At 35.4% G+C, this 72089-nt stretch overlaps 5 protein-coding genes, 1 long non-coding RNA gene and 1 other non-coding gene across 7 annotated transcripts; 4 read left to right on the forward strand and 3 right to left on the reverse strand.

Annotated features, from left to right (window-relative positions):
• Positions 1 to 5565: 5565 nt before the first annotated feature.
• LOC120090223 (uncharacterized) lies at positions 5566 to 6417 on the forward strand. Its single transcript, XR_005485453.2, has 2 exons — positions 5566 to 6077; positions 6178 to 6417. It is a non-coding gene; the product is annotated as an uncharacterized LOC120090223 (long non-coding RNA).
• Positions 6418 to 15332: 8915 nt separating this feature from the next.
• On the forward strand, positions 15333 to 20681 carry LOC120091776 (DEA(D/H)-box RNA helicase family protein). The gene is made up of 8 exons (XM_039049896.2): positions 15333 to 16000; positions 16208 to 16483; positions 17037 to 17360; positions 18078 to 18269; positions 18344 to 18499; positions 18997 to 19397; positions 19589 to 19746; positions 20125 to 20681. The coding sequence occupies exons 1-8, from the start codon at positions 15629 to 15631 to the stop codon at positions 20442 to 20444; spliced, it is 2199 nt and encodes a 732-aa protein (XP_038905824.1). The 5' UTR covers positions 15333 to 15628; the 3' UTR covers positions 20445 to 20681.
• Positions 20682 to 24602: 3921 nt separating this feature from the next.
• LOC150032458 (uncharacterized) lies at positions 24603 to 25294 on the reverse strand. The gene has a single exon (XM_090306496.1). The coding sequence runs from the start codon at positions 25044 to 25046 to the stop codon at positions 24717 to 24719; it is 330 nt and encodes a 109-aa protein (XP_090162622.1). The 5' UTR covers positions 25047 to 25294; the 3' UTR covers positions 24603 to 24716.
• Positions 25295 to 27079: 1785 nt separating this feature from the next.
• Positions 27080 to 28470, forward strand: LOC120091830 (fatty acid desaturase 4-like 1, chloroplastic). Its single transcript, XM_039049972.2, has one exon. The coding sequence runs from the start codon at positions 27404 to 27406 to the stop codon at positions 28355 to 28357; it is 954 nt and encodes a 317-aa protein (XP_038905900.1). The 5' UTR covers positions 27080 to 27403; the 3' UTR covers positions 28358 to 28470.
• A 70-nt stretch (positions 28471 to 28540) lies between these two features.
• Positions 28541 to 32355, reverse strand: VPS22 (EAP30/Vps36 family protein). Its single transcript, XM_039049973.2, has 7 exons — positions 32124 to 32355; positions 31837 to 31947; positions 31336 to 31471; positions 30503 to 30657; positions 29003 to 29110; positions 28822 to 28911; positions 28541 to 28740 (listed from the first exon to the last, which is right to left on the reverse strand). The coding sequence occupies exons 1-7, from the start codon at positions 32172 to 32174 to the stop codon at positions 28639 to 28641; spliced, it is 753 nt and encodes a 250-aa protein (XP_038905901.1). The 5' UTR covers positions 32175 to 32355; the 3' UTR covers positions 28541 to 28638.
• A 28644-nt stretch (positions 32356 to 60999) lies between these two features.
• Positions 61000 to 63998, reverse strand: LOC120089827 (Pollen Ole e 1 allergen and extensin family protein). Its single transcript, XM_039047231.2, has 2 exons — positions 63636 to 63998; positions 61000 to 61542 (listed from the first exon to the last, which is right to left on the reverse strand). Exons 1-2 carry the CDS (start codon positions 63787 to 63789, stop codon positions 61259 to 61261), a joined length of 438 nt encoding a protein of 145 aa, XP_038903159.1. The 5' UTR covers positions 63790 to 63998; the 3' UTR covers positions 61000 to 61258.
• A 5650-nt stretch (positions 63999 to 69648) lies between these two features.
• On the forward strand, positions 69649 to 69725 carry LOC120092276 (small nucleolar RNA R21). The gene has a single exon (XR_005485985.1). It is a non-coding gene; the product is annotated as a small nucleolar RNA R21 (small nucleolar RNA).
• Positions 69726 to 72089: the final 2364 nt, after the last annotated feature.

A 72089-nucleotide genomic window follows, 5' to 3' on the forward strand; every position in this document is an offset into this window, starting at 1 on the left:
AGAGTTCGAAAAGAGTTGATAAAATGGAAGATACGATGAGTATGTGGTGAACGGGTTGAGAAAGGTTTCGGCTAACACTTCATAGGATGCGTTCATGCTATGCGAACATGTAACACACATACAATAGTAAACCATCTCTCGTTGCGAATACTATGGCTTCTAATGCTAGAACGCATGCGATATAAGCAATAAGTCTATAAGACCTACACATAAGTCTCTATTCTTATTTATGCGATGACAAAATGACACACACAAAAATAAAGCGACCACATAATATCATTCCTATCTCTAGGATGCGATGCAGGTTGGCAAACATAGATTATCTCTAAGTCCCTATCTCTTGTTTATGCAGTTCAAATCTTGCTTTTTCGAGTCTATATTCTAACCTAGCTCTCTTAAGTCTTAGGTTCTTTCTTTAGACTCTCTCTCTCTCGAGTAGCTCTAAAGGGATGTTTGGCACAACATAAAACAAGATAATTACAAGCAATCAAAATCCTAGGGCATGTTAGCTTAGTTCTTCTCAACCCATTTGACAAGTTTAGCTACTCATGCGTGCTAAGAGAGTGAACATATATAGAATAAGAACTTCCATTATATAAATATAAAGATGAAGTACAAAATAACAATGCAAGAAGAGAATAAAGAGCCTGGTAGCAATCTCTTGCTTCCCAGACTTTTACATTGTCTTTCTACTCTTGTTCAAAAGATAATCTCGCTCTCGTGAGAGCCGGCCCGCTCTCTGCTTTTTACGCCTCTAGATTCTCTCTCGAGTTGCCCTGAGCGATCTTCCGACGTCTCTACTATTCCCTTGCTCTGCCTTAAGAATAAAAGAAAACTATGAACTCGGCTAAAGCTCCTAAATAGGTGAACAGGTGAACTTGTTAACCTCTTTTCTGAAGGATGCCTTTGGTATTTATAGAGCTTCGAGATGAAAGGCGGCTTCTCTCTTATGATTGCACAAATGGGATGGCTTTAATTCTCCGACTAATGTGCCGAATATTTGTCATCGAAAAGCTGAATGTACTCGTTATCGTTAGCGACTGTCAACTTAATTCGGATTCGACCGTCATCAGCTTTCTGTCCCATCGTGATTAATGATGTCTTTCACCCAGATGCTCCCACCAAGTTACTCCGGCTTTATGCGGCAATCCTTCTTGAGCAGATATTTGTGAACACAAATCACTACAAAGCCTTGCGGTAATGCTGCGCTCGTCCGTTGATTTCTTGTGATCGCTCTTTTCGTCTTGCATCAACGCATACTCTGCATAAAAATATAAAAAATCAATTGTTTCTATACGATGAACGCATGCGACTGGAATATTATAAACTTAATGCTTCTGGACACAATCTAACATATTTTATCAATGCAAACCTTCATTGTTTAATAACTTAACACTATAATAAGTTGCATTTCTATCTATTATCATGTATTACTCAGATTGGTTCTCACTAACTATTGTTCTCGAGAAATGACCCGATCTAGTTTATGCCTTTGATCGAGTTGTAGTTCTAAGGGTTGATAACCAATATCTAATAACAATTAACATTCAATCAATAACTTATTTGAAGTAAAACATGTGTATTTCATTTTATAGGCATGATATTCCATGTGTATCGAAAGTATTTAAAATATAAGATATGAGTGTATTAGACATCAATAAATAGTTGAAGTTAGACATGTGTGTACCAATAGCATCTCTAACGGCAATCAACATTTAGGTGTATCAACAGTATATCTCGCAATGATCAATTTTAAGGCCTCATATGGTAACTATTTCATTTTTTGTTTTTGTAAATTAAGTCTATTTCTTCTCTCTCTCTCTCTCTTTTTACAATAGTTGACTTATTTCTTAATTACGAGAGTTGAAATCTTAGTCAAATTCTAAAAGTAAAAAACAAGTTTTCAAAAACTATGGCATCGTTTGGTAATTGTTTCGTTTTTGGTTTTTGGTTTTTAAGAATGAAGTCTATTTTCTCCCCATTTCTTACCATGATTTGCATGTTTCTTAGGTTGAATTCTTAGCCAAATTCAAAAAATAAAAACAAGTTTTTAAAAGCTACTTTTCTTGGTTTCTAATTTTTTGTTTGATTTTTTAAACCATTAGTAAAAAGTAGATAACAAAGGGAGAAATTTGGAGGTGGAGTAATGTCTATAGTCTTGATTTTCAAAAAAAAACAAAAAACAAAAAACAAAAAACAAAAAACAAAAACAAAAACCAAATGGTTACTAAATTGGGTCGTATTTCTTAGTTTTCAAGATTTGACTTGGTTTTTTAAAACATAGGTAAAAGGAATATTACAAAGCAAGGAAGCTAGAGATGGAATGATTGTTTATAGGCTTAATTTTCATAAACTAAAAACCAAAAACCAAAAACCAAGTGATTACCAAACGAGGCTTAAGTAATTGTTTTTTTTTTTTTTTTTGCCATTTTTGCCATTTTTGCAAACATGAAAAAAATGAAGACATTAACCTAACTTTTATAATTCTTTTTGCTAACAGTGCAACCAGCCCTTAATTTTATGCATAATAGTTTTGTGAAATTATAATTATTGAATATGATGAAACCCATTAGACTCAAAAGTTTAAAGCTTTAGAATTTACCTAACATTTTTAAAGTCAAACGTTGTTAAAATTCCATAATTCTGTTAAATATTTCCATGAGAAGTTCACTCCCTCCTTTGAATGGAATCTACATATCTATGAAGAAATAGATGGCTGAAAGATGTTTGGCATCTCTAAATAGTTACATGCTTGTTTTGTAGAAATATTTATATGGCGTGTGAAAATATTTGGATAACTTTTGGAAAGATATAATAAAAGGAATATTTCACTTTAAATATCAATTTGAAATAAATCAATATATTATTAAATTTAACTAAAGTTTATTTCATATCCAAGTGTAAAATATAAATATAGTTAATTGCATATATTGTTATGTTGCAAAAGCATCCAAAACTATATAGGTACTTTCATATGGACATCTTAAGATGTCTGAGCATTTAAAGATATGCCTAGATATTTTACATTATCGCAAAACAAATGTGTTAGTATATGTGTCCATCCATGTAGAATCTTAGATTTTCAAAAAACAAATGATTTATGAAATGGGGGCATTTGAGACAATGAGGGGAGTTATACTAAACTCTAAGGGATGTTTGGTTCACCAATATGAGTTAGATTTTATCGACTCGATGATTGACCCACCAACTTTAAATGTTGGTGGAGTTGAGTTGACTATTTTTGCAATTACCAACTCAACCCAATTATGTGTTAAAATGGCTCCACTTGTTGGCCATTGCCAGCGACTTCAGTTACCACACTCCAACGGATAAATTCGACAACTACCTTCACGCGACCATCTTCAATGATCAACTTCAGGCTCCAACAACCATCTCTAGCGACAACTCCATTGAAGAACTCCTCCAATGAGCCACTATGGTAACAACCACCTCTAACGACTAATAACGGTAGCCATCTTAGGTGACCACACTACCTGACTGACGTCGCCACACTTTGATGACCACCTCGCATAGTCAACTTTGACGATCAACTACAACCTCGAACAACCACCTCCGAACGACAAACTCCAATGACGAATACCTCCTATGTTCAACTTTGAAGGACAACCACCTCTAACAACCTACACTAATATTCACCTTTGACGACCAACTTTATCATTCATCTCCAATGATTAACTCTAGCGATCAATTAGACCAATCACGTACTAAAATATAACAAAAAAAAAAAAAATTGGCTGCCGAAAGTTTCCTTAAATACAATTTTGAAATTATTAGTTTATAGTGTTTTTTTAAAATAAAAATAGTTTATAGCGTTTAATGGTCATCTTTTATAGTAATTTGACCTTAAAGGATTGTTTGAGGATGACTGTGTCATCCTAGTAGAGCTACTTTTCACACCCATCTAGAAAATTGACTGGAAGAGATATTGTTTATGCCTACTTGGTATGAGTGACTAGTTTGTCTATCTTAATGAACGATATTTTTTTGTATGTATGAAATCAGCTCATATATTTGCAAACATATAAATAGACACCACTAATGGGTCAAGGTAAGCTTGGCTTAGCGGTATTAGCAAGTGCTATGTCCCTATAGATCAAAGATCCAATCCCCCACCCCTACAATTGTTATACTAAAGAAATATATCACTAATAATTACCCTATTTTTTGTACATGTTCAACTTATTCATTTCACATTGGCTAAAGTATGTTGTAGGGTTGTTGCTTCTATAAAAAAAAAAAAAAAAAATAGCATTTGTCTAAGTGCAATAATTATGTGTAGAAAATTGTAAAATATATTTTTATTTATTGAGTTTACATCTCAAATGAGTATTAAGAATTTGGGGAGGTATGTATATATAGAATTGTTATACAAAAAGCTAAGCAAAAAAAAAAAAAAAACCCTCATAAAATGCATGGGTTTTTAGGTTACGAAAAATTACACTAATTATTCATAACTCAACCAACTCAATTCTACCGCCAAAACACTAACTTTCTTAATCAACTAAATTAACTATGCACTCCAAATACAAACAATTATTATCAACTCAATTCAACAAAACTTTGAACACAAAACACACTATAAGGAGTTGAACTCCTAGGGTATATGGTGTAGGAAGTTAATAAGTTATAAAATCGATGTTTTTAGGAGTGGAGAACCCACAAACTCTTTTGGCTAAAGAAGGAGTGAAGTTCACAACTTTCCTCTCCCTGAACTCATGCTCTCTAACTCCTTAGGTCAATTAGAGCTCTTTAAAAAATTAAAAAAAAAAAGTGGACACTTTGAAACTATATGCAAAAATGTGTCTTATTTATTTATTTATAGTTGTAACTCTTCAAGAGTAATCGAAGAGAATGAACTCTTCACCCCACGGTAGAAGTACTAGATTGTGTTGATTTTTTTTTTTTTTTGAATTAAACTACAAGAAAAGGGTTAAGTAAATAAATACCTCGTAATAATGTGGAGAAGATTTATAAGTGTCCATTTACTACGGGGACTCGCCTCAAATGGGGTGGGACATCTCGAATCAAATGGGGAATGTGGGAGGAAGTGGAGATAATTTTTTTTCGTTGACTAAATGAGGTCATATTACATTCCCCATCCCCGACCACGCTACGTCCCTATGAATATTATATATACATACATACTAACTATATATATACACATACACATATACATACATATAATACTTCACAAAAATCATAGCTTAAAAAATTAGTCATTTTCTATTTTTTCACCCCAATTTTTCATACTTTAACACATTTATAACATATAGATAGGGTTGGCAAAAAAATCCACGGGGCGGATCCGGGTCCCCGTTTGGGTCGGGGATTCCCCAATTTGACTGGGGATGGGGTCAAACCGGGGAATTTATTCGGGCCCCGTTCGGGGATGGGGACAGTATCCCCAACCCCGATTAATCCCCGATCCCAAATTTTTACACACACATATATATATTTAGAAATTTTATGAACTTATTAATTTGTTTATATGTAATATGTTTATAAAATGGCCTAAAATGAAAAAGTAAAAAGCCCAAAAAGCCTAAGATTGAAAAAAAAAAAGGCCCAAAATCTTTTCCTCTCCTCCTTCCTTTCTGTCAAAAATACTAAATCCCTAAAACGATAGCAAGCCTACTGCCGAATCCAGCTCCCTCCACATCCACTACTCCAGGTGATTCGTTGGAGTCATGACTCGTGAAGAGTCTTCAGCCATTGAATACAGTGAAGATAGCGTCAGCCATTAAAATCTGAAGACAGTCGGAGTCTCCAGCCTCCGCGTCCGGTGTCCGCCTAGTCCGCGTCGATAGTCGGAGTCTCCAGGTGAAGACAATTGATTCGTGAAGCTCAGTCGACAGTCCGGCGTCCGCCTAGTCTGCGTTGAAGTCGTGATTCGTGAAGCTCCGCCCAGTCTGCCACTTTCAGGTGAAGACACTTCCGATGTCTGCCCATCGGAGTCGACAATCGACAATCGACAATCGAAGTCTCCAGTCCGTCGTCCGCCCATTCCGCATTGAAGTCGTGATTTGTGAAGCTCCGCGTCCGTCCGCCACTTTCAGGTGAAGACACTTCCGGCTTGAACTTTGTTTAGATCATTGGTCTTTGTTTTTTTATATATATTTTGACTGTTCTGTGTTGTTTTTCTTTCGAAAAAAACAGATTTTGTGCTATTTCGAGAGGCGAGTTCTATCCATTTAACTTTCAAGACTTCAAAGTTTAAGTTGGTGCTGGTAAAAATTTTCTTTCGTTCTCCGTTTGGCCGTCTGATATTTTTGAAAAGTATACTTGAAATTAGTAAATAATATGTTTGAAAAATATGTTTGTGTATTTTTTATATTTGAATGTTTTGAATTTTAGGCTTGAATATATTTGGAAAATATGTTTGTGTATGTTTGAAAATTGAATGTTTTCAATTTTGGGGTTGAATGCTTTGAAAATGAAGTCCAAGTCTAAAGAGAGGTTTTTAAATTAAATTTTTGGTAGGTTGAAAACAATGTCTTCGTCACCTTCTACAAATAATGATTCTTCAAATCCAATTCCAAGTCCAATCCCAGATCCAACCCCAAATTTAACCCCAAATTTAACTCCATGTTCATCGAATGATGATAATTTGAATGTTGATAATTGTGTTATTCTTGATGAGGATATTGAGAATGGATATTTAAAGAGGAGATTGACATCGATTGTTTGGAACCCTTTTAAGAAATAAAAAATAGATGGAGTAGACAAGGCGGTTTGTAATTATTGCAAACGAAAATTAAGGGTGAAAGTAAAAATGGAACCAAACATTTGCATGATCATATTAAGATATGCCCATATAAAGGACAAAAAGACATACGACAATCCCTATTGAATCCTAATATAGAGAAGAACAATACATTGAGTTTATATAACTTCGACCAGGAAGCTGCAAAAAAAGCATTAGCTAGGATGATAATAAGACATGAATATCCTCTCTCAATAGTTGAACATGAAGGTTTTATGGAATTTTGTAATGTCATTCAACCATTATTTAAGATGATGTCAAGAAATACAATAAAGAAGGAGATTTTGAAAATTTATGAGACTGGAAAGTTGAAAACCATGACATTGTTGAATGAGATCAAAGGAAAGATTGCCCTTACAACGGACATGTGGATTTCCAACCACCAAACAAAAGGTTATATGGTTGTCACTGCTCATTTTGTTTATGATAGTTGGGTTTTGCAAAACAAAATAATCAGGTTTATATATGTCTCTTCTCCACACACTTCTGAGATGCTTCATGAAGAAATAATGGAATGACTGTTAGATTGGAATATTGATCGAAAATTGTCATCAGTAACGGTAGATAATTGTAGTACCAATGACTCTATGGTGAATATGCTTGTTAATAGTTTGTGTGGAAACTTAATATTGGATGGGAGTTTATTTCATATGTGGTGTTGTGCTCATATTCTAAACTTGATTGTGAAAGATGGGTTGGCAGTGATAGGAGATGGGATCGAAAGAGTATGTAGTAGTGTGTCTTTTTGGGTGCATACACAAAAAAAGAAGGAGAAATTTGAGGAAACTACTCGACAGTTGAATGTTTATGATGGTCAGATGTTGAGTCTTGATTGTTGTACTAGGTGGAATTCTACCTATTTTATGTTAGTCACGTACAAAGCTGTTTTTTATCGATTAAAACAACAAGAACCAAAGTACAAGTGTTTGCCTTTGGATCAAGATTGGATATTAGTAAAAGAGATATGTGAGAAACTGAAAATATTTCATCACCTGACTGAAATATTTTTTGGATCCAAATATCCTATTGTTAATCTTTTTTTTCCAAAAATTTGTAAATTGAAATTGGCTATTTCTGGGTGGACTAATTCTGCATTCAAGAGATCAGAGACATGACTTCAAATATGATGTCAAAGTTTGATAAGTATTGGAAGACAATTCATGGGGTAATGGCCATGCCTGCAGTTTTAGATCCACGTTACAAATTAAAGTTGATTGAGTTTTACTTCCCTAGAATTTATGGAGATAGTTTTTTTTAAGTGGAAATGATTAAAAAAATTTGTTCAGATTTGGAAATAGAATATCAGCTGAAGCATGAAGGTGAAAGTGATGATTATCACATTAGAAATTTAGATGGAACCTCACAAAATATCGAATTTGATGATTTTAATGATTATGACTTGTTTATATCAAATTCCAATAATATGAATCAGAAGCAACAGTTTGATGCATATTTGGATGAACCTGTCTTACCTCGAACATCCGATTTTGACATTTTGAGTTGGTGGAAATTAAATGGTGTCAAGTAACCAATTTTACAAGAAATTGCAGGAGACATATTAGCCATCCCGTTATCTAGTGTTGCATCAGAGTCCGCTTTTAGTACCCGTGGTAGGATTGTAAGCCCATATTGTAACAAACTTCATCAATAGAGACTTTGATGTGCGCGCAAAATTGGATTGTAACTGAAGTTTTGATAGGTTGGTTTGTTTATTTTGTTTTACATCTTTTTATCATTTAATATATTAATAAATATTTTATTTTATTACAAATATTTGATAATGTAAGGTACTAGCACGGGAAAATAAATGGTTAAGATGTAAACGATTCTGATGAAGATGGTGTGGTGACTAAGGTATGCTCAAGGATTAACATTATTTCGTGGTCTGCTTTTTTTTTTTTTTTTTTTGTGACATTATTTGTTTATTAAATGAATACAACTAAGGATGGGATGATGCCAATAAAGGGGAAAGATTTGATTGTGAAGTCGTGAGAGAAATGCGAGTTTTGTTGAATTTTAAGTTGTAAACTTATTTAAATGTATAAGACGTTTGCCTTTAATTGACTTCCTTATTCAAATTTTATTGAATTTTAAGTTGTAAAGTTATCTAATGGATTTGTTAGCTATTAAATTGTCAATTGATTGTCAATTGTGTTTATTTCATAAAATAGTCTATTGTTTTTTGTTCATTTGTTGTGCATTAGTCAAATTTCAAATAAAATCACTTGAATTAAAAAACGTGGAATCCGATAACTTATTTAATGGATTTTTTTGTGGCTTAATCAATTTTTAATTTAAAAAAATGGGGAATCCCGTGGGAAACGGGGAATGGGCCCTGCGGGGACCCAATTTCCTCGACGGGAAATCCCCTCCCCGTCCTCGCCATTTAGGGATAATTTCCCCCACGGGGTCGGGGACAGGGGACGCACCCCGCCCCGGCCTCGTTGACCCTACATATAGATAATCTGATATTTTAGATTTTCTTACTTTCCAGACCATGAATGTTGAATATTATATATTTAAATTTTAATTTTTAGAAATTATGCAACTAAATATTTTAATTATATATCTACACATAAAATATTATTATTCTAATTACAAAATATTATTTTTTTATTTGAATAAAAATGTATTTTCTACGAGAACTTGATACTTGCGAATCTGCTATAGAGAATTTCATGGAAATGGGAATTGAAATAGCCACTCATCCTCGCTCCACCCAATGGACATCTCTTAGAAGACTATTGATGCCACTTGGATTAATAAGGTATGCCAATTTGATTAAGGGATGGAGAAATAGAGACATGTATGGGGCATGTTGAAATTTATCAAGGGTATTGATGGCATTGTGGCTAAGCTACCAATTAAATATGTCCACTTTCTTTGAATAAATATCAAATGGATGACTTTTTCTTATTCAGTCAGATTGGGCACAACAATGAAAAGGAGTTCCATTAACCTAATTTAAGATTGATGAGAAGTACAAAAACTAAATTGAAAAATTGAAAATATAAATACTATATAGTGGATTGAAAACTTAATTAAAAATTTGAAAATACAAATATTATATAGTGGATTGAAAACAAAAATTCAGGACCAAATAGTGTTTTAAACTAAAAAGGAAAAAAGAGTACTTAACATAGAAAGGAGCATATATTTTGAGTTTGTTATACGGATGAGCAAAAATTGGGTCTAAAAGAATATATGCCCTACTTTTTATTTATTTATTGTTATTATTTTAACATATTCCTTATTATATGAGTTTGAAATTATCAAAACGAACTATTTTGCATGTAGATTACGACCTTGTTCTCGCTCTCGCTCTCTCACCCCTTTTATACCCCCATTGAATTGACACCCCAAACTCATCTCTCGCTCTTACTTTGATGCCACTTTTAGGTGAAAAACCATAGATTTCAGTGGTGGAAAAATCAACCGACCTAATTATGAAACTCAAATTTTAATTTCTCTACTTAAGCAGATAATTAAACGAATTAACTAAGTGTAAGTTAAATACTATGTTGAAGAGAAGAGAAATTTCTAAGTGTTAAATAGATTTTTCTTGAGTAGCTTTGAGATAAGCCTTAACTAGTGAAAACTTGGTTAAGTGTAAAGTCAAAAGAAACCATGCATTTGGTGTTAACGCATGAGATGAGGCTAAGTTGTAGAGGTTAAAAGGAGTTAAGCATTGAAGCCAAGGGCAAACATGCGTAGAGATTTGGACGCATGTTGGCCAAATGTTGGCAAGAGGCATTGTTAAAAGTGCTCATGCGTTGAGTTGCGTGAACAAGAGCGAGAGAGCGAGATAATGAGCATAAGGCGTTGGGCGGACGATCGTATAACTATGTGCAGACGCTAAGCGATGTATTAGACGATCGTGTAGCTTCAAGCGACACTAAACGATGTGAGTTGATGCGCTAGACGATGGGGCTACACGATAGGCGATGACACTATACGATCAAGTGTAAGTGCTAGACGATAAGTGTAGAAGTTGGACGATAGCGCTAAATGATGAGCGGACAAGCTTAGACGATGCGTTAGGCGGACACTGAGCGGTAGATGCAAGTGCTACACAATGGCGCTACATGATGAGCATGAGCGTTACAAGATAGGCAGAGTGCTGGACGATGGGCATTGTGCGATAGACACAAACGTTGGGTGATGGCGTTACACGATAGGCAGATGCGTTAGACGATAAAGCATCAACGCTACACAATGGAACTAAACGATTGGCACAGGAGCTATGCGATACGCGATAGCGAGATCGTTGAGAGTAAGAGATCGCTAAATGATTTGAGCTATGCGATGGGACACAGGTACTAGACGATTGGCAACAATAAGAGGGCTAGATGTTAAGTGATAACGAGAGGTTAGCTAAACGATGGGGCTGTGCGATGAAGTGCAAGAGTTGCACGATGGACTAGACAATGGGCTATATGTTTAAGCGGTGCTGACGCTTGTGTTACGTAAGGCTGATGAGCTCACTCGAACAAATGGCTATATCGAGAGAAGGTTGAACTTGAGATTAGTAGAAGCTAGACAAATAGAATGTCATGCAAAGAAATCTTATGCATGAGGAAGACAACTCAAGCAGGTAAGTGGCATGAGAGTAGTGAATGGAAAGGAAGAAGGTGGTGGCAAAGCATGGTGTAAACACTCCAAAGTAGGAGGTGTCTTGCGTTGAGGCTTAGTAAAGATGAGAAGGATCGGTTCCTTTGGCCTATAAATACCACCATAAGGCGTCTCTTCAATTCATAACCCAAATCCTCTTCAAAGAATGTAAGGAAGAGTGTTAGAAGGTAAATTTGGAGGATATGCATTGATCATGAAGGGCATGCATTGGTAGCAAGACCATATGTTGGTCAAGAAGTTCCAAGAGGAGGAGATGTTGTCGGGCAATGAAGTCTGAAAGTAGCATCAACTTGGGAGGAGGAGTTCTCCCAGAATACTCGTGTGTTTTGAGTAATTTCAAAGCCACCTAAAAGCTGAGATAATCTAGTTTTCAGGGTAGGACTATCGAGGAAGAATCTCCAAGGAATCAGGCTGGAGGATGAAGAAAAGGCAGAAGGGTCAAGCTCTCGAGTAAGCTTGAGCCAATCTTGATGATTTGAGGATTCCAGCCGAACCACAAAGATTTATGAGCTAATATTTTAAGGTAAGCTTTCTGAGACATTTTAGAGCATGTTTGTAGAAGGAAGTATCTCGAAATAAGTCTCATAACTCTGAGTAATCAGAGCTTAAAGTTGAATATGGAATTTAGGGTTCAAAAGGAAGCTTTAGGAAATCAAGGAACTTTTAAGAGAAAGGTTCCTACTTTACCAAGGTTTGTGGTACTTTCCTTTAAGTCTTAAAGCATATCTTTTAAAGTATATGCTTATGTTATGAATGAGTAATTAGCACGAGAATGAGATTATATGATCGGGATGGTCAGGGGGTCAATAGACCTAGTTCCTGAGCCCTGAGTGGAATCTCATGGGATGGTCAGGGGATCGAGAGGTTTAGTTCCTAAGCCTGTGAGATGAACCTTGTATGGGATGGTCAGAGGGTTGGCAGGCCTAGCTTCTGAGCCCATAAGCGAGGATCTATGTGCACATAGGAAAGAAGCTAGGATCTATGTGCACATAGGAAACAAATGGAATGCAAGAGAGTAAGTGTTTATGATTAGTATTAGTTTAACTATCTACCGTGTGTGTAGGTATAGTTTGAGATCAGACTCATTCAAGACTAAGGTTTGAGTATTAACCTCGTATTTGTGATATGCTTGTATTATTTATGAGTTGAAATAAACTCTAGAAGTTGCTTACCATTCACTGAGCTTCTTGAAACTCGTTCTTTTCTTTCATGTTTTTCTTCCCAGGTAGCGAAAGATGAGGAGTTCCAGTGTGCTACTAAGGTCAAGGTCTGCCATAGCCACAGTCATACTTTCAGATTTTAGAGTTGTGGATGTAAACTTTATAGTCAAGCCTGAGAGTTGTATAAACGTTATACTGTTGTAATAACATGAGCTTGATCAAACAGTTGTTGTTTACTTATTTTGCTTAAAGTTTACTGAGAGTAAAGAGGTTCAGATGGGCAGTAGGTATCACAAAAAGGTGGTATCTACGGTCCCTCACGCCTCTCCTCGGGCTCAAGAGGCGGACTCGGGGTGGGATGTGACACTAATAAACCCATTATTTGGCAAAAACTCACACATTTGACTCTCCAACGACTTCTCACATCCCTTTTGATGACCCCACGAGCTCTTCAGTGAACACATAGCCGACAATCACTACGTAGCAACAATGGGAAAAAAACTAGAGAAAGAAGAAATTTGGGAAGAGGAGGAAGGTAAAAGATATTATGGGCAATTTGGTTTAAGGTTTTGTAGATATATGATAATCGAAGATGATTATGTTTTGTTGTGCATGAGAAATACTACCAGAATTATATAAACAAAAATTATGTTTGTATTTAATTTATAAAATTAAGCATGACAATCTTATACAGGTTTAATATATTAATTGATTAAAAAATAAATATCATTAAAAATTAATTGATTAAGAATCAATAATAATTTTAAATATAAATATTTGAAAATGGAGTAAGTTATCATTAAAATTAATTGATTAAAATATATAATGAATGTCATATTAATGATAGTCTAATACTTAATCATTTTTAATTATTTGAAACCAAAGCCAAGGGCAAAAACTCCACCAATAAGAGCCCCACCATCAACCAATAGTTCAGGAGCAGAAACAAGTTTAACATCTGTAATTTTAATTTTAGTTAAATAATAAAGGGAAATATATTTCAATAAACAAAATATTATATAAAAAGTGAAAAAATGATATATATATATATACGTACGTATGTACGTGCGTATGTATGTATAAATATGATACGTTAATAATAGACGAAGAAGTAAAAAATAATCACAAAAAATAATTAACCAATTATAAAAAAAAAACATATAATCATAATAAAGAATCAAATTAAAATTAATCTTAATAAATAATTGTTTGATTATAAAAAAACCTATCGCAATCGATTATCATTATTCAAAACTGAATGTTATACTAAATAGTTTACTAAATAAATATATTTAAGATTTTGTTAGCTAATTAATAAATAATTTATGTAAATAAGTAATTGCATTAATTTAATAAATTTTTATGGTAAAAATAGATTAAGTAAATATTTATATTACTTTTTTTATTAAAACAAATATTTATATCAATCTTATTAAATTAATATCAATAAATTAATTAATTAAATTCAAATGAAATTATAAATAAAATGAAAAACCTAATAATAGAGAGAAGTAGAGAAAATCCACAATTTTGGAAAGGAAAAGAGCTTATTTCTAGACAAAATGTTGAAAAATGTGAAATAAACATTAGTTTTGAATATCCGTGGTTTAATTTTCAAGCTCTCAAACCAAAAGAGCATTATTCTCAGTTGATGATTATCTATATATATACTATATTAAAAGAACTAATGGAGGAGACTTTTTAACTTTTCTATTTGTCTTTAACTTCTTTCAATAAAGACTATTTTGCTCTTACAATCACACTAGTCCACATTCGTACCTTTCATACTTCTTTTTAACATGTCTCTTTTTTCTATTATATCTTTCGATAACTTCTACTTCACATCCCGTCCTACTTTTTTGTACATCTACTTTTATTTTACCTTTCATGTGTTTTCTTTTTCTTTTGTCATCAATTTTACATTTTCCTTTTCATTCATTTAATTTTACATTTTCCCCTTGTTATTAGATATTTCAACCATTCCTATTTTATCTTCAAAATCTTTTTTTTCCCGAATATTAGTCTATTTATTTCGAATTTTTAATTTTTTATTAAAAAATAAACATAAAAATATTTCTCCAATCTATAAAAATTCTACAATGTTTTAGAAGATACAACGTTGTTTCAAATTTCCTTTTTTAAAAAACTCTAAGTGTATATAGTTATAAATAATTTATTTTTACTCAAGACCATTTAAAATTATAAATGAAAATACATTTCTTTATTTCATATTTTTATTTAATTTTAAACTTCATATCTAATATTTACAAGAATTATATCTGATTTGCCATTTATATTTCCCTAAAGTATATTTCAAAAATTTTAAACTACATCCAACACATTTTATATTCATTATAAATTGATTGGATAAACCACGATGTAGTCTTAGTTATCTAATATAGTTTATTACTTTTAAATTGCACATTAGATATTTATACTATTTAAATTTAACTAAAAATATATTTATTTAAAATTTTAGGTTCTAACAATTTTGGACCATGTATATTACAATGTGCTATAACTAGTGTCAGTAGAAGATAAAATCTATATTTTGAAAAAGCGGAGCAAAAATTATTTTAATTTTTTTTTCTATTTACAATTAACTTCAAGGTTATTTTCAAATATATGAAATAGATCAAAATATTTACAAACAATAGTAAAATCTTTCGTTTAAAATATATATTTTTTTATTTCAGGATTGTGATAAACGGTAATATTTTGATATTAATACTAAAATATCGTGTCATCGCTCTCGTGATAGACTCTGATAGTTTAAAATAATTTCGTTAAACTTCATGTATTTTCCTATATTTATTATAGATTTTTAAAAAAGGTTCCAAAGAAGAGAAAACCCTAAACCCTACCTTCGCTCCCTCCATTCCCCCACTGATTTTCTTCAGTTCTTTGTACTTCTCCCTCTTCTGTTATTGTTCAGCCGCAGACCTTACCGGCCCACCGCCAGTCACCGGCGCGCCTCCACCGCCATATTTCTTTCTTCGATCCTTATTTCTCCTTCTGGTGCAGTTTCACGCCAACCCCTGGTTTTTTCACAATGAAGAAGAAATTCAAATCCAAGAAGTCTGCCAAGCAGAAGCGACTATCCGAAATTGAAGAAATTAAGATCTTAAATTCATGGATTGAATCACAGAAACCTGACTCAGGCTCCAATCCTATGTCGCTCCCTCCGCCACCCGCGAATTGCCCCGTTGGCCGCATCGACGCCGATACCTACTCTCGTTACGCCGGAGCGACGAGGTTTGATCAGTTGCCGATTTCGAACAAGACCAAAGATGGGTTGCGCAAAGCTGAGTTCGTCGACATGACTGACATACAGAAGGCTTCACTGCCTCACGCGCTTTGTGGTCGAGATATTCTTGGTGCAGCTAAAACTGGTTCAGGAAAGACGCTAGCTTTTCTCATACCTGTAAGTTGAACAGGGTTTTTTAATTAACTAAAACTGTTACTCCTTTTGAACGTTATTCTAGATTGGATTAGAGGTGGATATTTAGAGGGAGTTCGGGATAATTGAGAAGCGTTTTTAACTGACTTGTTCCAAAGATTCAAATGCATTATGTCTCCTACCTCTTGCATGCATACTTGCTTAAATTGATCGAAGGAATCCATTTTTCAGGTTCTTGAAAAATTGTATAGAGAGAGATGGGGTCCTGAGTTCGGAGTAGGGAGTATAATAATATCTCCCACAAGAGAATTAGGAGCTCAGCTGTTTGATGTACTGAAAGCTATTGGAAAATTTCATAATTTCAGCGCTGGCCTTTTAATTGGTGGTCGTAAAGATGTTAACACTGAGAAGGAGCACGTGAATGAGTTGAATATTCTTGTTTGCACTCCTGGTCGACTCCTTCAGCATATGGACGAGACTCCAAATTTTGATTGTTCACAGCTTCAGGTCATCATATTTAATTTCTCAATCTTTACAAACAAATGATTAAAATGTCATGCACTTTTTGATACATTAGAGTTATCTCTTTGAACATGATTCTTGTCACCCTTCGAATCACAGTTATCTCTTTGAATAGATTCTTGTCACACTTTGCATCACAGTTATCTCTTTGAATAGATTCTTGTCACATTTTGCATCACAGTTATCTCTTTGCATTCCTAGATACAACAGTAGATTTGATGATTTGTTTGTTCTGATCTTTGTTGGCTAGTGTTCCTTCATTTTTTTTATTAGGGTCCTTTCTCTATCTTACACACACACACACACACAGGGAGGGGATATGAAGTTAGAGAATGGAGTTGAAAATAAGATTACATCATATAGATTTACAAGCTTGATTGTTATTTATTTATTTATTAATATTATTATTTTTTAAATTGTGTGTGTGTGTTGCTACTTGCTTGATTTAATAGTGTGCTTATATAACCTTTTGTTCTCAGTGATGGTGTAGATGTATGTATAATTTTCTGCTGATTGGATGGTTCCTGGCCAGTGACAGGTTTTAGTCCTTGATGAAGCGGATCGTATTCTTGATGTTGGATTTAAGAAGACTTTAAATGCTATCGTCTCACAGCTACCTAAGCATAGACAAACCTTTCTGTTCTCAGCAACGCAAACAAAGTCTGTTCAGGATCTGGCCAGACTCAGTTTGAAAGATCCCGAGTACCTTAGTGTCCATGAAGAATCTGTGACTGCCACACCCAATAGTCTACAGCAAACTTCTATGGTTGTTCCTCTCGAGCAGAAGCTGGACATGCTATGGAGCTTTATAAAGGCCCATCTTAATTCTAAGATTCTTGTGTTTCTCTCTAGCTGTAAGCAGGTAACTACTTGTGATACTTTTTGGTTACAAGTTTAACTTTTGATTGCAGGAGATCTCATATAAAGCATATTCTTGTGTTTCTCTAAAATGTTCACATCCAATGGGTCTAGTCTTAGTGTCAACTACCACATCTCAAAAGTTACTATTATATTATCATTAACTAATGGGCGTGCATACTCAGACGTATTTATGTAAATGTAGATAACTATTTAATAAACCCCCGTTAAATTAATTTATAGCATCTGTGTAGTGGTTCTCCATCATTTGATAGTCTTATATTTTTAGTGTTCTTCAACAAGTAATCTGATAATAATGTTACCAAGCCAAGCCCCACAATAAAACAAACTCAAAGAAAGATAAAAGTAATAAGACATTTTTTGGTTTTCATTTAGTTCTCAGAATCTTTATTTTGGTTTGTTTCTTTTGTATTTGTTATCTTGAGCATTAGTCTTCATTCATTTCCTTAATGAAAAATTCCACATCCTTCTAAAAATATACATGTATATTGTTACCAAGCAAGAACTTATGAATATTGTTTCAAAAAATACTGTCATCTCTCTTATATAAAATAATAATATTTTTTTGATTGTTTATGATAAAAAAGAAAAGAAAAGAAAACACTGCCATATCTCTTATAAAAAATAATTATCATGTCAATATCAATGTTACTGTCTGTTGTTGCTTCAGTCATTGACATTTGTCACCATCGTTTAACAGGTGAAATTTGTTTTTGAAACTTTCAAAAAGTTGCGCCCTGGAATCCCATTGAAGTGCCTCCATGGAAGGTTGAAGCAGGACAAAAGGATGGGGATATATTCTGAGTTCTGTGAGAAGCGCTCAGTTCTCTTCTCAACAGATGTAGCCGCTAGAGGTCTTGATTTTAATAAGGCTGTTGACTGGGTTGTACAGGTAAACTACTTAAAGAAATGATCATTCTCAACTTCCAATGGTGCTTGATTTCAATCTTATTCTTGTTTATGAAGGTTGATTGCCCAGAAGATGTGGCGTCTTACATACATAGAGTTGGTCGCACTGCCCGGTACCATTCAGGTGGGAGATCAGTTTTATTTATTATGCCCTCGGAAATGAAAATGCTTGAACGATTGGAATCAGCTAAAGTGCCCATTCAGCTTATCAAGGTAAACATTTTCTCATTCCTTTCTTTCTCATATCTTTTTCCTGTTCAGTTGGTTCTTTTGTTTATTATTATTTTATGAAAAGTTGTGTATACCATCTCTATACAAGAATTGTTTCAAATATATCAAAGGAGATATATTTAACTTTTACCCTTTATTGTCCAACTCTTTTAATAATTTTTTTTATCATACGAAATCTGACCTATGAAATTTGGATAAGTAGTAATTTATGCCATATATTTGTTAACATTCAATATTATGGTAGATGATAATTATATCATCATGTTTTGGGGTGTTTATAAAGAGAACACCAACATAAAAAGACCATCGGGGTGGGGTGGGTGGGGGAGGACTAGTAAGTTCCTCTTATGATGATAATGGATTATGCTCCTTTTTATGTTGTAAAAATATTACAATGTAGTATAAGCGAACTGATGGAAGTGTCAATATCATAAATTAACTAGTACTTACTGTATTATCATGTTTACTTCCTTTTGTAGGCAAACACAAAAAGACTTCAACCAGTTTCTGGTTTGCTGTCAGCCTTGTTAGTCAAGTACCCTAATTTTCAGCAACTCGCTCAAAGGGCCTTTATCACATATCTTCGGTCAATTCATATCCAGAAGGATAAGGAAATATTTGATGTTATGAAACTGTCAATTGACGAATTTTCAGCTTCGTTGGGGTTGCCAATGACCCCAAAAATTCGTTTTATTGATCAGAAAAGGAGGTCACAGAAGATGTCTGCTAATCCTACCACTTTTCTTGCATTGGATTCGTCGGGTAACGAGAATGTTTTCAATACATCCGATGGAGAATTGGAGTGTGGTGACTTTAAAGAAAGCGACCAAAGACTTCTTCTGCCTATTGATACCCCTTCTAGTGAAGTTGAAGATGCTGCGTGAGTTTTTCCACTTTTTTGTTTTTATTTTTCTGTTAATGTTTGTACGGTAGATGATCATGATCTTGCTAATTGGTAAAGGTTAATTTGCATTGGGAAATGTTAAATTCACTATGGTTTATGTTAATTGAAATATTTGGTTGGGTAAGAAATGTTGTCTTGCTACCTGAAGATTTAGAAACTTTGCTCAGGGCACCTACTCGGATTTTGAAGAAAAAGAAGTTAAAGATAAATGTCCACAGGCCAGTAGGAACGAGAGTCAGTTTTGACGAGGACGGCAACCCACTTGCCCCTCTTGCTAGGCTAGCCGACATCAAAAGTAGCAATGAGACATTTGTAGTCGATAAAGGTATGCCCTCTTATTTGTAATTGCTATTTAGTTCCCGTTTTTTTTAAAATAATAATATTTATTTATTTGTTTTATTCTTTTGGGGCTCCTTTATTTCACAATGACTGCTGCTTTCTTTGATATGGCTTCTTATCCATTCAATCCTCCCATGGAAAGCTGCTCAGGAAAACGAGAAGGGAAAATAAATGTGTTGATGTAGACTTAATTTTTGTTAGACTACATAGCAAACATAAACTAGTACAAAGTGAAGCATAAATTTTTGTTAGACCTAATGGTATCTTACAGTGAACCTGCCCTACTGCTTGCTTTTATTGAACATCAGTATTCCCTGTAAAAGAAGCATGAGTATTTTCATTTATTATTTGGTTTACGTGTCAGATAAAAAAGATGAGTTTTACAAAAAGAGGAGGGAAGAGTTAAAACAAGCTGACAAGGAAGACAAACTTCTCAATCGTAACCGTCTCAAAGAGAAGAAACGAAAGGAGAAGATGAAGAAGAAGGCTGCCAAAGAAAGTCAGGAGGAGGAGGACGACGTTTCTGGGTCTGAAGAAGACAGACCTCAGAAAAGATCCAAGAAATTTGTTGACAGTGATAGTGATATTGACAATAAAGTAGAAAACAACTTCAATACAGAGTCCATTTCAGTGGCAGAACAAGAGGAGTTGGCTCTCAAATTATTGAGTTCTCTGCAACCATAATTTTCAAAAGGTACTTATATTCCAATTTTCTTAGCAATCCCTTACCCCAATACTAGTTGAGTTTATCACCTATAAACTGTGGAAGGTTTTCTTCTTCTGCGGTTACACAATTTATATTCTTCTGTAGCTTGTGTTCAGGTAAAGCCTTTTCGAAATAGGTCCCTTCTGTATAATTTAATGAGAAATTTTGAGCCACTTCTATTTTTAATTTTAATTTTTACTTTAGTTTATTTCCAAGCATTTCTGTATAACATTTATTTTTTATTTTTTATTTTTAAAATGAATGAGATTAGATTCTTAGCATGAAGAATCCATAATGGAAGAGTCTAATAATGTCTGCCCAGTGGGCAAAGGAAATTGTTTAATGCATCCAATCTATTGATGGAGCATTTCATAACTAGACGTTTTGTTTCACTACGAGCTTAAACGAATGACCCGTACTCTGTCATGACCCATTTGAAATGTACTAAGATACATTTCAGATGTCATATTCAAGTATTAGGATTTTATAACTTTGGAGTTTTTGGTTATAAAGACTTTTCTAAACATATATTAAGCGTCAGTTAAATTGTTCTATTTTGCATCTTTCAATCTGATTGACAACCTTTGTACAATCAAAGACTTGACAACCTTTGTGCTATCATTAGCGAAAGAGTCAATTTTGTTGAAAATATTGTATTAAAGACGTGGAAGTTTGATTAGTAAAACTAATTTAGTGGTTTTATAGTGTCTTGCTCTTCAATATAATTGTAGTAGCTGTATATCAACAATTTTTTGGTTCAATAATGTGGGAGGGAGTACTAACCTCTCATTTAGAGGAAAAAATGTATAATATCTTACTCCTAATAGCTATTTTTTTGTTGGAGTTATTCAAAATTTCTATCCACTGACATTAATTATTGATCAATTATATTAAAAAAAATTTAAGTACTAAACAATTTCTTTTTTATTTAATTTCAAACATGAGGTAGCAAACTTTTTTTAAAGCTCAAGAGTAGAGCAAGAGTTGATTCAAGTTTTGAATGAAGATTTGCTTTAAGTAGTTATGCTTATGCTTAGGTTGGTTATGAAGATGACTTAACTATTTGAAGTATAGGTACGTACCATTGATATCTAGTTTCAATTTGGTTTCTTTTTAGAAGTTTCAATCCAATTATATGGCTTGGATTTAGGAACTTTGATACTTAGTTTGCTTTGGTTTTCTAGTATAAAATTGGTCCTATTAGTTTGTATATGAAGAAAACTAAAGTATTGGTTTGGATTAAATTTTTATTTGAAAAACCAATCAAAACTGAATTGAACTGAGAGTATTTATACACCTTTAAAAATAAATTTTAACATTAGTATTTTACTTAGTATGGTGTATATATATTTGTTGTTTTTTTTTTTAAAAAAAGATCAATTATTATAGCGTAATTATTATAGCATTGGTATGTTTTTTATTTAAAAAAGTCTAATTATTATAGAGATAGATCTAATTTTGATTTAAAATTAGAAAAAAAAACTAATTCAAAACAAAAGTAGAAATAAAAATAAAAAATTGGAAAAGAAAAGAAAATGCCAAATGGAGAACCAGGCGATAATAGATTGACTAAATAAAAAGAAATTCATTAGTTTTATTCTTTTATGATCATTGGTTTGGATCCACTCTTTACAAAATCATTGATTTGGTGGATCTTGGTTGATCCCATAACCTATACTTATAATTTGAGTTTAATTTTATGATACAATATTTTATTTAGGTAATTATATTACTTTAATATATCATGGTTTAGAGCTTACCTTAAAAAAAAAAAAAAGATATATTTTTTGAGCGGGTTATATATGACTTAGGAATCATTTGTGAGTTTTAAACAAAGTATAGGAATCAGAAATAATTCTCAAATGGTAAGGACTAAATTGAAACTTTGTATTCATATGAATCAAATTGGTACTAAATTCAAATCATAAGGACTACATTAGAGTGGAAAACGATAAAAGTCTTGCAAAAACGTCATCTATAATAATCAAAGGCTAAATTATAAAATATGTTCTTGAATGCTGTAATTTGTATAAAAAATATCTAACTTTCAAAAGTTTCAAAATATCCTTAGACTTTAAAAGAAAGTTCAAAAATATTTTTACAGTCAATTTTGGATGGAAACCATTATTTAAAAAATATTCTTGAACTTTCAAAGTACTAAAAACCCTTAAAACTTAAAAAAGAAAGTGAAGAAATATCCTTATCATTGGTATATGAACAAAAATCGTTAATATCTCATTGCAAAAATAATTCTAAAATAAAATAAAAATAAAAATGCTCCCTTCGTTGATCAATTTGTTTAAATTGTTTTTAGTAAAAAAAGAACCAATTTTAAAACAAATTATATATAGATATCTTCATTTTTGTTTTTCTTATCGATACCTTCATTTTTATCATGTTAGTCCAATTCTTACACCAATTTCATTCTTATTCTTTTTAGCGAGTGCCAAGCTAAGATACTCGGTCTTTGCTTGACACTATTGTGTGGAAAAAACTCCCATTTTCTCAAAGATTAGAGATGGAACTGGTACTATGTCTATGCAAGCCCTACCTCCGTGAAGAGATGCGATTGCGAGAGCTTTCATTATTCCTATTTCAGGAGAATCTTTCTGAAAGGGAAGGGATGAACCGATTGGCTTAGGTCATGGCTACAGTACTGTCCTTGGTACTATATTGACCGCCTTAGCGCCCACGTAGGCATCGAAAAATTCCTCGAGGCACCAATCTTGAATCGAAGTTGGAGGATTGATCGGACTGCTCCTGAGCTGGTTTGTCTCGTTCAGAAGTCACTTTGGTCTAATGTGCTTTGAAATTGACACGTTTTCTCAATTTAAAGAAGTGTGAATATGATCGTTCTTAGCAATTAAAATAAAAATCAAAACTTTAAGTTGAAATATAAAATCCCACAAAATCTTACAAAATTTCAAAAATCTAAATCTACCCCTAAAACACACCACAATGATGTAGCCAAATACAAGATATATATATATTTCTATTAACACACATTTAACTATTAATGTACAATTTTGTTAAAACATTTAAGTATTAAGATCCTTTGACGATTCTATTATTATTTTTCTTCTTGTTGTAGTCTATATACATAAATTGAAGTGGGCAATTTTATTTATTTATTATAAATAAGTAAATGTCATACAATTGATAAAGAGGGGAGTAAGAGGGTATTGAAAAAGAGAGGGAAAAAAAAGAGAAGTAAGAAAGTATTAGCGATTTCTATTCATATATTAATAGTAAGAGTGTTTTTTTTAATTATTATTATTTTTTTTAATTTTAAAGTTAATATTTAAACTTTTAAAAGTTTAGGAGTATTCTTTTTTACACAAAAAAACTAATGATTTCCATTCAAAACTAATGATAATGACATTTTAGAATTCTTTAGGAAAGTTTAAAGGTATTTTTGAAAATTTTAAAAGTTCTAGAATATCTTTGACACAAAATACAAAGTTTTGGGGCATTCTATACAAAGTAAGTTATTAAGTTTGAGATTTGTCTATTTATTAGGTTTTTTTTTTTTTTTTTAAAAAAAATATTTTGAACTTATTAAATTTGAAAAATAGTTTGAAATGGTCTATGCTAATTTTGTTGTTCATTCCCGCATAAATTTGGGAATGTATGATAAGAGATTTTAGAACATTCTCACAAATCTAGGTAACAAACATGTTTGTTTCTAAATCTATGAAGATGGGATGAGGAGAAAAGAAAGAGTAGATATAACTTGGCCACCTCACCAATATAAAATCAGCAAATTAATTGTCATATCAACATTTTGTTAAATCAACTAATCTTGAAAGGAGATTATAACGATTATTCAGATAAAAGATTTCATTTTAAAATCTTAGAGATCAAATAAATGTCAACTTTAAATGTCACGACTTAAAAGTATATTTTGTATTTTCTTTCAAAGTATTTAGTGTCTTAAGAAAAATAAGAAAAATAAGGGCAGAAAGCTCATTCTATATTTTTTTTAGATAAAAAGATATAGACAATAATAGTTTTTCATTATCCAAACAGAGAATAACAAACCAAACAAAACAATCGCCATGCATTTAAAATTTTAAACAACATAAGACAAAGCACATTTGATCTTCATTATCAACCATCCTACGTTATTTTTAAAAGCATGTCCACAGAAAGAACAAGAAAAAAAACCAGGAAAGAACTTGAAGTGTATGTTTGTTTGTTTCTTCTTTTACATAATAATTTTTGTTTTACAATATACGATGAAAGTTCTTTCAAAACCCAGATATAATTCTGCTACATTTGGTTTTGAACCACCTGATCCCTTTCTTTATGGAACTCTTTACCTTCCCTTCAACTGCATACAGTTTGTACTTTGCAACACGTCGTCGTCTCTTCATTTCCGGTTTCTTCCACCACGGCTTCTTCATTGAACTTTTTGATGATTCTGTTGTCTTCGTCACATATCGTTTCACAAATGACGGGTCGACGATGGCTCGCTTTTGTGACTGATTTAAGTACATCTTGTTTTCACTCAATTTCCTCACGTCTATGACTTCCAGGCTCCGACCACCCTTATTCGGATGGTGGTGGAGCCCTTCCATCGTCGTCTCTATGTTTGTTTGTTTGTTTTTTCTATCTTATGAAGGATGATGGAATTGAGAGAGAGAGAGAGGAAAAAGGGAATGAAAATAGTTTTTGGTTTTTGGTTGGTTTTTAAGATTCAGAGGAGAGGATAATCTTGGTTTGGAATGAGAAGAGAGGCGTGATTATGGGGATTTTCACCCATATTTATAATTTTCCCTTTTCATTATTAGGTAGTTGGCTTTGCTAATTATGAAAAAATTGAAAGGTTGTCTAAATTTTTTATTTGTGGAAGGAGAATAATCTTGTTGTTTTTTTTCTAATTTTTTGGGTTACAAACCCACATTCATAGAATGTCATCGCACCATATTTTTGCGTTTGTTTGGTTTTTATCAAAAGGTGCAGTTGTTCCACTATTATTGCACATTTGTCTTTCGTCTTCGATTTTAAGATCGTCAGTGCTCTTTAATTGAAAATACTTGGATGCCTATTGAACTATATTCATTTTTGTGACTACCTAATGTTTAATCATAATTTGTCATTTTATAAAGTTTTTTTTCCTTCTTCTGTGTGATTGGATGTGATTAGGGTGGGTTGTAAAAATGTCCATCCAATAAGCACCCAAGTATTGCTCTCTTTAGTTTGTAATCTTGAAGTGGCCTCGTAAAAAAATGAAACATTGACGTTGACATGCCATCGATAGTGAATTTGTATTTTGGGAAAGAGATCACTTGGAAAACAATTAGAATAACAAATTAGTGTGGCATGTCACAGACACTCCAAAATTTAAGTTAGTTTTCAGTACTAGGGTTAGAGCAAGCAATTTAAGGGAAAATATGAATGTACAGCCCAGGCCCAAGATTCAGAATTTGGATTCAACATCTTATGGCCCCAACATTCCTTTGCATCCCCTGCGACTTGGCAACATCATTTAGTTTGTCTTGATGCTTCTAAGAGCAAAAGTTGTCCCCACAAACCAACACGGGTTCTTTCAGTATGTTTTGTCCTCACTCACGTGCATCCTAGGAAATCCTAAGAGATCACCTAACATAGGATTGCTCTAAGCTAAGTACGTTTAATTTTGGAGTTCTTATGATTGAGCATTGAAAATGAAGGTGCACCTTGTTGGTATATATAGTAACTTCCAATTCTTTTAAGCCTTTCTTAATATACTTTTAATTTAGTATTGTCATGTTCTTAGTGGGGCTAAACATGAGTTTTCTTTCATTCTTTTAGGAAAATGATTCGAATTTCCTTTATCCTGTTTAGGAATAGGACTCTCGACGCCAGATAGTGGCATACTAAGAATAGGCTCCAAAGATGGGTTAAGTTGGCCTTGGCCTTCGAAGTCAAGTGGGTCTATTAAGTGACCTAATTATATTGTTTCTATTGTTTCTCTTCTTATTTCTTTGGCATCCATCCGAAGAAAAGAGGTGAGTTGGCCTCGACCTCGACCTTCAAGGTCAAGGTAGGTTAATTGGATTGACCGACCCAATTGATTTGCCCTCTCGTCTTTAGCATTTGTCAAAAATGAGGGGTGAGTTGGCCTCAACCTCAATTTTCAGGACGAGCCAATAACACGACATCTCTTCTAGGCTTGTTTCCTGCCTGTCTCGAGTCTATTTGGGATGAGGTAACTTTCTCAATTTTACTCACATATTTGACTTCCTCAGGTTTTATCTGAAGTCCAAAAGTACCCATAATGTTGTCAACTTGATAACTACCGTGTTACAAAAGCTTTTGCTGTCAAACCGTTTTAACATTCTATGGCAACAATATAAATTAAAGAAAAAATAATAGAAAATATCTTTAAACTTTAAAGTGTTGCAATAATACTCTAGCTTTCAATTAGAGTTAAATAATATTTTTACTGTTAGTATATGGACGAAAATTTCATCTATACCATTAAACCTTGTACCTATTTTTCACTTATTTGATAAGTGGAAAGCACATAACCAAAATCGTATTTAATCAATATTTCCAAGTAACCGTCCAAAAAGAAAGAGGAAGTTTGTAGCCAAATCTCAACCTCTGCGTCTCTATCTACAATATGACTTGCCTCCCAACCAAACAATGGTTTTAGAAATTTGTGGTACCAAAACTTAGAATTTTAATATGCTTCAAAGGCAGAAACAGTTCCACGTAGTCACAAAAATTTTCCAAAATGAAGCCATAGTTTCCCTTCAGAGAATCCCTTTAGAATAAACCTCAATGTTAACATAATCCCACTCGGCTTCTGTGTCCATCACACCATTGTCTTTTCTTCCTTTTTCCTCTTTTTTCTCTCCACAGATTCTTGGCCTCTATTTCAACTCACACTTCTCAATATTTTGCCACCCATAATTCTTCTCTATTGGTTTCTTCTTCCTCCCTTCCAATGTCCATCTTAGCTCAAAACAAGTTCCTTCTGAGCTCCCGATCCCATGTTAACCCATGCAGCACTCCGATTCCGCGCAGAGTTTTCTACTGCATAGCCAACTCTACGGTCAATGTTGCTGCTGGTGCTACGACCACCAATCCGAAGCATGCCGATGGCCAATTACTCATTGAACGTGAGGTTATATCTCCTACTCCACTTACATTGGTCAATTCCTCCACCTATTATTCTGTTCTTAATGACCCGAGTTTACGATCAACCTGGAGTCATCGTGCGTGGGTAGCCAGTGGGTGCACCACGGTGCTCGTCTCTTTGGCAAAATCAATAGTAGGCGCAGCCAGTTCACATATCTGGCTTGAGCCTGCTTTAGCAGCATTGGTAGGCTACATTTTAGCTGACCTTGGATCTGGAGTTTATCATTGGGGCATCGATAACTATGGCAACGTGTCAACTCCAATTTTCGGCACCCAAATAGAAGCATTCCAAGGTCATCACAAGTGGCCATGGACAATCACGAAGCGTCAGTTTGCCAACAATATGTACGCCTTGGCACGAGCTGTGACCTTCGCCGTACTTCCTGTAAGCCTTGCATTTGATGATCCCATTCTACATGGTTTCGTTGGTGTGTGCTCAGGTTGCATAATGTTTAGCCAACAGTTTCATGCATGGGCTCATGGTAAAAAGAGTGAACTACCACCACTGGTGGTGGCAATGCAAGATGCTGGCCTGCTTGTGTCACGAAGGCAGCATTCTGCACATCATCGTCCACCATATAACAACAACTATTGCATAGTAAGTGGAATTTGGAATAAGATTTTGGATGAAACAAAGGTTTTCGAGGCATTGGAGATGATCTTGTTCTTCAAACTTGGGGTGAGACCAAGATCTTGGACTGAGCCTAATTCTGCATGGACTGAAGAGACTGAGATTATAGAACAAACTACAGCCCATTAACCACATTCTTCTTTCATTCATATTATGCTTTTCCTTGTAGAATGGAAGGAAACAAAATTGTTCATTTGAAATATCTTCAAACGTAAACTATATATGATGTTTTGTTATTTGCAGACGTGTTTTTTCCTTTACGCATTGTTCATCAAGGTTCAACTAAAATAAATAAATAGAACAAAGGGGAAATGACAAACAATAGCATTGATACAAAAAGCATAGGATACATGCTTTGTGATTCTATCGTACCATAAACTACATAGTACTTGTTCTTTAAAATTATCATGTTAGGCATCAGTAGGGAGAGAAGATGAGATAGGAGAAACACAAGGAAACCAATAGCGACGTCTACCATCACGGTGGCCATCATCAATCATCGAAAGACCTTCCTGTAAAAGTGCAGAATTTTTTTACAAACGTGGTGTCTAACTATGCTAGATGGTAGAAAAGAAATGTTAGCTAAAACTTACATCCAGTAGAGTATCGAGGGCATCAACTGCACGACCAGATGTCCAAGAAAGTCGTCTCTCTACCTCATCAACAGTTACATAGCCTTGGGCCTGAGAGAACAATTTGTGTATGACTATTAGTCTCTTTGTGGCCAAAAACTAAAAGCAAAAGATTGCAGAAAGGGCTGAATGAGAATGTAACCTGAGCAAGCTCAAGAATTTCATTGTGATCTTTGTTCAACTCGGTTGGAACAGACCGAACAAGTTTTTTCTTGCCAACAGTAATTACTTCAAAACCACTTCCCAATATCTGGAGTAAATTATCTGGATTTTAGTGTAAGATAAACTCCAGAATGGCACTTCGTAAATCAAGAAGATTTATAGTATAGTACATTTGAAATAAAATATTTTACATTAAGAAACAACAAAAACTAATTAAAGTGCCAGGGAAAACATTAGTCAAGCATGTAAATATTTGTATGATTAGAAGCACATGAACCATTCGGTTACGATCCTCCCCAGCAACATACCATAAAGTGAGATTTTAGTTGGAATCAACCTTCCCTAGAGGAGAAACGTTTCCTGCCAGTATAACGATTTTCATCTAGCAGTCATCCCAACTGTGGAGAAAGCTTTATCCCCAAAGAGAAAAGTATTTATGCCAACATTGATTTCGATGCATTGGATTTATTCATACGTTAATGAATACTTCAAGAAATAGTATGGATAACCACAGAACTCATGTCTATTGAAGTAAATGACTAATGGGTACATGTAAATATCAAGATTATCAATTTTAAAGAACTATGAAAAATAATTAGAGTATCATGATAAATATATAGAAATAAATAAATAATATAAATAAAAATTGATTTACGTGTAAATGACTTATAATGTTATATATTAACATTAAGGGGTTGTTTGGGCCCCCAACTTAAAGTTGGTGGAGTTTAAGTTGGTGGAGTGGGCTATTACTCCAAATAAAATAGCGGTGTTTACAACTAATTAAAACCTACAATTAACTACAATAAAACTATTTGAAATCCCTCTTTGTTACAATGTTTACTATTTCCTACTCATCCTCTCTCATAGGTCAACCTACCTGATTCTACAACATTTGACTGTCAAAGAAACTTGTATCGTAGGATATTAAATCTAAGGAAGGTAGCTACCATGGATTGAACTCATTTCCTCTAAAGCCCAATATTATACCATGACCTTTACTGACTACTAGGTCAACCCATGGTGGTTTTGGATATTAAAAATTATAATTTTTAGAGGGGCAGTGGCAACCTGTTAGCATATTTACTCCATTGACTGCAGGAGTCACAGATAGCTTACGCTCCTCACTTGGATTAATTTCATAGGATATCCAAATGATCCTATGACATCTGACATCTGACATAAGAAAATTTGCACAATAGTTAATATCTTGAGTACCTACAAACTATTGTTTCAACTCACGACTTCAAGCACATTTGGGTCGTATAGTTCATTCCTTCGACCTCTTGGCTCACTCAGGGTGGTTGACATATTCCGGTTAATGGAAATCAAATTGAAAGACTGTTGAAGTAATATCCAATTTAGCTAATACTGAAACCAGAACAATAAAGATACCCTTTCTTTTAAAATTTTAATTTCAACCCATAGCAAATATAACAAGGTCACACTTTTAATATAGATCTATCCGTTATCTCAATACCTTCAGTTTACTTATAGCTCGCAGGCAGTCATCCTCAGAAACAGCTTCACGATCACTTTTTCGTCTCTGCCGAAGCAAAGTACACAGCTCTTGTAAACTGATCAAACCTCCATTGTGGGGTCTTGTAGACAAGCAAATGTCAACAATTTGCACTCCTGTCTAGCAAAATAGTTCAGTTACATTCAGCAAACACATCCGGCATACAAATCCAGCAACAAGATTGAGATAAACAAGAATGATGACTTATGCTTCAACCATAGGAATAATTTATTCTTGTCAACTGTCAACATCTTTAATCAATAAGCAAATGAAACACTTTCGGAATTTCACATGAGAAGCTTAAAATCCATTACTGGGTTGAAATATCACTTGGTTAATTTCATAATTCCTAGAGTGAGGGAAATTCGCCTTCCAAGTTCCAAGTCAGACTAAGAATAAAGAATCTACCATATACAGAAAAAGAATAAGAAAGAAACTACTATGATATTTCCCTCGGTTTGCCAAACTCAACAAGAAATTCAAATGAAAATTCCTAGTCCAAGGCAAAGAGGACATGCACAACGTGTCAACACAGACACGGCGATGTACAGGCATATGGAATGCTATAAGGATTTCACATGCGCTCAAACTCCAGCAAAATTTTCCTTTAAGCAAAAGGAATATCTTCTGCAGTTCGAGAAGGAACAAAGGACAAACTGCAAAGAATATAAGATGGATACAACTTATGAGAACATGCCTAACAAGAGAGCGAGGGACACAACAACCCCTCTTGACATGATAAACCACAAAATTTTCTTGTACTTTAATCTGATAAGAAAAAAATCCATACCTACCAATCTCGTAATAGAAATCACCAATGCCTAATAGCTCTGCCCAAAACCCCTTGTTTGAGGCCAAGGGATCTACACCAACTTTAGCACACATTTCATGGAACTGGGATCTGAAAGCCGGGTTCTTACCGATATCTTTCTGCACAAGTCAAATTATTGACTCGAAGTTATTAAAATGGCAAATTAATTGATACTACTATGACAAAGCCAAAAAGGAGAAAACCGTGAAACTAGACAATAAGAAATCCAGCAAGCAATCACTATCTTTTGGGACAGGAATAATTTGGAAGCAAGAACAAGCCGTCAATACCAAGTCCAAAGGAAGCATTTATTCAAGTAGAAACATAGAGCAACAGTCTAAAATTGTAACTACTTTTAATTTTTATATGGAAAAATGTCTAATTAAACTAAGTAGATCTCAGTTCAGATAATCAAGCAGATAACTTCATTCATCAAATATTTGATAGCAAAACACTGAAGGGGTCTTGTAGTACGATTATAGACCTTGTGTTTGCGAGCGAAATCCTCTAACTGAGATCGAAAGGTGGAGAGCTGCTCCTTCATCATATCGGTTCTGAGCTTCGCTACATTTTCACCCAGCTGGCGGTATTGGTCCTGCAAATATTATCATCACTGATTAATCAATGGAAAATACAATCTCAAAAGATGAAATAACTTCAAAATTAGTGGAGATGAACAATAAACCCCATGGAAATCCGAATGACAATGCAACTAAATTGATAAAATTCAAGAATTTTGGATGAAATGAAATAGATTGAGCAGAAAAGAACCCTCGCCGCCGCGGCTGTCTGTAAGCCTCCAATGCCAGGTCTCCTCCTCATTTTCACTCCGATTTCTGTTTGTTGCTCCGATCGGATGCCTTGATGTTATAGAACTCAAGCGGGATCTTCAACGAAGTTGAGAACCAAAAATTATCGATTTTATTTTGGGGACGAGGAAAATATCGGAGAAAATCCATTTTATATACGAATATAGTCAGAAGTTTAAAATGTGGAGGTAAACGGAATGGAAAAAGGTGATCAATGTTTCTAAAAAATAAAAAACTCTTAAAAAACTGATATTTAAGATTAAAATATTGAATTCGGCATAAAATGGGACTAGAAGCCATAGATCAAGAAAATAACAAGATTTGAGCAAAGATAGCACTCTAGGACTAAAACGAGCCTAAGGGAGAGGGTGGTTGGGCCTTGGCCACCATTGTGCTTGACCTTGGCCTCACCAAAGTTGAACCTAACAAAAATGGTTAATGAAGAACGTCATCCTAGGACTAAAATAGAACTAGGGGAGGTGTTCGATCTTGGTCTTGGTTGAAGCTGAGTCTAGCAAAATGGCCAATGAGATATGCCCCTTGTATGTCTGACCTGAGGAGATAAAGGGTTATCCCAATGTAACTGCGAAACTCTATGGATGGTAACCTAAATATCTACTCTTATAAATACATCATTATAGTTTCAAAAAAGGTAGGTTAATTTTCACACTCAAAGTCGAAAGCTTCCACGCTTTTTGATTTAAGCCTCATTTTTTTAAAATTATTATTAGGGTTTTATTTTCTTTTTCTAAGTCGAGAGATTTGACTATAAATAGTGGATAATCTTCCCCTTATTTCTACCCAAAATGTGAAAATGAGGCTCCCCACATTTTTTTTCCTCCAACTATTCTCCCTATTTCACCTTTTTTCCCTACTAACCACAAATTCTCGCCCCACTTGTTATCCCAATTTCTACATATTTTCTCATTTCCTAACAATGGTATTTTATTTTATTTTTTTTCTTTCTTTCTTTGTGTAGGTTTAATTGACATTCTCTTGTGGCTGTTGTTGGGTGAAATTTTATTTTTTCAAAAAAAGAAAAAAAAGAACCAACCTTTGGTTGGAGAATCCCACATTAGAAAAGTTTGAAAAGGAAGTCTTCTTTTTGTACTCCAACATTGGGCTATGGGTTGGGCTCCAAGGGGTACCCATATTTTGGAGGGAGTAAGGGGATAAACCAATATGGGTTCGATGGACGTCCCACGCGCGTGTCGCTGCTGTCGTCCGTTCGATTGTGGTGAGTGTGTATGATTATTTTTCTTTAATAAAGACATTATTATTTTTTGTTATTTATTTCATTATTTTTATTTTCTTTTTAAAAAAGAAAAAAATTCCCAGTTGGCCGCGTCTTCCCAGTCTTCCCCGCGCGCATCTTCCGTCCGCATCTTCTGGCTCACTTTCCGTCTACATCTTCCGGCCCGACTTTCACGCACACGTTCAGAGGCTGACCGTGCTTCTCTCTCGCGACAGTTTAGCTCTAAAGGCCTATAAAAGACACGTCCTTCAGCAGTTCAATACACAACAATTTTTTCTTACACTAACTTCCATTCCCATCACTTTTCTCTGCTTATTTTCTTTCCATGCTTTCGTTTTCTGAGCATTCAGTCAGAAGAGTGTGTGCTCTGGTCGGAAACAGTGCATTTCCGACCGGGTTTTCTTTTTTGGATTGTTTTATCCTAGGGACGACGTGGCAGTATTCCTAACCTGCTTGCACACTTGAGCAGAGCTGCGGAATGTCTTAAAGAGAGCAAGCTCCATGACTCAGCCAATAACGAGCTTTTGTTTTGCAGGTTTCGCTCTTTGTTTGATCATCGTTTCCTGACCGTTTGCGGCTATCCTGTTCTTCATCTGAGGGTCTTCCCATTTACAACAATTTTAAGACATTTCTCTGCCATATCACTAATGGCCCTCACTAGCAACAATGACATTATGACATTCGACCTCAATCGTCCATTCCGATTTGAAGGAGCGAAGTTCAAACGGTGGAAGCAAAAGATGTTGTTCTTTCTTATCGTCAAGAAAGTTGCCAACACATGTACCAGAGATAAGCCGATCGTTCCATTAGAAGAACCAACTGAACAACAGATAAAAGAAGCTGTTGACTGGGAGGAGAAAAATTTTCTATGTAAGAACTTTATATTAAATAGTTTGACTGATGATATGTAGTACTACTACAAAACAATGAAGACAACGGAGGAGGTCTGGGATGCCCTGCGAAAGAAGTACGACACCAAGGAGGTCGAGTCAAAGAAATATATTGTTAGCCATTATCTCAAGTTCCAGATGACGGATGACAAATTTGTGGAGGCCTAGTCCCATGAACTACAGAAGATAACCCATGAAATAATTACTGAAGGTATGCCTTTAGACGAACAATTCCAAGTTACTGTGTTATTATGGATAAACTACCCCCCTTGTGGAAGGATTTTAAGAACACTTTGAGGCATAAGACCAAGGAGTTTTCCTTAGAGAGTCTTATCACCTGGCTAAGGATTGAGGAGGAAGCCCAGAAGTAGGACCAGAGGGAGGAAGTGAACGCCGTACCTGGGAGACCTGCCTCTGTTGCGGTAAAATCTGACCAAAAATCAAAGAAGACAAAGAAGAAAGGTCCGAACCGTGGCTCCAGCAACCAGAACAAAAAAAAAAAAAAAAAAAAAAAAACAGAAACCCCCTTAAAGAGAAATGGAACAATTCCTTTGCTTTAATTTTAATAAACCTGTGTTGGGATTGGTGTCCTAATTCTCCCAGAGTCTCATAGTTTGTAAATAGTTTGTACACATTGTTATTAATAAAATAAGAGTTATTTTATTTGTATTTACTCATATCCAATAAACTGAGATCCGTGGTTATTTCATGTAAACTTAAGCATATATATGAGATATACAAGTGGATCATACCTTAAGTAATAAACTTAAAGGTTTGTAGTATAAGGATAAAGGAAGGATACCTTATCCTGGTGACACTACGGATACGACCCACTTTATAGATAGTTATAAGTGTTGTAACGTGCTACAAATGGTCCATTCATATGGAGACATGCGAGCGGTGGTGTCCTATATAAAGGGTTTGTATAAGATCGGACCACAAGATGATTTGTCTCTTTATATAACGCCATTGATAATTGAGACTTACATCTCACTAAAACGACCATAGGTGACATGACCTTAATCCTGAGTGTTTTGGAAACTCTTGCCTATGAGGGCGGTCCTTTGATTAGTATGGGTGAGAGTGGCTAGATTGGGGATTTTTCTGATTGGGGAACTAGGAACTCAGTTACACAAGACGAAATTCACTTCTTTCCTGAAGCAGGGGTAAGTAGATAGATTGCTCCCTTAAGGCCTGATCCCGGGTCTTGAACGTAGTGACCACACCCTCTCTTTGGAAGAGAGGAGTCAATCATAGTAGGATTATGACTTATTGTTCATTAGAGGAAGTAGTGATACTTAAGAAGTTAGATGTAACTATAGGAGCAAAACGATAAATTGGTCTAGTTGTACTTACGAGCGATTTGTGAAGGGTTATCGCGTTGTTGATTGGTTAATATGGACACAGAAATATATCTGTAGTGAGAAGAGTGCAGCTATCGGTCTTCAGTGGGGTGCCCGACAGTTAACAGATGGTGGATCTCGTGACTAAAGAGTTTAGTCAGTTATTCACATACCATTGGAGCTTCAAGCTACAGGTCTATAAGATCCCCTTGGTAGCTCAATGGGTTCAAGTTGAGAATCAGATTTTGGGGTTCGTTTGAAGTGTTCAAATTAACAAGAGGAAATTCAATTATATGTGATATAATTGGTGTGATGTATGAGATACATTACTTGGAGGAATTGATATAAATATGATTTATATCAAGTACCATAAAATAGAAAAAGAACTATGGTTTATATATCTCATGAGATGAAATATTAAAACTATAGGTTATAAATATAATATGATAAGTTGGTTATCATATTTATTTATAATATATTAATTATATGATAATTAATTCTCTTTCTCTAATAACCGATTGAGTGGGATGTTATTGGAAGTTTTATGGTAACCGTGAGATAAAATGAACATTGTTCATAAATTTATCAAGTTGCTTCATTCGGAAAGTACTCATGGAGACAAGCTATCAAGTGAAAGAGTTTCACTAAGCGATAGCGTTGACAGAGACTAAACGATCGTGTAGAGTTGACTATGCGATAATCACTCAGCTGATCGTAGCTACACGATCGAGTAGCAAAGTCTATATGATAGACTTCAGTTTACTAAACGATCGAGCACATCATCTATGCGATAGACCAGATTCTTATCTCCTACTTGCTCGATCGTCTACTCGATCGTAAACCTCATCTCTTCTTCAAGCCAAGAGCATACAGAGCCTACAACTCCTGGATTCTCATACTGAGAATACCAAGGTAACACTTGTGGTAGTGTCTTTACTCAGTTCGTGAATCGAGTTGGACTTGTTTGGGTTCGAGGAGCTGTTCGTTGTTTGTGCTGTTGGTGTTTCTGTTTGTTGCGTTCGAGAGTTTCTGTGGATGCTTTGAACTTTTCGAAGGATACTTGAAGAATGGTTCTTCAAAGGTATGCATACTCTATCCCTTGATTCTATGATAGCATGCTATAATTTCTATTTATGCATGACCTGTTAGTTTCCATTGTATGACTGTAATTGTTTGTGTTCAATCTGAATAGAATTTGAAACGATCCCTTCCGCTGCTCATGGAGATCCTTGTGTTTGATTTCCTTCAATTGGTATCGGAGCTAGGTTGTTCTGATATTCCAAATACCATTTCTATATTAAACTTATTTTACAGTTGTGGTGGATTTTAAGTTTTCTGCATTGTGTTTAAGAGTTAAATGTGTTTGTGGATGTGTTGATGAATGTTTACGGGATGATTACCTCGGTTTAAAGCTTTCTTTAAGATTACAAAGTGTTAATTTGTAAGGCCTCCTGCATTTTTGGGCATAATTAATAAGCAATAGAGTCTGTATTCAAAGTGTTTGAAGTTGTTTGAGTCGTCCATGATGAAGTTTTGAAGCATGGAAATGCAGTTCTCATCGAGGAAGAAGACCAAAGGTTGGTCGTATCGTGTAGCCTAAGGTAAACGATCATTGAGATTTGGCTAAACGATTGTGTAGAAAAGTTCTGCACGATCGTGTAGTATTTACTAAATGATCGTTTAGCTATGCTAAACGATGGGGTAAAGAGTTTACTCTATTGCGTAGCATTGGTTGCTCGATCGTGTGGACGCTGGAGGTAAACAATCGCATAGAGTATTTGACACTCATCGTTGAATAAAAGGCGCGTGCAATAAACGATCGTGTAGCTTAGCATGCTTCATCGCATAGTCACTGACTACATGATCACGTGGTATACGATACCTTACGCTTGCTCAGTGATCGTTTAGACGATTATGCTTCACTGCATCATTGTCGTTTAGTTGATCGTTTAAAACTTGCGTTGCACGATGCGCGCTGCACAATCGCGTGACCTCATGCTTCATCACATAGTCAAAGGTACACGATCGTTTATGCTCATACAATGTTGCTAAATGATTGATTAAAGAGTTTACTCTATCGTGTAGGCAATCACAAGGATTTGGTACACGATTAAGGAGACGCGTTTCTTCGCCTGGACGGTTCAAGACCCGGTTTGCCTGTTTGAACCGGTTGACTCATTGTTCTTTGTAATAGTTAGCTTTGTTTTGAAAGATTTGAGGCTAATTATCCCGGTTCACTTTTATTTAATGTACATGAGATGTATGTTGTTTATATGCCATAGTGTATGATATATAGTTTTGAAATCCACCTTAGGTTATGCAATTATTCATGCATCATATATTATAAGTGTTATAATATAGTTATTGGCATGATGAAATTACCTGAAAGCATGCGCATGCATCATGAAATATAAGAGTTATATTTATTCATACATCATCTTTATATTATAAGAATTATAGTATAAGGGTGTATTGAAGCTACTTGGTTTGTTGCTTTGTTATATAAGTGTTATATAAAAGTAGCAATCAATGAACAATGCATGAAGCATGACACTTAGGTTTGTTTATAAAAGTTATGAATGTCTTGTATGTGTAGCTTCGCATTATGGATGGTTTTGGTTGTTTTTGGTTATAAGCATTGTAATGAAAATTATAACTAAAATCGATAAGAAAGAGTTGCATGCGAACTTAGGTGAACTCATGTTTTAAAAGGGTTTTAAAATTGGATTGAGATAGACCTAAGTTCGTAGTTCTAATGAGATTATATACCTAAGTTAATCTTTTGAATCGGTTTAATAGGATTAAATTGATTTCCATAAAAGATTAAATTTGTATTAAATCTATTTATAAGGGGCCTTTTATCTAAGGCGGGTTCTGTCTAGGCTAGGGTACTTAAGCTGACGAAACGGAACACCCCTACTTGGGATCCTATCTAGAAAGGTGAATAAGATAGATTTGCTATAAGCATGTGACAGTTGGTCAAAAACTTCATTAAAGAGTTTAATAAATGATGATCAAAAGTTGTTTCAACTTTCCAAAGTAAACGTTACTTTTGGGCAAACCCAAAAAGTCACTTAGTTAAAATCGTTAACTGTGTTTTTTTCTAAGTAAACTAAACACTAGGTTATAAAATACTCAGTGGGAGGAAGAGATATATATGATATGTCAATGATTCCACTCACGTTTCTGCTTGAATGTTCACGCTGTGTGATTCATGCTTGGCCTCATGGTGCCCTGGGAGCATCTGCCTTCGGATGGTGTTTGCATGAGTTAATATCAAGGTGGACAGAGAAAGTATTTATAGTAAGTAGGTGAAGGATATGTGTCAACATGTCCTGCGGTCTCCTTCATTGGTTTGTACCATGAGATCTTCTTGCACTGCCCTGTGACACCCTGGGAGCGTCTCCCATTGGATGGCTTTTGTGTGGTTGCTCTAGGTGAACTCCAAAAATGGATAGGGTTGCTTTAGTTTTTTCCTCAATCGGATTTTTCCCTTAGGATTGGCTGCTTGGGGAGAAACTCTAGGATCTAAAATGAAGGGTCGCACTTACAGGAAATTTTTAAGCAAGTTAATGATTTCTTGACCAAATCAATGATGGCTAGTCGTTATAGGAGCGAGAGTTGTTCTGGTATTAATGACTGGTTAAGAGTGTCTCAATTCAGAGGAGGGATAAATTGACTACCCTTCGATGGCTTTTGTCCTAAACCTTTGAAGCGTCATTGCGAAACTAGATGTCATATGGGGTTCATTTCAATTTTGTTAAACCGTATTGGATGTTGTTTTTCAAAGAGTATTTACTAAAATCTAATGTAGATCAATGTGTTTGTTTTTTTAGAAACATGAATGATTTTCCGTTAGTTGCCTCTAATTTGATCAATTACATACATTGGAAAGAGTCTCTTAAAACATATTTCGTGGTAAATGACCTCGAGTTTATCATGGTTGAGGAGTGTTCTCAAGTCCCGACCTTTGATGCACCGCGAAATGTTCGTAATGCATATGGGGTGTGGATGAAGGCTAACTCGTTAGCTCGACTTCACATTTTGGCTAGCATACTTGATGCATTGGCCAAAGGGGTTGAGAACATGGTTATTGTATGTGAGATCATGGACACGTTGCAAGAATTGTTTGAACGCCAATTCTTACTTTTTGAGCATAAAGGGGTGGATGACAAAGAAACCAATGGTGTCAGTTCCCAAGATAACCTCTGGTCTTTCTTGAATGTCAAGGGAGTAAAAGAGAAAGAAAGTGTTGTTGACTCTAATGAAGTTCATCAATGAGAAATGTTCTCTGAAATGGAACTTGGAGCTTCTTTAGATTATGATATTGATCCCATTACTCTCTAGAAGAGGAAGAATTCTAAAGACAGTAAATTTGATTTATTTGTCTTGGAGACGTGTTTGGTAGAGAATAATGATTCTTCCTGGATTCTTGATTCAGGTGCTACTAACCATGTTAGTTTTTCCTACCAAGAATTTAGTTCCTGAAAAACATTGGAAGGAGGAGAGTTGACTCTTCGAGTCAGTATTGATGGGGTTGTTTCAGTTGTTGCTGTAGGCAGGCTGAAGTTATTTTTGGATAAGAAACGTTATCTGTTATTCTATAATATTTTTGTAGTTCCTCATATCAAGAGGAACTTAATCTCGGTTTCTTGTCTCATTACCATTTCCTTTTCTGAAAGTAAACTGTTTATTTTCAAGAATGGTATGGAGATTGGTTTTGGTTCAATGGAAAATAACTTGTATGTACTAAGGCCGTTAGTCATAAAAGGCTTGCTTAATACTAAAATGTTCAGTACAACGACAACTGCAAAAAGACCAAAGGTTTCTCTTAAGGAAAATGGCCATCTCTGGCATCTAAGGTTAGGTCACATCAACCTCAATAGGATTGAGAAGTTGGTGAAATGTGGGCTTCTAAAGAGTTTAGAAGAAAACTCTTTGCCAGTATGTGAATCACGCCTTGAAGGCAATTAAACGACCTTTTACCGAAAAAGGTAATAGAGCCAAGGAGATCTTGGAGCTTATATGTTCAGACCTCTGTGGTCCGATGAGTGTTAGAGCCTGAGGTGAGTATGAATATTTCATCTCTTTCATAGATGATTATTCAAGATATGAGTATCTATACCTAATGCAACGTAAGTCTGAAGCTCTTGACAAGTTCAAGGAGTATAAGGCTGAAGTTGAAAACTTGTTAGGTAAAAAGATAAAAACACTACGATCTGATCGTGGTGGAGAGTATATAGACCTCGAATTCCAGAATTATAAAACAGAACATGGAATCACGTCTCAACTCTAGGCTCCAGGTACACCTCAGCAGAATGGTGTGTTAGAAATGAGAAACAGAACCTTGTTGGACATGGTTCGGTCTATGATGAGTTACGCTCATTTTGCAAACTCGTTTTGGGGATTTGCAGTGGAGACCGCATGTTACATTTTGAACAAAGTTCACTCGAAAAGTGTTTTTGAAACACCTTTTGAGCTGTGGAGAGACCGTAAAGGTAATTTACACCACTACAGGATTTGGGGATGTCCGGCCCACATGCTTGTGGCTAACCCTAAAAAGTTGGAACTACGTTCGAAAGTTTGCCTCTTTGTAGGCTACCACAAGGAAATGAGGGGTGGATACTTCTTTGATCCGAATGAGAATAAGGTATTTGTATCAACAAACGCTATCTTTAAGGTTGGCAAAAATCCCCGTGGGTACTCGCCCCGATCTGGCAGGGAATCCTCAGTTTGACCGGGGACCCAAAACAGGTCCCAAACTGGGGACGGGGAGCATATCCCCGCCCCGTCCCCTATATAATAATAATAATAATAATAATATGAAATAAAATTAAAAAGAATATAAAAAAAAACTAAAAATAGTATATATAAGCTACTATTTTTTTAATTTTATTTCATATATATATATATAATATATATATATATATATATATTTTATATATTATTAAAGCCATTGTTTTTATTTTTAATTTTTTTTAATAATATAATCAACTTTAACTTTTTATTAAATTTTAAAATAAAGAAATGTTAAAATATTTTTTATTATTAAATTAAATAAATAAAATAATAATAATACTAACTTGTTACCTAAAAAGTGTATAATTTCAATAGAAATACAAAAAGTTAATGATTTTAAATAAAAAAAAATGAAAAAAAAACTAATGGGCGGAAAATTTTTCCTTACAGGGACTCGATCCCCGAACGGGGATTCTCTGACCCCGACCCCGACTCCTCAAAATGGGAAATGGGGTGGGGATGAGGATTAAAAATCCTCGCGGGAACGGGGACGGGGAGTACATCCCCCGCCTCCCCCGTTGTCAACCCTAGCTATCTTCTTGGAAGAAGACCACATCAGGGATCATAAACCACGGAGCAAGCTTGTTTTACATGAGATTTCTAGTGAGACTACTGAGAATTCAACAAGAGTTGTTGAACAGACTGATAGATCAACAAGAGTTTTTGACATCGGTGCATCTAATCAACCATCTCAAGAGTTGAGACTGCCTTGACGTAGTAGGAGGGTTACGGACCCATCAGAACGCTACATGGGTTTGATTGAAGCCCAAAACATCATGTCTGATGATGAGGTCGAGGATCCATTGTCTTATATGCAAACAATGGAGGATGTTGAAAAAGATGAGTGGATTAAAACCATGAATCAGGAAATGGAGTCTATGTACTTCAATTATGTCTGGGAACTTGTGGATCTGCCTGATGGGGTAAAACCTATAGGGTGTAAATGGATCTACAAGCGAGAACGAGGTGTAGATGGAAAGGTGCAAATCTTTAAGGCTAGACTCGTGGCAAAGGGTTATATCCAGGTCGAGGGAGTAGACTATGAGGATCAGTATGGCAACCCTAAAGGGGGTGAATAGGGTTTACTCAAACTAAGTAAAAATATTTTACTATGTGAGCCCAATTAAACAAACTAACAATTTTTTGCTAACAAGTAATTTAGTAAATTTATAGAAATAATTTCACTTCAAAATAATCAAGAAGTTAATAATACTACCACCCAATTTGATTCTAATAACAAGATTGATATGAGATATGTAAAGATCAATTCAACAAACTTAAATACATCATTAAACAATTAAGTTAAGGAACAAATATTGCAATTATTTTCATGCAATAAAATATAACAATAAAATATTTTTTCGGGAGCAAGAACGAACCCGATCCTTTCCACGGTTGAGGATCAAACCGTTACAACCACTCTTTTTAGGGAACAAGAGCAATCCTTACAATGAATTTGAAAATGAAGAACAATATGAGAAAAACTCTCTTGAAGAGTAGATTTACAAGTTTTTGTTCACAAAAAAACAATCCTCACAATAGATAAGATATCTCTCTAAAAAATTGGATGAAAAGAAGAAAATTGAAACTTAGAGAGAGAATAACAATGGTGGTTCTAAGTTATGGAGGATTGAAAAATAATGTAGGAATTTTGGAGAAGGAGAGTTTAAATAGAGAGAAAAGTACGTGAAAACCAAATTGAATTGGACCTTTAGATCTCGTTAAAAGTTAAATCAAAGGTTGAGATTAAAAAGTTTAAAAGTAATATAACAATAATAATAATATTATTATTATTATTTAAAAAAAAAATCACCCCACCAATAGTCACCTGCTGCAGGAGGTAAATGTGATTTTTTTTCTTTTTTTAAATTTTACCGTTACCTCACATGTCCACATACACATACAGTAATTTTTTTTTTCAAAAAAAATTCATTTTCATTTTAAATTCTCACCACGTGTCACCTTTTCCATTACTCCATATATCACATTTCAATTGAGTTAATTTGATTAATTTTGCTGCCATGTCGCCACCTTGAATATTTTTTTTATTAAAGCTTGTTTTGGTTATATCTTCTTTGTTTGAATTCCGATTTGAGTGATTCAAATTGCATTGAGATTGTTGTTCCAAGCTCTATGCAATGGACACTTCAAAATACCAAAATTTTTAGTAAATGAAAGTTGATTTTTTATCATCAAAATATTAATTAATTAATTAATTAGAGACTGATGGTAAAAAACCAACACCTTCTTTTTCACAAATAGAATTAATGCTCCCCATGGTGTCACACTAGGCCAAATATAGTCATTGTCCACCAGTTCCTGTAACTGGACCTTCAACTCCTTTAATTCAACAGATGTCATCCTATATGGTGCTTGGGAAATAGGTGTTGTGTCAGGAATTAAATCAACTGTGAACTCCACTTCTCTGTCAGGTGGTATGCCTGGCAATTCCTCAACAAATACATCAATAAGCGCCTGCACCGCTAGAACATCCTCTGGTCCCAGCTTCTTGGCCTGCGAAACAATCACATGGACCTGTAGGTCGTACAATCTTTACTCAACAACTTCCTAGCCTTGACTGCCGAAATTAGGCTAGTAGGAAGAATTCTCCATTTTCTTGTAAATGTTATCTCAACTCTATCTAGGTTTCCTAAATACTACTTCCGTTTTATTACAATCAATAGAGACATGATATTTACTCAGAAAATCCATTCTCAGTATAACATCAAATTATATTAACTCTAAAAGGATTAAGTCAGTCAACATGCTTTGTCCCTCAATCTCTACCTTACATTTCTATAAAACTCCCTTACTACTAATGTCTCACAAATAGAAGTAGAAATAAATAACTCATTAGGCATGACCTTTAGCATTCTATTAATATACAATGCAAACATGCTAGAAACAAATGAATGAGTAACGTCGAGATCAAACAATACATATGCAGGTTAGTTACAAAGGATTACCATACCAGTTACAACAATTGGAGCCTCCTCAGCCTCCTGGTGGGTCATAGCATTAACTCTACCTTACTATCGTGGCCGACTAGCAACTCCCTTATGTTTGGCTCCATTAGTACCCTCTCTACCAGCCTCAACTACTCTAGGCTAATTAACCGTCTAAAAGGTCACCCTTTACTTCGCATATGCCTCCTGAACTAACTGAGGACATTTCTTCTTGAAATGACCGGTTTGACCATAGTGGTAACACACATCTTTCCACTATAACAAGGGCCTAAGTGGTTCTTACCACAATTTGAACATGGGGGTTTCTCGGCAGAACGAGTAACAGACTCACCAGCATGTCCCTACCTGGATCCTCCGGCTGAACTAGCTGGCTGACTAGATCTTCTCTTGTTCTATTTCTGCTAGCTCTTAACTCCACTGCCTCTAGAGGCCGTCTACCCACTAAAACGAGCTTTAAAGTTTTTTTCCCCGACACACTAGGAGTAAATCTCCGTTGTTCCTCTCGATCTCCCTGTACCTGTTCCTCCTCTATCAAACTATTTTCAACTCTCATTGCTACCTCAACTAACTTGGAAAAATCCATCTAGTTAGCTGTGAAGGTTACTGAGGCACGATTTCCTTCCTCAAGTCTTTCTCAAATCTACTGCATCTGTCTTTATCTTCAGCGATAATAGTGAGTGTATACTAAGATAACTCAGTAAGTTTCTGCTCATATTCGACTACCGTCGTTGAACCCTGAACAAGTTTTAGAAACTCACTCCTCTTTGCCTATCTGAATGAGCTAGGATGATATTTATCCTCGAATGCTTTCATGAACTCTCCTCATGTCATTACCTCCGATCTTTTCCTTCTGGAATCTAGAACCTTCCACCATTTCTCTGCCCTTTTCTACAGTAAGAACATAGCCAGCTCAACCTTCCAAGCTTCAGAACAACTCATCACATTAAAACATTTCTCAATCAAATCAAGCCAAACCTCAGCATCTGTCGGGTCTGATGAACCTTCCAACGTCGTGGTACCTAGTGCCTTCAGCCTCTCTATGCCATACTTTTTTTCTGGATCCATCTGTACAGATCTCATACTCGCTTCTAGCCTCAGTGCTATTCTGTCAAAAACTTTATCCTCCATATGAGGATCAACTCTATCTTGAGGGGTACTACATTCTCTCTCAGATGTAATCTCTTGTGTTACTAGGTCCCTGGTTGGGTTATGAGCTTTACCTACCTCAGGTTCTCTAACAGGATCTCAATCCCCTCGTACTACGAAATCTCTGGTAGGGTCACAATCCCCTGTCTGTTGTCTGCTTTCTCAGTCTGCCACTTCTTCTAGGCATCTTTCCTATAATAGTGTACAAATATTAGAGACATTACATCATTTATATGCTCTTAGTCTAATGCTTGAGCCTATCCCCAAAATATTATGCTTTGATACCAATTTGTTGTTGGGTTTTATGCCCTAAAACTCATAGATAGTGAATATAATTAAATGATCGTCATTAATAAATAGTTACTAATGTTTTTCTCAATAAGTGTTATTGATGTTTTATTTAATTTTAACCCTAAAATCCAATAAACTAACATCCTAAGTTGTCTTATGAGTCTTGAGCTGTATGTAGAGACATATAGGGATCAATATTCAAGATACAGCCTAAAGGGTCTATAGTATAAGGGTAAGGTTGGGTACTTTATCCTGGTAATACTACGAATACGACCTAATTTGTATTTGATACAAACATAATGATGTATCGTGTTCATATAGGAGATACGAAAGTGGGAGTATCCTAGGTGATGAGTTTGCACAAGACTGGGCCGCGAAATAGTAATCACTAGATGTAACTCCATTGACTAGTTAAGTTTCTATTTCAATAGGATGACCTAGGCAACTTAGTCTCACTCTTGAGTATATTATGAACTCCTGTTCCTGAGGGGGTATCCTTTGATTTGTATGGGTGAGAGTGGTCAGTTCACCAACTCAATATGCATACCATTTTGGGGATAAGATCAAGTGTGTAGCTAGGAACATAATCATACAAGATGGATTTCACTCATTCTCAACTTCAGGGTAAGTAGATGAGTGTTCCCTTAAGTAGTGTCTCTAGGACTTGAACAAAGGGCCCTACCCTCTCCCTAGCCCGATAGGGGTTTCTGTTTAATGGTTGGACCATAAACAGGTTGTTCATTAGAGAAGCACTGGTAAAATTAAGGATGTAGAGGTAACCAAAGGGTAAAACGGTAATTTGACTCAACTGGTGTTACGAACAATCGTGAAGGACTAACTTTGTTGTTATTGATCTATATCCGTGGACACAGAAACATATATGTAGTGAGAAGAGCGCAGCTGTGAGTCTTTAGTGGTGTGTACCTACAGTTAATGAATATTGATTAATTTGGTTAATGAGTTTAGCTAATTAAGCTCACATCGTTGAAGCTTCTGATCTGTAGGTTCATTAGGTCCTCTTCCTAACTTGTAAAGGGTGTTGAGGTAATTTGTCACTAAATTGAATTTGAAATGTTCAAATTCAAATTTGGGATATTTTTAATGTATGTTGATACATTTTGATATAAAGTTTAATTTTAGACATTATTATTATTTTCGGATATGATTCAAAATTAATAAATGAGAGAACAAAATATTTGAAATGTCACACCCTCTCCCAAATTACCCTTTTTATTCTGGAAGAGGATATGACCGTGGTAGTTACTAGCCCTACTGCCAACACTCACCACCCAAGCCTTCTAATCTAAATACCAACCTATTCATCATATTAGCAATATACGCAAACAGTTAACCTCCCTTAAGGTTCTACAAAGATTACATAAATACATGCATACAGGCAAGACATTACTTTTATAGATCACAGGTGGCCTAAACATTCCTACAGAAGCCATAGTCCCTCTAAAAAACATGTGTACATAAACAGATCATCAACCTAAGTCTTTTAATAAGCCGAGTCTTTCGGTGGCAAGCAGCAGTAGGATCAACCTTGATGAAACTGACCGCTACCTAAAAAGGGAAAACACAGAAATTCTGTGAGCTAAAAGCCCAGTGAGAGACTATAGAATCGTAAAGCAACAAGCGTAACATCACTATAAACATGTAAATATACCAATGATTAAACTCAAGCAATTGCCTCTAAATGTAGCTTTAAACCATTCTCAGACATCATTAAACATTATTATTCCCTAGTTAAGAACGAGCCTAAATGCTCTAGCTCCCAAACATTTATTACTGACCAAGAGACCCATACTTCGGTCTCTCATTCATAACTACCTACGTGCACGTGGCCACACTAAGTACCATCATATTTTAGGTACTTCTGCTCAGATACCTTCTCAAATCTGTCCTTCAATATTGAGCTACTATGATACCTTCTCATATATCCTTTGGTATTAAATTGGCCAGATACCTTCTCAAATGTCATTCAATATCAAATTGACCAGGTACCTTCTCAAATGTACTTTGGTACCAAATTGGTTAGATACCTTCTCAACTTCCTTCGATATCAAATGTGTATTTTGTAACATCAAATTAAGTTCCATTACCACTCATTTACACAAGAACTTGTTCTCTCGTAGCCTTTCTCTAGGAAGCATATATCAAAATAAAAAACATAGCTTTTGTAATGGTTACACGACATACCTTGGTCTGTGTTACACACATACAAGCCGAGAGACATGCATTAAGTTATTCTCCAACCATTTATTGCTTGAGGAAGTATAAATTCATTATTAATGTCACTGTGCTTTACTTGATCATATATGCATGAGTATTGGAAACCTTAAGTTTACTTAGTTACTCACCGTTCGTCAGGCATCTAATGGTTTATACGTTTCCCCTAGCTCTTCTTGGCCTAAAACGATATAATTCCCGATTAAACTACTTAGAATTCCTAGTAAAATACCTCAAATAATTCATTTACTAAAGAAACTTCCATCAACACAGATAACTTTACTGGTGAGATCTCCCTGAGCGAGGTCAGCGAGATCCCCCTGAGCGATGCTAGTGAGATCCTCTAGAGCGATGCTAGCGAGATCCTCTAGAGCGATACCTGCGAGATCCTCTAGAGCGAGATCAAGCTTTTCCTGTCAAATTTTCATCTTAGCGATACTCAACTCAATTCCTAGCGAGATTTCCCCCTAGAGTGAGATCCTTCTTACAAAATCAACGAGATTTCCTTTACAAGCGAGATCCTCATGCCCAAATCTCGCTATAATTCTCCACGATGAACTGCTTGCTTGTTCTTCACAATTCCCTGTTATAACTTCAAAAATTCATAACTCAAAATCCAGAGCTCTTTTCAAGAAATTTCCTTCTACAAACTTGTTTAGATTTGAGTTAACTTTCTTTCCTTAAAATTTCAGCCCAAAATTTCTTATAGTTTGGCTTGGAACTTCCAAACTTCACCTTGGCCCTGCTTAAACCCGAGATTCTACCTTCTCTTGGTTTTCTTCACTCCTTGTTCTTCTCCTCCTGAAATCTTCCTCCAGTAAGACAATTTCACAACCTAGATTCTCTCATCTTTCGAATGGCACCGAATTCGTTAAATTTGCTCTTGTCAATTACCGAAACCATGCTTTTGAAGTTTCACTTCCCTTTTTATCTTTATGCCACTTCTTGAATTGAAAGAGTAGATTGCCACGTCACCCCACACTTAGTGCCTCCAGCCAGACTAATGATTGAGTTTTTTCATTTAATATATTTTCCTTCCCTTCCTTCATAATCCCTATAAACAACATGAATTTCTACTTAATAAATATGTAATATAACATCCCTTTGGCTAAAATACTTATCTAGGGAACCTAAGTTCGGGGTTTACATGAAAAGAGTTCAAATATTAATTTAATATGAATAAGATTCATAATGAAAACTATAGGTTAAAAATAATATGTATTGGATGTGCATTAAAACTATAGGTTAAGTGAGAGAAATGTTTTTGAATATGATTCAAATGAAAAATTAAATTAAATATGTGATATTTAATTGGATGATTAATTAATTAATTATTTTATTTTATTTTATTTTGTATTTAACTAAATTGACTAAATCAAAACTACAAGTTAAAACTAATGCACATTAGATGTGTTGGGTTTTATGTCCTAAAACTCGTGGTTTATAAACAATAAAACTTATTCTGAAAATTCAATTAGTTATTGAATATATGAATTGTTTATTTCGTTTTAGAAATAAATCCAATAAACTAAAATATCTATGACTATTACATGCATACTTGAACTTTATGTAGAGACATAAAAGTGGATCAGGTTCGAGTAAATAGTCAAAATGGTATATAATATATGAATAAGGTTGGGTGCCTTATTCTAGTAACACTATTGGATGCGGCCCACTATGTAGTTGTTACAAGGAGTTGTAAAGTGCTACAGATGAAGTGATCCTAATTCGTACATGACATGACATGAGGAGTGGGAGCATCATGTGCAATGAGTTTGCACAAGATCGGACCACAAAATAAGTCACTCTTACTTTATAGCGCTGTTTACTGTTTAAGACTGACTATTTCAAAGCGATGACCTAGGTAACTTGACCTTAATCCTGAGCTAACTATGAACTCCTATTTATTTGGGATTAACCTTAGATTTGCATAGATGAGGGTTGGCTCAATAGCGCCGGCTCAATAAATCTCCATTTCAGGAGTAAGATCGGGTAGATAGCTGGGGACATAGGGAGCAAGATAGAATTTACTCCTACCCGCTTTCAGGGATAGTAGAGAGGTTGTTCCCTTAAGTGCTGACTCCGGATCTTGAACAAGGGGCCCCACCCTCTCATCGGTCCGAGAAGGACTCGGTTTGATGATCAGATCACAAACCAATTGTTCATTAGAGAATCTGTGGGACTTAAGAAACAAGAGGTAATCTTTGGGGTAAAACAGTCATTTGACCCAATCGTTATTACAAACAACCTATGAAGGGTGAGCTTACTAATCATGGTTATATCGAGTGGATATAATATATCTATAGTGAGGGGAGTGCGACTCTGGGCTTTAGTGGAGTGACCCAATAGTTAATGAAGAGTGGTTAATTCGGTGTAAAGAGTTTAGCCAATTAATTTCGGATGTTGGAGCCCATGATCTGTAGGTCCACGAGGTCCCCCTAATAGCTCACAAATGGATTAGCCTTGGGGGAGTGTGATAAGTTAATTTGAAACGTTCAAATTAGAATTAAGGGAATTAGTAATTATATGTGATATAATTACGCGTCTAATTTTGGAATTAAACGGAATTGGAAAGTCAATTAATATTTAAATAATGAATTTGGTTTCATGATTGTGGAATTAGTGTTAAATTAATTTAATGTTTGATATTGAATTAATTAGAATGAATTAAATTGTTTAATTAATTAATTTTTATTAATTTTATTAGAAAATTAATTATTGAATTAATTTTGTAAAATTAATAAAGATTTCATTTTTGAAAATTGATTTTAGAAATCAATTACAAAATCAAAATTGAAAAGAATAGAAAATGGAAAATCCCAAAAAGTGGGATTTCTCCACTTTCTATTCAACTAGCTAACATACATTCCAATATATTTTTGAGTCAATCTTCCAAGCATGAGGTGCAATTCATATAGCAATTCTTTTTGCATGAAAGTCATGCAATAAACAAAGAAGATTGAAGTGGAAATCGGGCATGCACTTGGGTTGATTTTAACAGAAAATCTCTCTAGGTTGAAGAGGAGTCTTCAGTTGATAAATCAGTGATCTTCTTCTCCATTTTTCCTTAATCCAAGCTTATTTTGAGTCACACAACTCAATCTAAGGCACAAGAGGACAGTAGGGAAGCCCTTGTGGTAATTCACAAGCTGATTTCAAGGAGATTGCAACTGGAATTCGAGTTTTATGTGTTTCTTCAAAGGTATGTCATGAAACCCTCTTATTAGTTTATGGGCATGCTTAATTTAAAGCCAAAATTAATGAATTAGAATGCTTAATGATCCGTTTTTCTTCCACTGTATGTTTTCTAACTCTAACAAGATGCGTATTAAAACTATAAGTTATGTGAGACGGAACTATTTAGATATGATTTAAATAGTTATTGGTTTTTATTTATTTAGTTAAATTAGATTAATAGTTTTATTTAATTTTAATTAAATAAAAGTGTAACTCCCTACATAGGGGAATTACTAGATACGTGGGATATCACTTCTCTCTCTCATTCTCTTTGTATTAAAAAAATGCAGAAAGAAGAATATTTTTTTTATCTCTTTTTTTTTTTTTTTTAGAAAAAAACTCTCTATATTTTTCCCAAAATCCTCCCAATTTCTAAAGAGAATCCCACATTTCTTAAATCCTCAATTTTCCTACTAGAATAGGGAGGACTCTAAGTACTGGTGCCCATTCCCAATTCGTACAAAAGAATTTCACATAATTCCCAAAAGGTTTCCAAGGTAGGGTTTCTTCTCTTTGCAGGTTTTGTTTCTAGAATTGCATGCTTAATCTATTTTGATCTATAGTTTTTATTCCAAAAAAAAAAAAAATTGTTTTGATTTTATATGACATTTTGAAATACGTTTTGGGTTTTATATGTTATGGCTTCCACTGTGCCTTAGGGTTTTCATCCCTACACTTGTCACACCCCTTTCCTAGATTAACTTCTTAACCCAGGAGGAGATGTGAAGACAGCTGATGCCAACCCTCTTATGACATCTACTGCCCATCTCTACTCTTTTGACCTGATCCCCAAAGCCTTAAACACCTGATAAACAGTTTATAAACATACAATCATCTACACATTTCCCACACCAACACTCAGCCAACTCTGGTGCACATGATATTTACATACCAAACTAGTTTACACATACAAATTACACCACTATGGGTCCCGTCTCAAAACTACTCTTGAACCTAATTTGTACATGATATTTACTTAGTTAGACAACTTAACCACCTAAACGCTTTCTACTTCTGCTTTCCTCTAGACTGTGAGCTTTGTGAGTAGCAGACTGGCAGATCAGCTAGGCGCTAGGGAGTTGACCGCTACCTGGGAAAAATGAAAACATTGGAAATGGTGAGCTAATGCTTAGTGAATGACTTCTTAAAACATGTTGTTTAGTAGACGTGATATGATAACATAACAATTCATAAACATAAACATAAAACTCTTAAACTCAGGGTTAAGCAACACTAAAAGTATTGGAAAGATGACATCTTTGAAAGTGCTTTTAGAAACCCTGGAAATCTCGTAATGTGAAACCCAAATTTCCATTTTTTTTACTTAAGCAGGTGTCTAAAGGAATTAACTAAGTGGAAGTTAAATCCTATGTTGAAAGAAGGAAATTTCTAATTGTTGAATAGATTTTCCTTGAGTAGTTTTGAGTTAAGCATTAATGGATGAAATATTGGCTAAGTGTAAGGTAAAAAAGGACTCATGTGTGAAGGAACATTAACACATAAGTTGAAGGCAACCATGCGTTTGTAAGGTTGGACGCATGATTGGCCGAAGTATTGGCAAGAGGCATTGCCAAGAGTTGTCATGTGTTGGAAGCTTAGGAGAAAAATGACTAAGTATTTGACAATGCGTTAGTTTGTGCCATGCGTTGCCCATTAGACTTTGAGAGGTTATTTGGGAGGTTAATAGTACATGCAGCAGCCAAGGTCTTGAAGAGGTTAGAACAACGCATGCGGAGCCTCAAGTTGCACATCCAAGGGCGCTAGACGATGGATGCATTGGACGCGAATGGATGCGATGGATACGTTGGATGTGATGGATGCGATGGATAGAGGCATGCGGCGATGGAGGCATGCGCGATGGATGCGTTGGACGGGAGAGTATGTGACCGATGGTTTGCAGCCGAAGGAATGTTGGGAGTATGTAGTGGCATGCGGTGGCCTTGCTATGCGAGAGTGTGTGGCCGAGGGCATGCGATGATGCGGCCGATGGTATACGTGCATGCGGCCAAAGGAATGCGTTTGTTGTATGCGCTGATGCGGTGATGCAAGGGCGTGTGGTGATGCGGTATGAAGCATGCGGCGATGGATGGCATGCAGCGAGGGAGGCATGTGGCATTGGACGAGACAGTGCTATGCGATGGTAAGCAGCGATGGAAGCGATGGACGCGATGGATGCAGCAGTGATATGTGATGGTAAGTAGCGATAGATTCGATGGACGCGATGGATGCGGTAGTGCTACACTATGCGGTTGTGATGTGCTATGCGTTGGTGATGTGCTATGTGTTGGACATGTGCTATGTGTTGAACATCCAAGGGTTTGTGGGTTCATAGAACAAGCTAGTAGTATGCGTTGAAGGAGTGTTGGTAATTATCCTAGTTGAGCACAAAGAGCAAAGGTGAGCCATGCGAAGGAGAAGGATATGCGGCCAAAGATGATCTTTGCGAGCATCTAGCATTTGTGACTAAGTTGCATCGATTAGATGTACAAGGTAAGAGTGAATGGATGCATGCACCGATGGATGGTTTTTGGACATAAGTAGATTGCGGAAATTGGATGGGCGCATTTGTGGTTAATGCATATGTGGTTGGATGAACGCATATGAAGGATGAACGCATATGAAGGATGGACGCATTCAAAGACGTCATCCAAACATGTGGCTTGTTGGGAAGAAATCTTAAGCCTTAAGCAAATGAGGTGGGTGCATAAGAAGACATGCAAATTTGAGGGCTATGCATTGGTAAAAGGGGATCAAGACACCTTGGGTTGCGTCGATGCAAGATTGGATTGATGGTGTAGGGAAAAGACACTTGAACATGCGGCCAAGTAGGAGGTGTCGACCTTAAAGAGTTTTTGGACGCATATAAATAGGGCCAAGGAATTTAGATGAGAACTCAAAATCTCTTCAAAGGACATAAAGAAGAGTGTATTGGGAGAAGACTATGCGTTGATAGCAAGACCATGCGTTGGTCAAGGGGTTCCAAGAGGGGAGATGCTGTCGAGTAGAAAGGACAGGAAGTAGCATCAATTTGGGAAGAGGATTTCTCCCAGAATACTCGTGCGTTTGGAGTGATTCCAAAGCCACTTGAAATATAGAAGAGTCTAGTTTTTAGTGTAGGGCTTCTGGAGAAGAAGCTCTAAGGAATCAGGCTAGAGAATGAGGAAAAGACAGAGGGGTCGAGCTGTCGAGTAAGCTGGGCTAGTCTTGATGGTTTGATGTTTCCGGCCAAACCACAAGAAGTTATGAGCTAAGATTTTGATGTAAGCTTTCTGAGACATTTTAGAGTATATTTTTAGAAGGAAGTAACTCGAGATAAATTCTAAAACTATGAGTAGTCTGAGCTTTAAGTTGAATATGGAATTTAGGGTTCAAGAGGAGCCCGAGAAGATCATAAAACTTCTAGAGAGAAAGGTTCCTAAACGACCAAGGTAAGTGGTACTTTCCTTTAAGTCTTAAAGCATATCTTTTAGAGTAAATTGTATATGCTTATGTTATGAATGAGTATCTAACATGAGAATGAGATTATGTGATCGGGATGGTCAGAGGGTTAATAGACCTAGTGTCTGAGCCCGTAAGCAAAACCTTACGGGATGGTCAGGGGACCGAGAGGTCTAGTTCCTGAGCCTTTGGGAGGATCCTCGTATGGGATGGTCAGAGGTCTGACGGGCCTAGCTTCTAAGCCCATGAGCGGGGAGCTATGTGCACATAGGGGACAAACATAAAGAGTAAGCGTTGTATTTAGTAGCAGTTATCTATCTACCGTGTGTGTAGGTAGACAACATACTCATTCTAGTTACTTATTAGTTTAGCTATCTACCATGCGCGTAGATAGAGTTGAAAACAGACTCATTCAAGGCAGAGATTTGAATGTAACCTTGTATCTATGATATGCTTGTTATTTATGAGTTGAAACAGACTCTAGAAGTTGCTTACCACTCACTGAGCTTTGTGAAGCTCATTCTGTTATTTCATGATTTTCTTCCCAGGTAGCGAAAGGTGAGGAGTTCCAAGGTACTGCTAAGGTCAAGGTCTGCCACCTGCCACAGTTACACTTTCGGAGGGTTTTAAGAATGGTTGTAAACTTTGTAATTAAGTCTTGGAGTTGTATGAACATTACATTGTTGTAATAAAATGAGCCTACCTAATCAGTTATTGTTTGCGACCTTGACTTAATCAGTTGATTGTTGAATTTGTTCATGGGTATCATAGTTATTTCTGCAAGAGTTATTAGGCAGTAAGTGTCAACAAAAGGGTTGATAACTACTGCAGTCACATCCTTTCCTAGGCTCAGAGAGTAGTCTGGGACGGGGTGTGACAACTTGGTATCAGAGCATAAGTTTCTGGGAAAATTGAGGAATTAGTTTATACCAGCTTAGTATCAAAGCATAAATTTCTCGGAAAGTTGAAGGGTTAGTTGATACTAGTTTGATATCAAAGTATATATTCTTGGAAACCAGAGGGTTGAGTTAGGAAAACCTGAGGTTTGAGTATATTAAAACCAGATGGAAGTGTGGTAGAGTAAAGGTTTAAAGAGAAACCTAAGAATTAATCAAGGTAGTCTAAGAGGAATAGCGGAAGTGGCATGACCTAGCAGGCAACCGGAGCTGGAACTCACAACGCTACCTGAAGATCTACCGAGGAAGGTAAGCATGAATTTAAGTTATTCTCATTTAGTATTTGAGATAGAAATGTTTATATTGTAGATAGTTTGGTTCAACATCTAGCTTAGAGATGGCTAGGTGAGGTATCATTGGACAAACTAAGAAGGTTGATATCAAAGTAGCGCAGTGGAAGCGTGGTAATAGACGAGGTTATAAGAGGTTACAATAGTGGTTGTTGTGGAACCTTAAACCGGGGTTAGTTTGAGTAAATTTCGAGGACGAAATTTTCTTAAAGGGGAATTAAATGTGAAACCCGAATTTCCATTTTTCCTACTTAAGCAGGTGTCAAAAGGAATTAACTAAGTGGAAGTTAAATCATATGTTGAAGTGAAGGAAATTTCTAACTGTTGAATAGATTTTCCTTGAGTAGTTTTGAGTTAAGCATTAATGGATGAAATATTGGCTAAGTGTAAGGTAAAAAAGGACTCATGTGTGAAGGAAAATTAACATATAAGTTGAAGGCAACCATGCGTTTGTAAGGTTGGACGCATGATTGGCCGAAATGTTGGCAAGAGGCATTGCCAAGAGTTGTCATGTGTTGGAAGCTTAGGAGAAAAATGACTAAGTATTTGACAATGCGTTAGTGTGTGCCATGCGTTGCCCATTAGACTTTGAGAGGTTATTTGGGAGGTTAGTGGTGCATGCAGCACCCAAGGTCTTGAAGAGGTTAGAACAACGCATGCGGCAGCCTCAAGTTGCGCATCAAAGGGCGTTGGACGATAGATGCGTTGGATGCGATGGATGTGATGGATACGTTGGATGCGATGGATAGAGGCATGCAACGATGGATGCATTGGACGCGAGAGTATGCGGCCGATGGTTTGTAGCCAAAGGAATGCGTTGGTAGTATGCGATGGAGGCATGCGGCCGAAGGAATGCGTTAGGAGTATGTGGTGGCATGCGGCGGCCTTGCTACACGAGAGTGTGTGGCCCCACATGCGATGATGCGGCCGATGGTATGCATGCATGCAGCCGAAGGAATGCGTTGGTTGTATGCGCTGATGCGGTGCAAGGGCATGCAGTGATGCGAGGGCGTGCGGTGATGCGGTACGAAGCATGCGACAATGGATGGCATTCGGCGAGGGAGCCAGGCAGAGGTTTGGATGTAACCTCGTATCTATGATATGCTTGTTATTTATGAGTTGAAACAGACTCTAGAAGTTTTTTACCACTCACTGAGCTTTTTGAAGCTCATTCTGTTATTTCATGATTTTCTTCCCAGGTAGTGAAAGGTGAGGAGTTCCAAGATGCTGCTAAGGTCAAGGTCTACCACTTTCCATAGTTACACTTCCGGAGGGTTTTAAGAATGGTTGTAAATTTTGTAATTAAGTCTTGGAGTTGTATGAACATTACATTGTTGTAATAAAATGCGCCTACCTAATCAGTTGTTGTTTGCCTCCTTGACTTAATCAGTTGATTGTTGAATTTGTTCATTGGTATCAGAGTTATTTCCGCAAGAGTTATTAGGCAGTAAGTGTCAACAAAAGGGTTGATAATTGCTGCAGTCACATCCTTTTCTAGGCTCAGAGGATAGTATGGGGCGGGGTGTGACTTGTAAGACATTCAGTTCATTTGAAAATCATCATCCTCCAGCCTTAGTTGAGGGAGAGCCCTTTTTTCTCAATCATTCAACGTTGAAATCCTTATTGATGTAGAGTAATCTCAATACAATCAACGTCGATAATATAGATCCTACGTGCACATGGTCAAGCCCTATAGGCTACTCAATGCACTGGATATCGTCATTCCTTAGGTATCAAGGGACCCAGATACCTTCATACCTTCAGTATCGGGTTGCCTCAATTAAACATCATAAAATTCGATTTAAATTAAACTTCAAGATTCACAAACATAAAGCATTCCAGTAGAAATACATCATAAGTATCAGAATTATTTAAGAGTAGATCAATATGGAATGCTAGTAAAAATATACTTCCAAGTCTTTAAACTCAAGTATGCTCTATTAATCTCTTTTAGAATGCGTCACCTATAAGCTTTAAACTTGGTTTTGAAAGCTAGGAAAAGCATACTTTAAAACCCATAATAAAACTCATAAAAGGCATGCTTTACTTCACATAAAAGCTCAAGCTTTTAAAAGAAAGGGGACCGTGCGTCCACTCATCAATTTACAATCAAAACATGTGTTGAAACCTATTTAGGATAAAATATGTTCTATAAAAGTAGAATTCTTTGTAAAGTAAGTAGCTATGTTGGAAAACTCATTGGAACTTAGTAAAATATAAATCTTACTTCATAGAAATAAAATCAAGTTCAACTTAACGAAAACTAGTTACTCACTGTCTTTAAGTTACTTCCTGAAAGGGTTGTAGGCATCCCTTATAAGTGCTGACCCTGTGAAGATAATAGGAACCTTTGGTCAATGCCTTTTGCTCTCTCTCGAGCTTAACTTCAATATTCAAATTTAATACTATTATATAGAACTTCCTCCCAATATTCTAAATTTACATCTAGCTCAACGCATCAATACACTCAGTCATATGCTAGATTGTGTCTAGGTCTTGTTGAGCAAAGTAAATTGTGGACACAAGATGATTGCAATTTCTTCATAAAGATTGAAACAGTTTGAATCCCTCTTTTTCTCTCATTAGTTGTTCACAACATTTTTTTCTCCTAGTGTTTTGTAACACTTTGCTTTTCTTTTACTTTACAAAGCATACACCAAATAAAATTATTCTATTTTGGTTACTTTTTGTCACAGACTTTGAGAAGGTCTTCATTTGCTTAATTGATCCATTATACTCTGTTTCACGGGATTCAAATACTTGAATTCCATCCATTTTGTATTACTTTTCAATGGTGTATACTTGTACTTAGGGATATTTTTTCCAACACCCATCAATATATCATTTGATTTACATAGGTGAGAGTGACTTATATAGTTAATTCAATAAGATCTATTATTTTGGAGACTTAACCAAACAAAGGGCGTAAGTTTCACACCGTAGAATTCCCTCATTCCATTATAGGGTAATAGATAAGTAGTTCTCTTAAGCGTTGATTTCAAAACTTGAACAATGGAGCCACTTCCTCTCACTGGCACAAAATTAACTCAGTTTATGATTGGATCATAAATAGATTGTTCATTAGAGGATCAGTGATATTTAAGGTATAATATGTAATTACAAGGGTTAAATGGACTTTTCACTTAATGGCAATTAAGAACAACTCGTCAACGGTCGACTTGCATATAATATAGGGAGCATAGATACTTCTAATTGTGTAGAGAATTGGTATCAGATACGTATTAGATACGGATACATTCAAATATGTAGTAGATACATGTCTGATACGTGATTTGAAGTATCTGATTTTTAATTTTTTTTCAGATACGTGTATCTGCTTCTAGATATGTGAATGGGATACCCTAGGTCACTTTCTTTTTTGCCAAAAGCCCAACCCACAACCTATTTTATTTAAAAGTCCACTTAAATCTAGCAATCCAAAATAAAATAGATTAAAAGTAGCAAAAACAATAAAGAACGAAAACATAAAAAGTTAAACAAAACCCCCGAAACATAATTAAATCTTCATTCTTCTCTTCTCTCTCATTATCTAAATCATGATTCATACCCCCCTTCATCCTCAACTTCATTATTCAATCTTTATCTTCTACTCCTTTTCTACTGTCTGCTCTAATCGCTCAACCACGACTCAGTGTTGTTGGATTTTTTTTTTTCAAATTTTCACTTTCTTCTTGAATCTACTTTAATCTAACTTAAAATAAGTATTATAACAATTAATTGGGAATTATCATATATACGTATCTTAGTTATTTAGAAAATGGCATATCGTCGCATCGTATCCATATCCTATATATGTATATATATGTGTGTGTTTCTTAGCATATAATAGTTATATTCATTGACACAACTTGTTCTACTGTGCATAAGAGTACAACTCTATAGGTTTATAGTAGATTGATCTACAATTAATGGATCAAAATTGATTGATTAAAGAGTTTAATTAATTACTTTTGTAGCATTTTAATTTTTAATCAATAGGTTCATAATGTTCCCTTGCTAGTTCATAATAATAATACTAAACAATTATTTTAATTAAAATGATTTTTTTAAAATGTTATATTTTAAGTATGAAAGAAAAAATATATTAAAATTTGAAAGGGTGAAATTGATATTTAACGTATAAGATATATACAATATGAAAACATATTTAATTCATAAAATACTAAATGGATTAAAGGATTTGGAATTTGATTGAGAATCAAATAAGTTCGGTAGAACAAATTGTACCTTATTTTTGTGGAAGTGTATACTTATGTTGAGGTTTTTTCACGTAATTGTATCAAAATTATGTAAAAACAAATAAAACATTTAATTTGGTCATGGACAATATGACCATATAGACTTGAATTAAATTAAAGAAAAACATGAACTTTTTTAGAGAAGTTAAAGAACCTACTCGTGAAAAACATAATGCAACAAAAATGAGTCATTATATAATGTTATCATATAACTTTGATACTCTAACTAAAAACATGTATTATAATCCTAAAGTAACAAACAATTAGGCCAAAATTAAGTCAAACATCAAAAAGAAAAAAGGTTCAAGAACAACATACAAAAATGTATCGATGAATTGGTCACCTCAAATGATTTAGTTTGCATATTTTGACCATAAAGATTTTCAGTTTATCTTTCAAATTTCCATAAAACTTTTACCATTTTTTAGACTTGTATCATGTATGTATTTACAGATATTTTTTTTCCTTTTTTTTCTTTTTATACATGACTGCACCCATATGCGAATAAATGCACTAGTTTGATCTGCAACACTTCCACTCGAACAAGCATGACTTAGAAGACACTTGCGTTTGCATAGTCACATCCTATCAACGAAGGAAGAAATAGTTGCATTTGTATAGTTGCATCCTATCAACAAAGGAGAAAATAGTTTAAAAGACAAGTACATTCAAACAGTTAGGTCCCATTAACAAAGGATAAAATAGATACTAAAAAATGTAAGGGAAAAAGAGAAAGTAAAGGAAACGTTCTCCTTGATAGCCCCATAGTACCAATTTACCATATTATGGATATGAGAATCGGTATCAACCAGGCAATATTTTCCAAAATCTATCAGTAACATTGGTTCTAATTGATGTACATCATAACAAAAAAGTTGATATAAACAGACTGAGGTTTACATTAAAACCAGCATATAGAAGATAACATTTTTTAATAAGAAGACTCAATTGTGGACTTCCAACCTCACAACCTTATTGCGGCTATTCAGAATTTGTCAAATGCAGTATGTTGGCATGCTGCTCGGTCGATAGACGAAAGGCCTGACAGTGTGAGAGTGACCAGATGGATGATTGTAACTGAACTTCACTCCCGAGCTATTAGCACCGAGATGGGTGCAGTGTTCATGAAAACTGCTGATTGGCCGAGCGAGGCATGCATCCCAACGGTTGTTTTCCGACATCGTCTCTGCAACAGTGTATCTACCCTTGGAGTTGGTAAATGCCTGGTAATTTAGAACTTCTCCCGATCTTGTTATGCAAAGAACCGCTACTTCAGCACCTGAAAATGACGAGAATAGGCCACAACGTTTTATATCTAGTATAACTGTTTTTAACACAACGAAGTTGTGAGAAAGAGCCAAAAGGTTGATGCTCAAGCCCAATGATTGGTTACCATCTAATAAGGTAAATACAAGGTCAGAAACAAAACAGAAAAAGGGACCCAAACAGCAGCAATGGTAAGAAGAAGAAGATGAAGATTCATTTAAACTACTGGGATTTATGCAGCTCAAATGCAGATGATAAGAATCTCATTTAAACTACAAATATTTACGCAGCTCAAATGCAAGTGACGAGAATAAGAAGATTATTCATTTAACCTACTTGAGATTTATGCAGCTCAAATGCAAGTGACGAGAATAAGAAGATTATTCATTTAACCTACTTGAGATTTATGCAGCTCAAAAAAGCACGATCGATTTTTGCTCCTCGTTTTGCATCAATTTGTCCCAAGAAAGATGTTAAATCAACCATCAACTTAGAAGCTTAAGTTGATGGGCTGTAGTAAATTTGATTACATTAATACTTCAACACTCACTCTCACTCGTGAATATGAAAATTTGAAGAAAGCCCAACGAGTGGAAATCAATGTTGATTTTGGGAGGAAATGACATTATGGGAGTTGGACCACAAAACCTCATGTTCTCCTACCAAGTTAAATAACCACTGAATACAAAACCTAATGGTAGTTTAACATGAAATTTCCAAACTCATAAGTGAAGAGAAGCATTGAAGTACTGATATAATCAAATTTTACTCTAATCCAACAGCTTATGCTTTTGGATTCAGCAGTGATTTAACCAAAAAATTCCAACACTAAAGTATACATTTTCTTAGTGGTAATGATATCCAGTTTCATTGACACTTCAATTTTATATTTTCTTTTGATAAGTGAGATAAGACGATGAATTCTATGCTCTACTGATTCTCTTGTTTAGTTCAAACACAATATTAGGACGTGGGAGGATTTGAATCTTTGACCTCTTAGTTGAGAGCATATGCCTTGACTATTTGAGCTATGCTTGGTCTGGCCTATGTTCAAATGATTCTTTTATCATATAAACATAACTTGTATTTGAATTTCAAGGCTAAAGGATGACCCAGTCATCAGTATCACGCAATAGGCATTAATTGCTGCAACAGCAGACATATAAATTGAACCTAGGATTTACCATCAGAAGGCAAAAATGTTCGCTAGAACTATCAAACTCAAACATCGATTCTGAAAATTCAACCAAAACATAAAAAACAATAAACAGGTGAAGAACCTACTATTCATCTCCATCATAAAAGTACTCCCCATCTAATCATTTCCAAAACTAGTAGAAAAAAGGGGCAAGAACTACAAATTTACCAAAATGGGAAATCCCATGGAAAGCAGTGATGAGTGATGACAGAGTGAAAGACATTAATGAAACAGCTATCTGGAGCTTTAGAAGCAAAGAGCTATATATTTTTCACTCTCCAATAAAAAAATGTAGAGACATATGGTACCCACAGAGGGAACAAACCTAACTTGAGACTATGGTTCGACACGGTGCGGCAATGTTCCTGTCGTGGTGTGGTTTAGGAGTTTTCTTTTAACCATATCATATTTATCCATTGGCTGCTAAATAGAAATCCTTAGGTTAATTTTCCATCATTCTAGATCCTTTTCATTTAGTAGTGATTTTTCTCAAAAGAATTCTCCAGGAAAAATCACATATACATATACTTTATTCATTATTACCTATATTATTGCTTGTTTTTCATAAGACAGCACAGTCAGCTATGCAGAGGATTCGACATCTTTCCTTTCCCGAATTTACATAAGAAACACCAGAAATGGAGGCCAACACATTCATTACACATACAGTTTTACTTGATTTCATTTACAAACAAAGATAAACAGTTCACAGTATACATAATTTTTCCTTAATTTCTTAACAGTACTTGTATCAGCACAGTCCAGTCAATTCATGGCAAAAAGCAACAATCTCAGACGAAATCATCCCCAAAATAGCCAAACCAGTAAGATCAAAACCCAAAAGCAGGAAATCTAGTCGAGAATTTTACTACCAAAAACCAATATCAGATTGAAAACAGGAGACCGACCTTCAAGAACATGGTCTTCTGGGCCAATGGAAGAATCGCCACAGACATCGCAGATAACTCGGCCATGGATTGCCCCGGTCCAACCTCTTGAACCTGAAACGAACACTGTGAGAATAATCAAGCCCATCAACAGCTTATTCCTCTGTGCTTCCATGGATGGTGTTGTTTTAGGGCTCCAATGTCTTCTTCAACTGTGATTTCAGCTCTAAATTTTGATTCACTGGTGCGAAAGGGAGAATTGTGTCAGTCGGTAGCAGTGTTTTAAAATTCGATCGACATGTCGGAAGGGGCTCTTAGGGGCGGTTATTATGGTATGTCTGTGAGTATTATTTCGAGTGGAAAAAAAAATTACTCTCATCTTTCTTTCTTTCATTTTTTTTTAAAATTCTTTTACCATTTCGAGTGGAAGAAATTATTATTATTATTTGACAAAATACACTTATGGCCCGTTTGATTCATAGAAATAACATATGAGAATGAGAAATGATATTTTATCATCATATTTGTTACAAGTTTTTAACTTCGAGAATGATAATATCTTATTATAAGACATTTCATAATTCCATCCATGAAGGTTTTTCATAGACTTTTTATTTTAATATTGTACTTTGAGATAATTATTAGGAAATAAGTGATTTTGAAAGTGTTGAATGAGAAATTTTGGATCAATCACAAGTTGTCACGTCATTTACTAAATCAATGACGAAATTCCAAATCACATATGTCCTGAATTAAAGTTGAAGACAAATTTCGATGACGACACATGGTTTTATCATGACGATTGAATCAAATAAGATTAATTTGGCCTAATTTGATATTATTATTTGGGTCAAAGTCCAACCAAGCCCAAGTCCAACTAATTGGGCCCAAAGGCCAGACCCATAGATCAACCAAGCCTAAACCCACTTGTTGACTCTATAAATAGAGAAGCTCTCCTCATTTAGAGAGGTCAACAATTCTATACTCCAGAGAGCTTATAGAGTTTTCTACAATCAGAGGACTCATTGACTTCTAAAGTTGACCACGCTCGAAGACTGAATTCCTTCCAAGCATTTTGAAGGCTGAAATCCTTTGAAGATGCAAGCATCTTGAAGACTGAAGTCCTTTGAAGATACAAGCATTCTGATCATGCTTGAAGACTGAAGTCCTTTGAAGATACAAGCATTCTAACCATGCTTGAAGACTGAAGTCCTTTGAAGATACAAACATTCTGAAGACTGGAGTCATTTGAAGATACAAGCAATTCTACATTCAGAGAGCCTAGAGAGAATTCATCAAATAGCAGAAGACTCCTAAGACTCCTGAAGCTGCACTCCTAGAAGACAGAACACCCTTGAAGACACAAACACTCTTCCAAGACTTATACTTCAAGAACGTTCGATGATTTTCTTCTTCAAGTCAAACACATCCACCCAACCGAGAGAATCAGAGGATCAAGTACTAGAGATCGAACCACATCACATCAAACCAACCTCAACATCAACACTAACTCAAGTTTAACTTTACGAAACAAGTTTCTCCGGAAGCCTCGTGCAAACACTAATCGTCTAAGATGATCAACAAGCCCGAAGGCCAATCGTCCAAGAAGATCATCAAGCCCGAAGGCCAATCGTCCAAGAAGATCATCAAGCCCAAAGGCCGATCGTCCAAGAAGATCAACAAACCCAAAGGCCGATCATCCAAGAAGATCAATAAGTCCAAAGGCTGATCGTCCAAGAAGATCATCAAGCCCAAAGGCCGATTATCCCAAAAGATCATCAAGCCCAAAAGTTGATCATTCAAGAAGATCAACAAGCCCAAATGCCGATCACCCAAGAAGATCAACAAGTCCAAAGGCCAATCCTCCAAGAAGATCAACAAGCTCTAAGGTCGATCGTCCAAGAAGATCAACAAGCCCTAAGGCCGATCGTCCAAGAAGATCATCAAACCCAAAGGCCGATCATCCAAGAAAATCATCAAGCCCAAAGGTCGATTATCCCAAAAGATCATCAAGCCCAAAAGTTGATCATTCAAGAAGATCAACAAGCTAAAGGCCGATCATCTAAGAAGATTAACAAGCCCAAAGGCCGATCATTCAAAAAGATCAACAAGCCTAAAGGCCAATCACTCAAGAAGATCAACAAGCCCAAAGGCCAATCCTCCAAGAAGATCGACAAGCCCTAAGGTCGATCGTCTAAGAAGATCATCAAGCCCAAAGGCCGATCATCCAAGAAGATCATCAAGCCCAAAGGCCGATCATCCAAGAAGATCAACAAGCCCAAAGGTCGATCATCTAAGAAGATCATCAAGCCCAAAGGCCGATCATCCAAGAAGATTAACAAGCCCAAAGGTCGATCATCCCAGAAGATCAACAAGCCCAAAGGTCGATCAAGATTATCAAGCCCAAAGGCCGATCATCCCAGAAGATCATCAAGCCCAAAAGTTGATCATCCAAGAAAATCATCAAGCCCAAGGCCGATCATCCAAAAAGATCACCAAGCCCAAAGGCCGATCATTCAAGAAGATCAACAAGCCCAAAGGTCGATCATCATCCAAGAAGATCAACAAGCCCAAAGGACGATCATCCAAGAAGATCAATAAGTCCAAAGGACGATCATCCAAGAAGATCAACAAGCCCAAAGGCCGATTCAAGAAGATCAACTAGTTTAAAGATTATAGTTTATTTTGAAAGCATCAAAATACTATGTATTAGAGATTGTACTCACTTTCCACAAAATTGATACAAAGTTCAAGTTCCACGAAATAAATTTCTTTTGAAATATCGTGCGAACAGAAAATATTTAGAAAAATGTGGGTAGTGTGACAAGCATTTAGAGATTGAGAGTGAAATAAAAAAAACAAAATAAAATGTCGAAAGTTCAACTCTCGATCAACCCTTTATATAATATATAGAATTTTTGTCTCTTGAAATCAAAACATGCCTTTGGTCGGTCGGTTGGGTTTTTAATTTAGAGTTGCAGTCCCCCTCCTGATCCCTGGTTTGATTCAAGAGAGATGCAACTTTTGTCTTCAATTTTTTTTTCTTCGAGAAAGTAAATTGTTTTCGATTTTAAAACTTCAAAAAACTTAAAATTTGTTTATGGAGACTAAATTTTAATGAATAAAAGGATATATGAAATAGAATAGATCTTAATTCAATATTAGTATAAATTATGTGCTAATGATTTATGGTATGTGATTTGAATCCCCTACCTTTATTATACTTTAGAAAACTAAAAAGCTTAGGTTAAAAATTAATTTATATGTTTCTATTTAAAATTTTTATGGTGATTAGAGACTAAAAGTGTTTTTTAACCTTTTATAAAGTATCTAAAAAATTTATACAATTTTATTTTTGTGTTTAATAAGTCTTTTATTATTATTATTATTTATTTTTTTATATATGTCTAAAAGATATTTTTTACATCTGTATCTATTTATCTATGTCTATATATATCTATTTATTTATAGTATCTAAAAAGGTAGGGAGAACCATTTGATTTCTCCTGTTGCCCTTTTAGTTGATAGTCATTGGGATATCTTACATAATTTCACATTTAAATCACTAAAAAAATCTAATTTTATCACTAATAAATATTTTTTTCCTAAAAAAATCATATTTTATGTCTAACTAATATCTTAATGAAGGGAATATATATATATATATATATATATATATATATATATATATATATATATATATATATATATATAATCACAATATTATTGGAGAAGAAATTTTGGACCAACCACGGGCTGCCACGTCATTTGCTAAATTCCGGAATTCAAGTATCTCTATGCCTCTTTTTCTTAGTCTCTTCTTCTTCTGAAGTCTCTCTTATGCCGAATTCGTAAAAGAAAGAAGAAGAAGTCTTTTTTAGAGCAATTAAAAAAAGGGGCTTAAATGAAAGACGGAATTCCGAAATCTTCAAATTTGTGACCAACTAAGAGTTGACATGTGTCCCAAATTGAAATTAAGGACAAATTTTGTGTTTTCGTCGCATACGTCAATTGAGTAAAATTAATTTCGATCAATTTGACGTTATAATTTGAGCGTTGGGCCAGTTGCAAAGTAGACCTAAGCCTAGTTAATTGGGCCTAAAGACCAGACTCAAGTCCAATTAAATTAGGTCCATGGACCAATCAAGACCAGACCCAAGCTCTTGAAGCCCATCATGGAGCTTAGAGAAGCTCCCCATTTGCAAGGGTCAGCAATTCTATACTCCATAGAGCTTATAGGGAATTATGAAGACTGAAGTCCTTCGAAGATACAAGTATTCTGAAGACTGAAGTCCTTTGAAGTTGTAAGCATTATAAGACCGAAGTCCTTTGAAAATACAAGCCTTCTAAAAACTGAAGTCCTTTAAAGATACAAACAATTTTACATTCAGAGAGCCTAGAGAGAATCATCAACAAACAGAAGACTCCTAAAACTCTTGAAGTTGCACTCCTAGAAGACAGAAGACACTTGAAGACATAAACACTCTTCCAAGACTTATACTTCAAGAACGTTTGGTGCTTTTCTTCTTCAAATCAAGCACATCCACCCAACCAAGAGAGAATCAGAGAATCAAGTACTAGAGATCAAACCACATCGCATCAAATCAACCTCAACATCAACATCAACTCAAGTTCAACTCCACGAAACAAGTTCCTCCAGAAGCCTTATGCGAACACTAATCCTCCAATAAGATTAACAAGCCCGAAGGCCGATCATCCAAGAAGATCAACAAGCCCAAAGGCCGATCACCCAAGAAGATCAACAAGCCCAAAGGCCGATCGTTCAAGAAGATCAACCAGCTTAAAAATTATAATTTATTTTGAAAGAATCAGAATACTATGTATTAGAGATTGTATTCACTTTCCACAAAATTTATACAAATACAAAATTCCACGAAATAAATTTCTCTTGAAATCTCGTGCGACAGATACTTTTTTTTTTTAAAAAAAATCACAATTTAATTATCTATAAGTAGTATCTACTTCACATTAAATAAATGTTTTTTTTTTTTTTTTTTTTTTTTATAAATCACATTTTATCTCTAATTAATATCCACTTCACTTTAAATAAAAGAAACATTTTTTTAAAAAAAATCACATTTTTTTCTTAAGGTATGTTATCTTTTCAATTTTGTCTTATCATTTAACGTAAATTTTGTTTTTTAAACGTTTATGTGAGATTGATATTTATTCAACGTTATGTAACACGTGTAACAATACAATTAAACTTTATTTTTTCATAAGTGATCAATTTAAACTTTGAATTTTCATAAATATATCAATTTAAACCTTGAAGATTCATAACTATATCCAAATAAAACATAATGGAGAGTTTAATGATACAATTATGAAAGCTCACGGTTTAAATTGATACACTTATAAATGTTCAAAGTTTAAATTGATACACTTCTAAAAGTTCAGAGTTTAAATTGATATAATTGTTAACTTATAAATGTTCAAAGTTTAAATTGATATACTTATAAAAGTTCAGAGTTTAAATTGATATAATTGTTAATTTGTGGTGTAAATTGATATAATACAAAAAATTCAGGAATATAAATTTATATTTGTCCTTGGAGAAAAAAGACTCAATTAAAAGTGAAAATAAGAAAGCCAAGACATGGGTGGAAACTGGAAAAGGGTAAAAATGTAATTTCGTAAATCCACGTGGATTGCACGTGCAATGGAAGTTCTGGTCTTATCTGCCCAATGTACCTATAAAACCACATGAAGCCCTAATTCCCTAAATCCGCCTCCTCTTCTTCTTCTTATTTCGTTTCAACCAGAATGCTCTGATTAATAATGGAACGTCTTGAAGCTCCATGAATTTCCCTTTCTTTGCAAATTCATCACGATTTTTACGAGTTTTCAGATTCTACTGCTTGAAAACTGTAGCAAATCTTTCCTTTTGAGATGGCTTTTGGGCTTCTTTTTGATCGATGAATTAAGCTTTCAATCTTTCGTTTAGTTGTTCTTGATTCTAGATTTTACATTGAATATGGATGATGGATATGTGAAAATGTCCTGAAATTTATATCCCTATGATGATTGATTTGATATATAAAAGTAGTGGACTGAATCTTACTGATGAAATATCAATTCTGAGGGATATTTGTTTCAAATAGATGTATGTCCTGAAGCTGTTACTCTAAGCTTTCAATTTATTCATGTGATTTTGTTGAGCATTTTGTTGTTTATGATTGATGTGGAAGAAGGGGCATGTATTGTTGATATTTGAACTTGAAATAATCATTTAGGAGGATTTGAGTATCTAATCCATGTCTGTCTTTTTGGGTTTGTCAAGCCTGAGTTTGGTTAAACCTCAAATTTCTTAAATTCAAGCTTCATTTTTTAAAATTGCGCTTATAAACATGTGAATTATTTGATAGATTTGATATATTGAGTCATTGACGTAAAAAATTTGGTCGAAATGTTATTAATGCCTTTGTGTTAAGTTTCAAATTGTCGCTTTTAGCTATATATTTTGGCTCGGTTAGAGCTATGTGCTTGTAGTTATCTAATTTTTATCAGTAGTTGTTAAGTGCAATTAACTTTGTTAAGTGGTTGATAGAAGTCCAGGGAAGAATAATCCATATAATATGGATAAAATAGTCCAGATAATATTGTCTCAAATGGACTTTCACAAAACAAATTGGAATTTTGACACCTTTCTAAAATGATAAAGCTTGGAAACGTAAAATATGTGTTTTGATTAGAGAAGAGTCTCAATGGAACATGCAATGTGTCACAGTCATGCTTGTCCAGGGCTTGTTACCCATGGCCACATGTCCGATCCAACCTTCTTCTAGCATATTTTCATATCTTGTAAGTGACCACTCCCCTTTTGCCTACAAGGGTGTCAGTTGGCTTTTTGTTTGCACTATACGGGATAAGACTAATCATCACTTCTCCATATCCGGAGTAGTACTCTATACAGCTGGCTTTTTGTTTGCACTATACGGGATAAGACTAATCATCACTTCCCTATATCCGGAGTAGTACTCTATACAGCTGTTGTTGTTGCTTATTGCTTACTAGCCTACTATAATCTTTCTTTCTTTAAACTTCTTACGAAAACCTTTTCTCCAAACTCGTAACTCATTTTCTAAAACCGTTTTCCCTAAAACGGGGGTGGAGGTTGTGAGAGGCACTCGGTGTGCCACCGGCAGTCCGTATTCGAGTTGGCTGACTTGTTCGTGAGTGGGAACAAGTGCCGCACAATCGCTAAGAGAAGCTTCCAAAAGAGCGATTGTGACAGTTGGTATCAGAGCCAAGTCGGCTCACAGAGGGAATATCAGTGATCATGTCGGTGACGAAGAACCTAAACAAGTCCCATATGGATAGGTTGGTAGAGATGGAAGAGCAAATGCTTTACCTGAGAGAGGTCCCAGATAATGTTTGGTTCCTAGAGACTCGGCTACAAGAAGTTGCTGAGAAAGCTGATGAAATTGATGCGGTAGTGGGCCGCCTAGACGGATTACCCGTCAGAGAATTGACGATGAGGGTAGAGACCCTCGAGACCAAAACAGCACGGTCTGGCAGCTTTGAATGTGGCGATAGCTCATCGGGTTCTGTTGCCCACATAGAGGAGCGCGTCGAAGAGCTGGACGGCTCCCAAAAAGCAATACTTCAGATGGTAACCGATTTGTTTGAAGACTTTCAGTCGGCCTTTGACGTCGTCAGAGCCGAGATAGCGGATGTGAGTGCTAGGGTGAATCTCACCATCTGAGCGGTAGGGAACCAAGCCTCATCTGGGGGAGCAATGGCGATAAGCAGAATAAAAATCCCAGAACCGAAACCCTTCTGTGGGGTGCGAGAAGCAAAAGCCCTGGAAAATTTTATCTTCGACCTTGAGCAATACTTCAAGACGACGAATACAGTGACTAAAGAGTTGAAAGTCACACTAGCAACGATGCATCTAGCTGAAGATGCAAAATTGTGGTGGATATCACGATTTACAGACATACAGGAAGGACGATGCACTATTGATACTTGGGTTAGATTAAAACAAGAACTTCGCTCGTAGTTTTTCCCTGAAAATGTCGAGATCTTGGCTCAACAAAAACTTCGAGAGCTGAAGCAAACAGGTAACATTAGGGACTACGTAAAACAGTTTGCAGGACTCATGTTGGACATACGAGATATGTCTGAAAAAGACAAGGTCTTTTGCTTTGTTGAAGGGCTGAAACCATGGGCGAAATCAAAATTATATGAACAGAGAGTACAGGATCTCCCCCCCTCTGCCTATGCGGCAGCTGAACGACTATACGACCTTAGCATTGACTCGCAAGATGTGAGGAAGCAGTCAACTTCCTCAAATGGGGGAAACAGAAACAGCCGTTCCAGTCCTCCCAGACCTGGGGGAGGAGACAAGAACACATGGGGGGATCGTAAATCATCCCAACCGAGATCAGGAAACAACTGGCGGGGCCGTCGCAACAGCATAACAATTACAATCGCCCCCTGTCTTGTTTC

The sequence above is a fragment of the Benincasa hispida genome, chromosome 11 (genome assembly GCF_027475165.1).
Source record: "Benincasa hispida cultivar pf3 chromosome 11, pf3_genome.v1.1, whole genome shotgun sequence".
In the NCBI taxonomy this organism is placed as follows: Eukaryota; Viridiplantae; Streptophyta; class Magnoliopsida; order Cucurbitales; family Cucurbitaceae; genus Benincasa; species Benincasa hispida.

Bases quoted from the DNA above. Each gene is read 5' to 3' on its own strand.
- LOC120091776 (XM_039049896.2), top strand. From the start codon at position 15,629: ATGAAGAAGAAATTCAAATCCAAGAAGTCTGCCAAGCAGAAGCGACTA. The intron at 19,398-19,588 runs GTGAGTTTTTCC...AACTTTGCTCAG, and splicing joins AGTGAAGTTGAAGATGCTGC to GGCACCTACTCGGATTTTGA. The intron at 19,747-20,124 runs GTATGCCCTCTT...TTTACGTGTCAG, and splicing joins GACATTTGTAGTCGATAAAG to ATAAAAAAGATGAGTTTTAC.
- LOC150032458 (XM_090306496.1), bottom strand. From the start codon at position 25,046: ATGGAAGGGCTCCACCACCATCCGAATAAGGGTGGTCGGAGCCTGGAA.
- LOC120091830 (XM_039049972.2), top strand. From the start codon at position 27,404: ATGTCCATCTTAGCTCAAAACAAGTTCCTTCTGAGCTCCCGATCCCAT.
- VPS22 (XM_039049973.2), bottom strand. From the start codon at position 32,174: ATGAGGAGGAGACCTGGCATTGGAGGCTTACAGACAGCCGCGGCGGCG. The intron at 31,472-31,836 runs GTCTATAATCGT...TGACTTGTGCAG, and splicing joins ATTTCGCTCGCAAACACAAG to AAAGATATCGGTAAGAACCC. The intron at 30,658-31,335 runs GTAGGTATGGAT...TTTGCTAGACAG, and splicing joins TGATTTCTATTACGAGATTG to GAGTGCAAATTGTTGACATT.
- LOC120089827 (XM_039047231.2), bottom strand. From the start codon at position 63,789: ATGGAAGCACAGAGGAATAAGCTGTTGATGGGCTTGATTATTCTCACA. The intron at 61,543-63,635 runs GTCGGTCTCCTG...CGTCATTTTCAG, and splicing joins AGAAGACCATGTTCTTGAAG to GTGCTGAAGTAGCGGTTCTT.